Source organism: Dendropsophus ebraccatus, chromosome 5 (genome assembly GCF_027789765.1).
Source record: "Dendropsophus ebraccatus isolate aDenEbr1 chromosome 5, aDenEbr1.pat, whole genome shotgun sequence".
Lineage (NCBI taxonomy): Eukaryota > Metazoa > Chordata > Amphibia > Anura > Hylidae > Dendropsophus > Dendropsophus ebraccatus.
In genome coordinates, this window is record NC_091458.1 from 151,684,273 (window position 1) to 151,756,361 (window position 72,089).

The 72,089-nt window shown below is 45.1% G+C and overlaps 2 protein-coding genes across 7 annotated transcripts; both read left to right on the top strand.

The window, feature by feature from the left end:
* The first annotated feature begins 2,971 nt into the window (after positions 1 to 2,971).
* TEKT2 (tektin 2) lies at positions 2,972 to 18,449 on the top strand. 4 transcript variants are annotated; one of them, XM_069971657.1, is made up of 11 exons: positions 2,972 to 3,118; positions 5,290 to 5,414; positions 6,285 to 6,445; positions 6,845 to 6,970; positions 8,101 to 8,306; positions 9,361 to 9,504; positions 10,756 to 10,870; positions 11,119 to 11,226; positions 15,313 to 15,456; positions 15,581 to 15,660; positions 18,135 to 18,449. In XM_069971657.1, the coding sequence occupies exons 3-11, from the start codon at positions 6,290 to 6,292 to the stop codon at positions 18,346 to 18,348; spliced, it is 1,293 nt and encodes a 430-aa protein (XP_069827758.1). In that variant the 5' UTR covers positions 2,972 to 3,118; positions 5,290 to 5,414; positions 6,285 to 6,289; the 3' UTR covers positions 18,349 to 18,449. The 4 variants fall into 4 exon arrangements, with proteins under 4 accessions (XP_069827758.1, XP_069827756.1, XP_069827754.1 ...); XM_069971655.1 differs by having other exon boundaries at positions 6,288 to 6,445; XM_069971653.1 differs by lacking the exon at positions 5,290 to 5,414.
* Positions 18,450 to 20,420: 1,971 nt separating this feature from the next.
* ADPRS (ADP-ribosylserine hydrolase) lies at positions 20,421 to 32,526 on the top strand. Of its 3 annotated transcripts, none has more exons than XM_069971659.1 (6): positions 20,421 to 20,624; positions 22,715 to 22,808; positions 25,085 to 25,292; positions 27,441 to 27,625; positions 30,096 to 30,196; positions 32,055 to 32,526. In XM_069971659.1, the coding sequence occupies exons 1-6, from the start codon at positions 20,477 to 20,479 to the stop codon at positions 32,351 to 32,353; spliced, it is 1,035 nt and encodes a 344-aa protein (XP_069827760.1). In that variant the 5' UTR covers positions 20,421 to 20,476; the 3' UTR covers positions 32,354 to 32,526. The 3 variants fall into 3 exon arrangements, with proteins under 3 accessions (XP_069827760.1, XP_069827761.1, XP_069827759.1); XM_069971660.1 differs by having other exon boundaries at positions 20,581 to 20,668; XM_069971658.1 differs by lacking the exon at positions 20,421 to 20,624 and adding an exon at positions 20,711 to 20,977.
* Positions 32,527 to 72,089: the final 39,563 nt, after the last annotated feature.

Consider the following 72,089-nt stretch of genomic DNA (forward strand, 5'->3'; position numbering starts at 1 on the left):
GGATCTGCAGCGGATTTCGCTGCAAATCCGCAGTGTGAAATCTGTTGCAGATCCGATGTGTGTGAAGGGACCCTTAGAGGGGGTGTGTAAGTGTAAGTGTTATGCTTTTACACGTGTAAGTGTTAGCGTGTGTTTTATGTACTGTTTTTACATTTTTATTTGTGTGGTGTTTTTGACTTTTTTTTTTTTTTTTTTTTACATCGGGGCAGAAGAGAGGAATTGTTTACAAAAAAATTAGAAAATTTACACTGAAGAAAAAAACAAACAAAACAAAAACGGCAGAGGCAGGGGACACTAGAGGGGATAGGTTGGCAGGAGATGGGAGAGGGTAGCAAGAGAGGGGAGAGGGCGGCAAGAGAGGGGAGAGGGGCGGCAGGACGGAGGTGAGAGGGTGGCAGGGGAAAGGGTGGCAGGACAGAGGTGAGCAGGGTGGCAGGACACAGGGAAGCAGGACGCAGGGGATCAGGGTGGCATTACAGAGGGGAGCAGGGTGGCAGGACAGAGGGGAGGAAGGTGGATGGCAGAGGGGAGCAGGGTGGCAGGAAAGAGGGGAGGAGGTGGATTCCAGAGGGGAGCAGGGTGGCAGGACAGAGGGGAGGAGGAGGGTGGATGGCAGAGGGGGATGCTGGTGAGCAGGGTGGATGGCAGAGGGGGATGCTGGTGAGCAGGGTGGCAGGACTGAGGGGGATGGTGGTGACAGGGGAGCAGGGTGGCAGGACTGAGGGGGATGGTGGTGAGCAGGGTGGTAGGACTGAGGGGGATGGTGGTGACAGGGGAGCAGGACTGAGGGGGGTGGTGGTGACAGGGGAGCAGGGTGGCAGGACTGAGGGGGGTGGTGGTGACAGGGGAGCAGGGTGGCAGGACTGAGGGGGATAGTGGTGACAGGGGAGCAGGGTGGCAGGACTGAGGGGGATGGTGGTGACAGGGGAGCAGGGTGGCAGGACTGAGGGGGATGGTGGTGACAGGGGAGCAGGGTGGCAGGACTGAGGGTGGTGGTGGTGAAAAGGGAGCAGGGTGGCAGGACTGAGGGGGATGGTGGTGAAAAGGGAGCAGGGTGGCAGGACTGAGGGGGATGGTGGTGAAAAGGGAGCAGGGTAGCAGGACTGAGGGGATGGTGGTGAGCAGGGTGGCAGGACTAAGGGGGATGGTGGTGACAGGGGAGGCAGAAGAGATGCAGGGAGATCCTGCTAGCAGCACGCTAGCAGGATCTCCCTGCATCCACTGTGCCAGCGACACCGGCAGCACGGGACCGGCATGGGGGCAACACGGGGACAGCGGGCAGACCCTGAACCGGGCAATGTAATTCATGGATCCCTCCCTGCTTGCCTCAGGATCGGCAAGTAGGAAGGGATTAGTGAATTACATTGCCCGGTTCACCCGCGATTGGCCGGCCAGGCGATTGGGCACCCGCAGAACCTCCACTTACCCACCACAGGCATGATGGTGATTGACGATGTCATGGACACCGCCAATCACCGCTGAATTCCGGGTCACCAGCATCACATGACCCGGAATTCACATGCATAGCCGTGATTGGCTGGCAAGAACTTGCAAGCCAATCACGGCGATCTGCGTCAAAGGGGGGGTGGGGTCGAATTCCCCCTCCGTGTGAAGGGAAGATGGCCTGCTGTAGAAAACAGCAGCCATCCTCCCGTGATCGTTGCATGACGTCACGCGGCGGTCGTTCAAAGGACCCACGTACCACTACACCATGGGTCCTTAAGTGACAGGGATCCATGACATACCGGTATGTCATGGGTCCTTAAGAGGTTAAAAGAACTCCATCTAAGATGACTAACTGGGCTTGTTTCTCCCTTGTGCCAGTGTCCTCAGGAGTCAGTGACTGGGGTGGTCACTGACCGTCTAAACCTGGATTGTGACATTGCAGGCGCATGGTGGAGGTCCGTGAGCAGTAAGGGGACATTCACATGTCCTCAAATTTGCGATCGTAATGGACTGAGAAGGAATGTAGTGGATTCATTACCTGGCCGACACAATGTGTCAATATCATGCCGGCAGCATGGAAACTTTTTGAATCACCGCAGCGATTCCATTCCATTCCTTCCCCATCCATATATTTGTGGACGAGTGATTACCCCCTTAGTCAGTGCAGGGGCATGGGAAGTTTATCTTCATTATGTTCCTGCAGATTTTTCATTTTGGCCTGAGTTCCACTTTAATGTAAGAAGTAAGGATGGTCTGAACCTGCCGAGGTTCATGTTCGTATGAACCCGAACGCTCGGCATCAGATTCCCAATGTCTGGCCGCTATGTGCAGCGGGTGGATACAGCGGGAGGACCGCCTGGAAAACTGGGATACAGCCTATGGCTGTATCCCAGTTTTCCAGGCGGTCCTCCCGCTGTATCCACCCTCTCCACGGAGCGGGCAGACAGCGGGAATCATTGCCGAGAGTTCAGGTTCATACGAACCTGAACTTCGGCAGGTTCGGACCATCCCTAATAAGAAGCTTTCACTGGCACCAGCCTTCTGCTTTAAATACTGACTGCATCCAGCTCCATCTTATCCCATTCCAGATTAAAGATATGGCGGCCCACCTCATGGGATGTTACTGTATACTGTGGCACTGTGTAGCATTATAACAGGGCAGTGTCTAAATCCCATACCGCGAGGTACAGCGCTACCATGTAAGTCCACGTCTTGGTCTGGTACTGCTGCTGGTCACTTTACCTCACGTCCCAGAGCAACCTTATTCCATCTCTGAGGTGAATCAAACCAACGACCTGACTTCCCGCCTATTCTGAGAACATATGTTAAGACGCTCATTTCCTCTCTACCTTTCTGACTTCCCTCATGGTATCCATGTATATATACTGTATATGCTTACTCTGTGACGCTGTTATAACGGGACACCACCAGCTATGGCTCCCTGACGAGGCAGCAACCACATTACAGCCCGGAGCTGACAGGACTCCCGCGCGCGCGCTCGATAAGGTCACGTGCTGTTACTAGGGAACGAGCAGTAAACTAACTTGCTGACCCAGGATTGGTTGGTCTTCGTTCCTCTGGAAACGGCATCTAGAGACTCTGTGGAGACCTGCGGTCGCTTTAGTCGGAGGCTGTCAGCACGGGAGCGGTCCAGGCTGTAAACCCAGCAAAAGTAAGTGTATAGAGGAATGACGGGACAGCAGCAATTTCTCTATTATGTATGGAGGGATTTTTCTGTAGAACATGGGTTATTCTAGCCCTGTCCTATGTCCTTTTCTTATCCTCCTGGGGTGTATACTTACTATGGCTGTGCCATATAGTTGCTCCCAGGTATCAGCCTGTGGTGTCCTTCAGGGGGATGACTGACAAAGTGCAGAAAACTTCTGCCCCCATCATGATTACTATAAGGCTAGATTCACATGGGTAGTGGATTTCACGCTGCACATATCTCAGCAAATCCACTTTAATGGTGCGTTCACACCTACAGGATCCACAGCGGATTTTCTGCTGCGATACGGTAGGTGTGAAGGCACCCTAAGGGTAAATTCACACGGGCGGATCCGCCGGGAGTCTCACGCACGAAATCCGCAGCTAATCCGCAATACTCGTATTATTCTTATTATTAATACGTGTATTGCGGATTAGCTGCGGATTTCGTGCGTGAGACTCCCGGCGGATCCGCCCGTGTGAATTTACCCTGAGGGTAGCTTCACACATGCCGTATCGCTGCGTTTTTATCGCTGCGTTAACGCGCATGTAAAAGACGCAGCGTTAAAAACGCAGCGATACGGTATGTGTGAAGGCACCCTAAGGCTAGATTCACACACACCGGAATTTGCAACGTGAAATCGTCTGCGGATCCCTTGCCTGTCATTTTCAGTCAGGTTACATACTGGTAGCGAGATTGACATCCTGCTGCGAGCATGTAAGTGACAGTCCCCTTAACCCCCCTCTGGCTGGAGCATACTGTACCTGCTCGGTGCTATGACTTGCTTCGGGGGTTCCTCGCTGCATAAAATCCGCTGCGGATCTGGTGTGTGTGGATCTATCAAAATACTCCTTACACTACGGGCTCCAGGCGGATAACCCGGTGTGGATTCCGTCGCTCCCATGTCCGCCTATGCCGAAGACTCGATTCTATCGTCAGGCGGATTCCGCCACCCGCCAAATAATTGACTTGTCAACCCTTTTGGTGGACGGAGGCAGACGCTTGACCATAAAATGGAGTCTATGGCGCAAGCGGCGGATTATCTACCAGGGCAAGGCTATAGGCTCTAATGGTAAAGAGTATCACAGCGGATTTGCTGCAATAAGCGCAGCATGAAATCTGCTGCAAACTCATTACACGTGACTGTACCCTCAGGGTATGTATCTTATTTCCTGGAGCAATAAACCAAGGAAAGAAAAAATCACGGTCGCCTCCTCACAAACGTAACACCTCTCTGATGCACGTGGTATACAGTCTCCACAACTGGTGCTCTAGCTGTAGGAAACGTGGTGCAAAATATCATGTAAAATGATAAAAGCAAGGTGGCACTCACCAAACTAAATGCACACAAGCCCAAAAAAGCTGTGAGAAGCAGAATCACCACAAAGCGGCCGTAGCTCACTTGTGGAGAGTCCCGAGATGTTCTATACTACTGCTGTATCTGTGCAAAAGTGACTAATACAAGTCTGCTCATGTCCAATTTGGTGAGTGCCGCTGTGCTTTCACATGATCTTATTGTCTGGCTTTGGCTTAGGAGCCCAGTCTAGTGACAACCTACAGGCTGTGGGGATTTCAGATTTTTTTTTTGTTGTTGCATGCTTTATCAGGAAGCCAACAGCAACTTGTAGATACAATAGGGGGAATATACTAGGATTGTTGAGAAGTGTAAGCCACTTAAAGGGGTATTCCCATTTCAACTAATATAGACAATCTCGTAGGGCTTGTCAGGTTACATATTTTCTGTCTATCTCTACATAATAGCTCTATATACAACAGCCAGACCTCTCTTTTTAGAGCAGAGTGGTGGTCTGTAACCTAGACAACGATCTGTCAACAATTGGCAGGGTAAGCTTATGTTCTTGCCTTGGCTGTTTCCTTTTTTAGATTTAAAATGGTCAGAAAAACACATTTATATCCCCCAAAAAAACATTTTTATTTTTTTTACCATCAAGTTCTAGTTAGCTAATTGGTAAAATGGCTCTTTGTTCATACACCTAGTAACTTTCCAGCAGTAGATTAAAAAAGCATGTTGTCCGAAAATGACCTTTTGTTTAAATCAAGTTTATATGTTAAACATATTTCTGGTTTTGATGTTTTTTTTTATTTCTAATTTTTCTGTTTACTAACTTTATTAGAAAAGAACTTTTGATATGTCAGAGAGATAAGTTTTGATTTGGCGCCTTCACACCCATCTCTGTGTCACATGTCCTAGACAGACTTCCAATGCTAGTCTAAGGGGCCATCTAGATCTCAGACACAGGTAAGGGGAGCACGCTTGCTCTACTGATTGGCAGGGGGCAGATTAAGGGTACTATGGACCCCGGGCTGTTCAGAAATTGTGGGGCCCCTGTTAACCACAGCCCCTCTAGGCCTGCCCCCACCCCACTAACCACACCTCAACTTACCCTGCCCCCTAGCCAAATAACCTGGATGAGGGGGCTATACACCATGTCCTCAAGCTATGTGAACTATAAATGGTGGGCTTTGCTGTGGCCATGAAATAGCCCCCTCTGTGTAGTATCCTCTGCTCCTCAGCATCAGTGTGTGTCCAGGAAGTGACGTCGCTGGCTAGAGGACGCTCTAGCAGACTCGCCTGCGTGAAGCAACGTCTACTGCCAATCAATGCGAGCAGAATGTCCCTAGATGGATCTGGTGACTACAACCCCTTAGTGCCCTGGAAGGACTGGCCCGGGGGAGCAGTGGTGTGCGGCGTTGGCTTCATTATAATGGGGGCAATCTCACAGGGCCCCCATGGGCGGTAGCCCAGATTGCCCTCATTATAATCCATCCCTGCTGATTGGTCAGGGTCTAAATACTCACACCCTGACTCTCTAACATAGCAAAAGTTTTTTATTTTTTTAATGATAGGTACTCTTTAGGGGCAGGGGAGGTTTATTTTTATTTTTTATTTTTAAAAGGGATGGTTTAAAATTGTTGACTGAAATGTACACAAAAAAGCTAAAAAGTTTGTCTGTAAAACCAGACTTTTTGAGGCTCAAATTGAGTTCTAAAATACTTGTGTACATATAACCTAAGGTTGACACCAACTCAAAGTAGCCATGCACACTGTGTCTGTAAGTGATTTCTAACAATCCAATATTTATTCTAACAAGCCAATATTTATTTGAAGTAGACATGGCCACTTTAAGTGTGAAACCAGGAAGCCGCTTCGCAGTCCCAGACTGGCATACCAACAATTTGCTTATTTCTACAAATGCTCAGAGGCAGCAGTCAGCTTCCCATCAGATTCGCCAGGAGGCGAGAACTCTCCGGAATGAGACCAGCAACCAGGTACCTGTACCTTACTGTCTAGCTTTCATAAAGCACTATATGGGGATGATATGTGTATGACTTCAACCATGGCTATACATAATCTGTCATGGGCCTAATACCATGCCTGCCTTAGTCCAAAATATAACGTAACTGTGTCCTACTTTTGCCCACACACAATGACTGCGACCTATGCCAGCGAGAAGGTTTTATTCATCTTCTGCTCGCCAGATATCCCCTTTAAAGTTTTGCTAAATCTGGCTTATTACTATTATGTTTTATAACTTTATTACAGTAATTTGGTGGTGGTTTAAAGGGGTTATCCAATGTTAAAACAGCATGGCCCCTCTCTTCCACGGATAACATTTGTAAAGCTGTACTATTGTGACAATGAGTAACCAAAATATTATACTTGACTAGACTAAATGGGATGAAGAGGATAACCGTACCAGACTTGTTGATCGTATTGATGAAGTTGAAAACTGGAAACTGATTTTGGACAAATGCCTTTCTGAAGTAGATGCTGAAATAGATGCATTGACGCTGGTGAGTTTTATATGAGGCTCCCTCTGTGTGGGAACTATTCAATGTTTTTTTTTCCTGTCATTTCATCATTTAAAAAAGTATAAATTTTGAAAGTAGTAAAATAAAATAAAATTAAATACATATAGAAAAGTAGAAAAAAGTTCCAGAGGGCACTCACCATAAAATCTTTAAACTTTAAAGATGAAATAAAGTTTAAAGATTGTATGGTGATTGTATGATTGTATCCAAAGGAAGGTGAATATTTCGGATGCAAATACACAGTATTGCCGGTTACTATTTCTTTTTTTTGTGAAAATAAAATTAAAGGAACATGCTGTAAATCAGCTATTGTTATTGTACTGACCTGAGAATAAAAACCAACCAAATTGGAAAAATTGTGTTTTTTTTTTTTACAATTTCTCCTCCCTCCTTTCCTGTTTTGTCACATTTTATGGAAAATTGTAGAGTGTATTTACAAAGTACAGTTGGTCCCGCATAATTTAGGACACAGCAAATGTTTTATTTTTTTTTTCCAGTTTCTTTTTTCCCCCCCAGTTCTCTCGCCTGAGCCCGAGCGTGCGGCATTTGACTACTCGTGGCTTAAGAAGTTGGATGCAACCCTAATGCTTCCTGGAAAACAGGGATACAGCCATAGGCCATAGACTTCAGTCACCAGTAATCAAATGCTGCACGCTCGGGCTCAGGCGAGAAAACTGGAAAAAAAAAAAAAGAAAACCCAAAAATGAAAATTAGCTGTGTCCTTAAGGGATTAATTATGGTAAAGATCTAAAAAAAGGTTCAGGTTGGAAGTCATTTTGAAGGGAACCAGAAAATTGTAGCTCCAGCTTTAAATACAGCGCAATATAGCCTGTCCCCAACCACAATAAGTATTCGCTTTTAGTGTTACTGCTACCCTCAAAAGCTCACGCCCCCCGAAAATGCACTTCTCCCATGCTTTATGTAAGCATTGGGGCAGTCCTCAGTGGGTAAGTAGTCACATCCTGTTCAATCACGCCTCTTTGTACATGATCCTTAGCACGTGATTCTGCCCTACTACACTACACAGCACAACGTCTAGGACTTGCTGACTTTACAAATGTGTTTTTTATAAATTACTTCTGTCAGTCTGAATGTTCTTTTCGATGCTGCAGATAAAAGATGAAGCAGAACGTGCCTTACAGGCAAAGAATGTCCCATCAGATGTAGCTATAGAATGCCTGACTTTGCGTGAGAGCCGCAGAGACATTGACCTGGTGAAAGATCCTGTGGAGGAGGAGCTGCACAAAGAAGTGGAAGTGATAGAAGGTGTTCGAAAAGCACTACAACAGAAGATCAGTGAGGCCTTTGAACAACTCTGGTAAATGTAAAAATGCTACAGATATCTAGCCATGAGCGAGCTAACCGAATGTTCGGGTTTGTCCAAACCTGAATGCTTTTTTGGCACTTGACTCCCGGTAGCTGGAAAAGCTGAATGCAGCCGTAGAACTGCCATGAAAACATAGATGTCCATGTTTTTTAGGACTTGCATCCAACTCCTCCAGCCACCGGCATAGCACTCTTTTTGAAGGGCAGCCCACAAGTCATTGAGGTTCCTAGTTACGAGTCTCTATACAGTGACTAAGCTGATCCCATAGATTTTCTATGAGTGTAAAAGTCAGCATGGACCAGCCGACATTCCCACACCAGGAGACGTCTTCCTTTTGTTTTGTTTTTTACCATTTTATAGTTTTTCTATGGGATTCCGGTCTGGAGAAAGTGCAGCCACTCCAAGTGAGGTTCCCCAGTCTCCAGCAGCCATTCCCTTATGATGCAACCTTGATGAGCTGGTGCATTGTCCTCCATGAAGGTGGCATTAGGCCTGTGTTGTTAATGCAGAGGCACAATGGCTGGATTTATGATGTTATACAAGTAGAATGGGCTTGTCACTGTACCAATTGCAAAATGTAGGGCAGTTCTGTATTGATTAGACACACCTGCCCTGTACACTGTAAAAACCACCACCAAAGGCAACTGTGGCAGATGTATAGCACTTCCTTATACTCTGGATGAAGGATCAGTGGGCCTCAATTCTGATCAGGAATGATGGACAACAATGATGTTGGAGACGTCAAGGAGGGCGATGTGCATCAGTCACTATTTGTGGTGGTAGCTTTACAGTGTAGGCAGGTGTGTCTTATTCTAAAATTTGAAAGCTGAGCTGTGACTAGCTTTAATGCTGAATGCATGTATTTTTGCTGTCAATAGATGAAACCTCGATGGGATTCCATTATAAGTATTGATTATATAAAGGACTCAGCAGATTATTGTGACTTTTGTTATGAACAGAACCCACAACATATATGTGAGCACATAATAAAGCATTTAAAAAAAAAAAAATCATTGCTAGATTATTCATTAGGTTTCTTCTTTAGCCTACTACAGGAATCACGTCAACAGCTAAACTGGGATCATAGAGGTAAAATGGAAACATTGGATATAGACCGTACATGCCTCTCACTTTCCTCAAATTCTCCAAATATATCACTGAAACTGGATCCAACCCGTGTACCTCATGGGTAAGAGCTTTAAAGAGTGTAGTTTATTATCTTGTAATATCATGGATCGATCTGGCTATCTGCATTGATATATACATCTTTAGGTTATGTTCACACAACGTAACTTTTGTATTAATCACGGCCCTTGTTGCCGATTTGCAACAACGGCTGTGATTAATACAAAAGTTACGTTGCACTGCAGTCTGAGGGAATCCTGCCCATAGGGGGAGATTTATGAAAGGGTGTAAATATACACCTGGTGTAAACTGCCCACAGCAACCAATCACAGCTGTGGGCGGTTTGGTTGCTGTGGGCGGTTCACACCAGGTGTATATTTACACCCTTTCATAAATCTCCCCTATAGTATACACTCCGTCTGGGATCCCTAGCGGCCGCACCTAAAACTGACAAGTCAGTTTTGTGCAGCCACTATTCATTGAATAGCGGGCACACAAAACTGACAGCTCACACAATGGAGAGTGGCTCCGTCCGCACTTTCCATTGTCAGCTATGGTGAACTGGGATGCGGGCGCACACGGATGCACCCGCATCCCAGTGCAGCACAAATGAAGATCATCATTGATGATCTTCACTGACACCGGCCGTTCTGTGACCCAGGAATAGTAGCTAGTACCGAATACTTCATGTCAGTTCTTGGCAGGGCTGAGAATTACATACTGTCAATGCTTTTCTTGAGCATTGTTCAATTTTACTAGCATACAAAATGCTGTAATAAAGGTCCCCTTATCTTCAATAACTGACAGCCAAACAAACCACATGTTAAAAAAGTGCATTGAAAAAAAAACTCTGCAAATTCATAATACCTTGTGAGATATTTTGATACATTTTAAGGCTATGTTCACACGGATGTTCACACGGATGCGCTCACATCAGAACTCTGCGGCCCTAAAGCTCATCTGTTCTTTAGGGCCTAAAGATCATCGGATAAACTTTTCTGAGACCGGCCGTTCCGTGACCCGTCCAGGTCACGGAAAGGCCGGTCTCATACTGTGTATGAACATGGCCCTAGCAATTAAAACTGGCATAAAGGACAAAGGTGTGAAAACAATGATAAACTTCCCCCTTTTTTCACAAAATTGTGCGCCTGAATCAAATTCCTGTTGCATTTCATGGATACTCTTTATAGATACTCTTCAACTGCAAAGCTGGCTCATCCTTCAGGTCATTTTAAAAATGACACCAAAACAAGTTGTAGTACCTTGGTAAACTTTGTTTGGTGGAGATGATTACTAAGCAATAGCCTTTTCTCAGGTCAACCACTCCCCAGGAATGGGATCAGTTCAGCCGTTACAATAAGGAGAGAGCTGAAGCCGAGCTTAGAGCCTCTGCACAGTTGAGAGAAGCCATTGCCTTGAGAATTGCACAGGTAAATACTGATCATTTTATTTTAAGAAGCAACTAGAAATTACTGCTTACCACATAATTCCCTAATGTTCAGGCAATAAACTGTCCTCTCATGCCTAAAGGAAATACCACCACTGGGTTTTATCACTATTTCTGCACTTTCCCTGAACGTGATTTTAACAATAAGTGATTTTCTGATTGCATATTCCCTTTACGTCTGGAGAGTAATAAACCATCATACTGGACACCGATTCTTTTCTCCACTAACAGACCAATAATGAACTGGAAGCCCAGAGAGTGGCTGTTGAGTTCGCCTTCAGGAAAAGAATCCATGAATTCGAAAAAGCTCACAATGAACTGAAGTGGCAGGAGAAAAATGTAAGTGTTTTGGTGTTTGGTTTGCACTTTTATTAGGAGATATTCCCATCTCAACTAACATGGTTAAACATGTAGGCACAGCACATAAAGTTAAATAATTTTGCAAATACATTCATTAAAGGGAACCTCAAAGGGAATCAAACCTGCTGACTTTCCCTTTTGTGCACAGAGCACTGAGGATGCAGGTAAGTCTCCTACCTTCATCCTGTTCCCGTTCAGTTAGTAGTTGGATCCTTATGCTGATCGTGCCTTTTGGAGCACCGGGAGCGGAGCTACTGCCTGGAAAGCACCGATCCGCCTCTCATAATAAAAATCAACAGTAGCCCCGCCCCCAGTGCTCCAAATCGCCCAATTAGCTTAAAGGAGAAGTCCGGCGAAAATTATTTTTTTATATGTTATTACTTATGGAAAGTTATATAATTTTCTAATGTACATTAATTATGGGAAATGCTCATATACTGCTATTTCCCTTAATTTAGTGTATCAGGAAGTGTTAGAATTATCTCTGAAGCAGTGACGTCACGACCAACGGTGTAATTCCTATGGAGTGTCCAGCAGGGGGCGCTCTATATATAGAAGTCAATGAGTACCATTGACTTCTATATATAGTGCGCCCCTGCTGGACACTCCATAGGAATTACAGTGTATGTAATGTAATGTAATGCACTGTACTGTTGTGACTTTATGAATACATTTATGGAATACTTTGGGGAGCAAGTGTCCTTGCTCCCCAAAGTATCCCATAAATGTATTCAATGAATACATATGCAGGGCACCGAGCAGGGAGGGAGAGAAGTGCCATCCACCTCCCCCCTCCTTGCTCGGTGCTGGGAACATATACAAAGTACTACTCCCCCATTATCTGCAGATAATGGGGGAGTAGTACCTTTTGCTATCCCTATCACCGCCCGCGCCGCCGCCGCCGCTCACACAGGGGCTGCTATTCATGCCCCCCGCCGCTCTCCCTCCTCCTCCTCCCGGCATCAAACTTACGATCGCGCCGCTGATTCCCCGCCGCCCGCGCCGCTCCTAACTACCCGCCCGCTCGCTCGCCCGCCCCGTTCCTGGCCGCCGCTCTCTGCTCATGCCGGCCGCGTCAGCCCGCCCCCACCCCGGCCGGGGACACCAGGAAGCGCCGTGCTCCCTGCCGGGGTGGGGGCGGGCTGACGCGGCCGGCATGAGCAGAGAGCGGCGGCCAGGCGAGCGAGCGAGGGGCGGGTAGTTAGGAGCGGCGCGGGCGGCGCGGAATCAGCGGCGCGATGAATAGCAGCCCCTGTGTGAGCGGCGGCGCGGGCGGTGATAGGGATAGCAAAAGGTACTACTCCCCCATTATCTGCAGATAATGGGGGAGTAGTACTTTGTATATGTTCCCAGCACCGAGCAAGGAGGGGGGAGGTAGATGGCACTTCTCTCCCTCCCTGCTCGGTGCCGTGCAAATGTATTCATTGAATACATTTATGGGATACTTTGGGGAGCAAGGACACTTGCTCCCCAAAGTATTCCATAAATGTATTCATAAAGTCACAACAGTACAGTGCATTACATTACATTACATTACATACACTGTAATTCCTATGGAGTGTCCAGCAGGGGCGCACTATATATAGAAGTCAATGGTACTCATTGACTTCTATATATAGAGCGCCCCCTGCTGGACACTCCATAGGAATTACACCGTTGGTCGTGACGTCACTGCTTCAGAGATAATTCTAACACTTCCTGATACACTAAATTAAGGGAAATAGCAGTATATGAGCATTTCCCATAATTAATGTACATTAGAAAATTGTATAACTTTCCATAAGTAATAACATATAAAAAAATAATTTTCGCCGGACTTCTCCTTTAACCCTTTAAGGACATGGCCCATTTTCGTTTTTACGTTTTCGGTTTTTCCTCCTTGTGTTTAAAAGGTCATAGCACTTGCATTTTTCCACCTAGAAACCCACATGACCCCTTATTTCTTGCGTCACTAATTGTACTTTGCAATTACAGGCTGAATTTTTGCATAAAGTACACTGCGAAACCAGAAAAAAATTCAAAGTGTGGTGAAATTGAAAAAAAAAAACGCATTTCTTTTATTTGGGGGAAATGTGTTTTTACGCCATTCGCCCTGGGGTAAAACTGACTTGTTATGCATGTTCCTCAAGTCGTTACGATTAAAACGATATGTAACATGTATAACTTATATTGTATCTGATGGCCTGTAAAAAATTCAAACCGTTGTTAACCAATATACATTCCTTAAAATCGCTCCATTCCCAGGCTTATAGCGCTTTTATCCTTTGGTCTATGGGGCTGTGCGAGGTGTCATTTTTTGCGCCATGATGTGATCTTTCTATCGGTACCTTGATTGCGCATATACGACTTTTTGATCGCTTTTTATTACATTTTTTCTGGATTTGATGCGACCAAAAATGCGCAATTTTGCACTTTGGGATTTTTTTGCGCTGACGCCGTTTACCGTACGAGATCAGGAATGTGATTAATTAATAGTTCGGGCGATTACGCACGCGGCGATACCAAACATGTTTATTTATTTATTTATTTGTTTACTTTTATTTAAAACCTGGGGAAAGGGGGGTGATTCAGACTTTTATTAGGGGAGGGGGATTTTTACTATTAACAACACGTTTTTTTTTTTTTTTACACATATACTAGAAGCCCCCCTGGGGGACTTCTAGTATATACACTTTGATCTCTCATAGAGATCTCTGCAGCATAGATATGCTGCAGAGATCCATGAGATCGGCACTCGTTTGCTTTCGGCTGCTGCAGCCGGAAACAAACGAGTGCCGAGCCGAGGACGGCGCCATCTTGGACGCGTCCCCGGCCGGCATCAGTAACGGAGATCGCTCCTCCGGGACAAGGTCCCGGAGGAGCGATCTCCCCCACTAGACACCAGGGAAACGTTGCCTCCGGTAATCGGAGGCAGCTGTCAACTTTGACAGCTGCCTCCGATTAGCTAATTAGCGGGCACGGCGATCGGACCGTGCCCGCTAATAGCGGCGGTCCCGGGCTACACGCGGCACCCGGGATCGCGGCACTTCAAAGCGGGGCCGCCGCGCGGCCCCGCTTTGAAGTGCTAATGAGGACATAGGACGTACCGGTACGTCCTATGTCCTTAAGAGGTTAATGATCAAACTACTAACTGCACAGGGAAGGTGCTGTGGATGAAGGTAAGACTTACGTCCCTTTTGTGCACGGAGGATGAAGGTATCAGCAGGTTAGAATCCTCTTGGATCCAAGATCCATCTTGGATTAAAAGCAGCTATCTGAAGGTACAAGTGGTTTTGGGGGGGGGGGGGGGTCAGATTGTGGGTACAGAGTCGCTTTAATATTAAACTGTACTTGGGGACAGTTTTTTTTGGACAATCCCTTTAACTGTGTTACTTTTGGGGTTAAAATTTCACTTTAAATTCCATCACAGAGCATCAGTTGAGAAAGAACCAAGACAGAGTAAAGAGCTATAATGGAAAAATTTGAACCTGTTTTTTGGTAAATATACTGACCATAACATTAGTTGTGAAACCAGTCTGTAAGTGAGGATATTTGGGAGGTAAAATTCCACACATACATACTGGTATATTATCAGTGGAATACCAATATCATTTACAGAAGCTTATTTTTTTCAGTCAGCTTGCAATAAAGTCCTCAGAGCCCCATTGCCATAAGGGTGGGTTCACATTACGGAATCCGCGCTGATAACTTACGGGGGATTCCGTTGCTCGCACCTGTTCGCCTCTCTGCTCGTGCGATAGACACCATACTATGCACGGGCGGATTCCGCCGACAGAATTGACATGTCAATTCTTTCGGCGGAATGCGGAATCTGCCCAGCCATAGAATGGTGTTTATGGAGCTGGCGAAAAGGCGCGCGTACTAGCGCCGGAATTTATCTGCGCAGATTCCGTAATGTAAACCCACCCTTATTCATGGTACAACACTGCTTCCAATGTCAAACTTGTTCAGATGGCAGGTTTGCTGAAAGTAATAGAGACATATAAACACTGTAATAGTATAGCTTAATGCTGTAAAAAAAAAAATCATGTGTGCAGTTTTATCACATACTTATTTTTCACATAGACCAAAGATGAGATTGAGGAAATGGAGGAAGACATTAGACGTTTAGAAGCAGATCTGAGAGACAAGAGTGGGCCTTTAAAACTTGCTCACACACGACTGGAGACCCGAACATACAGACCAAACATAGATCTATGCAGAGACCCGGTAAGATACACCACTGTGGTAAATGTAACTATGAATACATGGAAATACTACACTCATTTACCAGAGCTTGTCATACAATAGAAGATGTATTGCTATAGCATAATACTTTTATTTTATATTATAGGTGCAGTATGGGTTGACAGATGAAGTCCACCAGCTTGAAGGCACTATTGCTGCTCTGAAGCAAAAACTGGCTCAATCGCAGTAAGTTATATTGTTAATCTAATTACTAGAAGTTGGGCCTTTTCCGTGGTGTATACTAGGGGCACATTTGATAAACTACTTTTATGTTTAATGCAGTTACGTCTGTAAGGGCCCTATTAGACGGCTTAAACCTGTAAACAGGCACTGATCAACTATTAGGGTGCGTTCACACCATTGAATTCTCGTGGATAACATCCTGCAGATTCTGCTGCTCGCCCCCGTGCTCCCGCTTCCCTCTCCGCCTGCTCCATAGACTCAATTTTATGCTCTAGCAGATTTCACCATCCGCCCAAAGAAGTGACATGTCAATTCTTTGGGCAGATGGCGGAATCTGCTAGAGCATAGAATGGAGTCTATGGCACGGGCGAAGATTCAAGTGGGAGTGCGCAGGGGTGTGCGGTGGAATCTGCAGGATGTTATCCACGAGAATTCCATAGTGTGAACGCACCCTTACACGAGGAGAAGTGCAGCCGACAGCTGATTTTTCAGCAGGCCAGAGCAGCCCTATCAGTCGACGAACATTTGCTCATTCGTCAGCTGATTGTTAGCCCTGTTTCACAGGGCAGTATTAGCTTATTCGGCTGAATTTTCATGTGTAATAGGACCCTTAGGGAGACATTTGGTGCATAAGGCTTTTTCTGGCACAGAGGGCCCACTTGCAAATGCTTGATTTGCAAATAATTTATTCCCAAGTGGGCTCTCTGCGCCACTTACACCAGAGGGGAGGGGGTTTGGAACCACACAGAGGGGGCGCGGCCTCTGCGTGCGCCACATTTATCATTTTTCCAGCTAAAAAATGTCAGTGAAGCCTACACTAGCTCTGAGCTGACATAGGTTTCACTTTGTTCGAACAGGCAGTTCTTGAAAACAGAGAATGTTGTCATAAATGGAGAAAAGGTATAAAATAGACTGGGGATCTGTGTGAAACAAAACTAGTATAATTTACCCATAGCAATTAAGGTTTTATTTTATCAGAGCTAGTTAAGACATGACTATGGGCATAGTGGTATAGACGTATAGTGGTGTTAAAGCGACTCTGTACCCACAATCTAACCCCCCCATTACACTTGTATCATATAATAGCTGCTTTTAATCCAAGATCTGTCCTGGGATCTGTTCGGCAGGTGATGCAGTTATTGTTCTAAAAAACATTTTTTTAATTTGTAGCCCTGTGCCAAACGGGAGTATCTGTGCCCTAACTTTGCACCACCCCTCCGTCCCTCCTCCCCACCCTTTTCATCATTAGGGATGCCACTGGAACATTTTCTATATGCTGAACACTGCACAGGTGCTTAACGATCCAGCCCATGTTCAGTATACACACAGCTGAGGAATAGTAGACAATCTGCCTGGAGCATTCCTAATGATGAGGAGGGACAGAGAGGGTGTGCCAGCCTAATGCATACACAATCTAGGCCACGTCCGTTGGGCACGGGGCTGCCAGTTTAAAAGTTGTTTTTTAGGACAATAACTGCATCACCTGCCAGACGGACCCCAGGACAGATCTTGGATTAAAAGCAGCTATCCCAAGGTACAAGCAGGGGGTGGGTCAGATTGTGGGTACAGAGTCGCTTTAACTAACAGCTGCAGTTACTGAAACCATAGTCAATAGAAGGAAATAGTTGCACTCGATAATGTAATCTTCACAAACCTTTATTACTTCATATTACCAGAAGGATAAGACACACAATGCGGACATCTTGGTGAGCAGACGCTAAACGAACTGAGCGGTGACAGTCTGTTTCCACTGACCGTAGAAAGCAAAACAGGCTGTCACCGCTCCGTTCATATAGCTTTTGCTCACCAACACGGCTGCGCTTTGTTAAGTGCAACTATTTCTTTTTATTGCCTATGATTTTTTTTGGAGATGGTTTGGCACAGGAAGTCGCATGGCTGTTGACTACCAATTTTATTTGTACATGCCTCATCCATGTTGGCTGTGGTTTAGCATAGTCATCAGCATGGTTTTGATAGCATGGTTCATGATCACTAACTAAGGGTACGTGCACACTATGATAGGGCAGCGGAAAACCTGTCGCGGATTCCGCAGCTTGCACCTGCTCGCGGCCGAAATGTCAGTTCTTTCGGCTGAATCCGCCCGTGCATAGAATGGAGTCTAGGACGCAGGCGGAGATGCAAGCGGGCGCCAGAGTCCGTGAGCGGGTGCGAGCTGTGGAATCCGCAACGGTTTTCCACCGCCATTCTGTACTGTGCACGTACCCTTAGGGACCGTTCACACTACGGAATCAGTGCTGAAATTCCATTTGGAACCCCCACCCGCGGATTCCACGCCGAATCCCGCCTATCTCTTTCAAGGGGAGGCCTTGTGCGCCTCCGCGCCCTTCCGCTCAAAGAATTGACATGTAGTGTGAACGGGCCCTAATGCCATATTGCAGCTAAATAAAGGACTATTTACACATAACATATCCTTCATTTCTGAAAAACATTGAGCAATTCTTGCTTTATTCCTGCAGGGATGCCCTAGATGCTCTTTATAAACATCTTGCTCGTATAGAAGCTGACATCAAGTGTAAGGAAAATTCTCTTATTCTGGATAAGAAGTGTGTGGACAGTCGTCGAAAGCTCACGCTTCCTGCTGGGCAGTATGTTTCATCGGTGGATACCTTCAACCGTACCACCAACCGCCATCTGTCCCCTCTGAAGAGTCGGCAGCTGGAGCTGGCCTAGTTTGTTTTTCGTGAATTAATAAATCAATGTCTTTTTGTGTTGGCTGACATAAAAACAATCTGCTGTTGAGCTTCAAATGAAAATAAATGGGTCAAACAAGATCATGTTAGACATTTATTTCTTCCTCATCTAAAATGGTATAGGCATCACCTGAAATTTAATTTGACCTGCACCTGGACATTCAATTTTATTTCAAGGCAGCTGTCACACACGTAAATTTTTTGGAAAACTGCTACTGCAGTTTTTGAGCTGCAGCCAGAAGTGGATTATTTTATGGCTGTTAAGAAACTGTCTAACCTGCTGATAGTTTTTCTTTAAAGGGGTACTCCAGACTGGGGGGCTTTTTTGCCTATGGCCGGGGAGGAGGTGGATAAGGGCAATGACATCCCCTTAATTCCCCGGTTCCAGCGCAGTGTACCGGATCACGCCTCTGCAGGGGCTGGAGACGTGACGTTTCAAGTCCGCTCAGCTACCCCTCCCCAATAGAGAAAACGGGAACACTCGGCCATGCTGAAGGTTCCTATGTATGGAGAGGACAGGCAGCGGGCAGGAGACATAACTGAGGCCGATTGTTCAGCCTTCAATTATTGGAGGTCCATGGCCAGTTTTAAAACTGCGCTTCTTAAAATTCTCTTATATCACCACTAGAGTTGAGCGAACTTCAAGCATGCTCGATTTCATTTGAACCCGAGCATGCGCCATTTGACTAGTGGCTAAAGAAGCTGGATAAAGCACTAAGGGTCCTATTAGATTAAGGCTATGTTCACCCTGCGTAAAATAGCGGCCGTTATTTTAAGGCCAAAACAACGGCCGTAGAATTACTATCATACGGGCTAGTCGTGAAACCACGGCCGTTGTTTAATTTTGATTCCTAGCATGATTATAAACTGGATGAAACAGGTCATTTACTTTAAATACTGCGCCCAGCCCGAGAAACCACTCAGAATTTTTTTTTACATCAAAATCAAGTTTAATTCAGCAGATATGTTTTACGTTCGCGGCCGCATTGAAATCCACGGCCGTAGTTGCGGTATTCCCGGCCGGAAATAATTGACATGTTCATTTTTCACGGGGCCGTATAAACAACGGCCGTTATCTGATACGTAGTGTGAATCAACGCCCGTAGTTACCTTGCATTGCAGTCATTATAAGGAACCTCAAAACAACGGCTGTGGTTTTGCGGCGCCGACAACGGCCGTTATTTTACGTAGTGTGAACATAGCCTAAGTGATTTTTTTCTTTGCAAATGACCTGAAATCATTCACCATGGTACACGGTCGTACAATAGTCACTAGTTATGGTCAGCTGAAAAGATGCAATCCACATACGAACGAATTTTCGTTACTTGTTTGATCGTTGCCCGCATACACACGTAAGGATACTGCGTAAAGCGAACGTACCACTAGTACATTGCGTTTTTTACATGAATAGACTGGTGTTGCTGTCCTTATTTAGAACCACCGCACGGGGCCAGTTTATTACCGAAGCACTGAAGGTGGGTTGGCAGCCCCCCCCCCCACGCGGCTCCATTAGAATCAATAGAGCCGCATCACAGAGGAAGGGGAGAGCGTCACAATGGGAGCGGGCAGGCCCGCCTCCAGTGCTTCATGTCCGGCCGATGCTCGGTAATAGACTGGCGATGTGTGTGAGAACCGTTGTGTGGGAAGTCATGGCACTGGCATCCTTCCCCCGGTCTATTCATGTAAAAAAAAAAGGTGATGTGCTAGTGGTACATTTGCTTTAAATTAAAACGATATTACGATTTTTCACACAATAACCTTTCCGTGTAATAGGGCCCTTACGCTGCCAGGAAAACATGGCTACAGTTGATATGCAGGGGCATCAGTCTCCATGGTAACAGACTACAGTGTTGTCTGATCCTTCAGTCACACCACTTCTTCCAGATGGCAGACACTATGACCAGACTAAACAGGCTTTGGCCGGGTTCACACTACGTAAAAAACCGCATGACCATAGCCTTTATCTGCAGTCTGAGACATGGGTCTCGCCTCCCTCTCAGCAGCCGGCAGCCCTGTAATAATGGAGGCCGCGGCTACGATTGGTGTGTGGAGCTCGGTGCATTTCCTGTCACACAGGCTGGGTGTCTCCCGCCCTCTCATACACAGTGATGGCCTCGCTGGAGAGGACTCGGTTCCGGGGCTCGCTGCTCGGTGCTCTGCTCGGGGACTGCCTAGGGGCCATATTTGAGGGTAACGAGAACGTCTCCGTGGAGTTTGTGCTGACGTTCCTGCACGGCCTGGACAGCGGCGCGGACGGTAAGAGCTCGGCGGCTGCGACGGAACTTCAGAGGAAGCGGCAGGTTGTTTTTTTTTTTCTTCGAAGCTTTATTGATAGTGAGCAGCCTCACATAGACTGTGCCATATACCGGAGAGAAGAGACGCTTCCAGTGTGAATGAGCAGTGTAGCGTCACTTGCCCTCTTCGGTGCATTGTGCGGTACCGCAGCCCCCGCTGTGCCATGCTTTTGTCTCGGTTCCGGGGCGCCCTTCTGGGGGCGCTGGTGGGAGACTGTATAGGGGCCGTTTTTGAGACCAGGGAGACGGTGCGTGTGTGCTCTGTGCTCGGGTTTCTGCGGGGTCTGGAGAAGAATATTATTGGGAAGAAGGAAGGTAGGAGGCTGGCGGCTCTGCTCCTCTATGAGTCATGTGATTGGTTGCTGTGGTTACTTAACTGATTGATCGTTGCTCATAGCAACCTATCAGATTACAGCTTTTATTTTCAAAAAGGCTTCTGAAAATGAAAGCTTGAATCTGATTGGTTGCTGTGGGCAATGGCCCCACCCTTTTCTTACAAAAGGTTTTCATAAATCTCCCCCCAGTGTGAACATAGCCCTAAGTGTACAGTAATTGAATAACTTTATCTAGGCCATTTTGCGACTACTAGTTTGATTCTAGACGTGTGTACGTCTGTACATCTGTACGTGTGAACACACCATTACTTGGCGCTCATCTGCCCTGCTCAGATCTCACGCTGGCGTTGTAGTATCCAGTAGCGGTGCAGGCACTGTGATGTAATGGTGTAAGCACAATCCATATAGTGCAGGATGCAAAGAAAACTTGGCACTAACCATTGAAGTTTATTTCCAATACATGTAAACGTGCATCAGGAGCAGGGAAGAGAGGTGGGAAGGCGGGGCACTGTTCATTGAATAGCGGCCACGGAGAACATGCCAGTTCAAACACGCTCGCCGCACGCTCCATTGTGTGCAGCGGGGAATTCGGATACCGGCGCACACGGGTGAGCCCGCATCAGAATTTAGCTGAAATGTAGGTCATTCGGCCACTACTGCAGTACCGGCTGGGATGATCTTCAGTAACAACGGCTGTTCTGTGACCCGGCCAGGGTTATACTATGTGTGAACATGGCCTTGAACTGTATAACATAATCTTAGTGGATAGTGCTGTCTCTTTTTGCTTGTGAGGCCGTGATGTAATGAGGCTGCAGTATCAGGTCTTCTGCCCACAGCACCTGCACCTCTACAATCACTGGAGCCAATATGACTGTGCCCTGATATGCGGGCACTGTGGTGTTAGGTCTGCCTTTGACTGTGCGTTCACCACTACGGTCAGACAAGTTGACATACCTGCAAAATTTCTTAGATTATTTTGTTAGGCTAGGTTCACACTGCGTTTTCAGCATCCGTTTAACGGATCCGTTTTTTTTTAACGTCCAGAAAAATAGGGTCAGCAACGTTTTTTGGTCCGTTTTGGTCCGCCAAAAAAAAGGATCCGTTTTTTTTTATAATGGAAGTCAATGGAAAAACGGATGCACACAAATGAATCCGTTTTTTGCAATCCGTTTTTCATGCGTTTTTTGCAAAAAACTGATGCGTTAAACGGATGCTGAAAACGCAGTGTGAACCTAGCCTTACCAGGGATATAATTAACAGTCATCTGGTCAATGATTTTTTTGTTATCTGTAGCTGTCTAAGGGCCCTATTCCACCGGCCGATTATCGTTAAATCGTTCGAATCTAAACGGTCATCGTTCGGTTGAAATGCAGTTAACGATTAACGACCGAACGAGAAATCGTTGATCACTTTGTAAGACCTGGATGTATTTTTATCGTTGCTCGTTCGCAAATTGTTCGTATTGAATAAGACGTCGTTCGCAGTAGATACGAACGAAATAGCGAAGAAAAAACTATTGCAAATACGATCATAAGTAACGATTATCGTTCCATGGAAATGAATGAACGTTTTCAGGTCCTTCCCAATAGCGGTTGTTTGAGATCGTTAATCGTTAACGATTATGCGAGCGATAATTGTCCGGAATAGGGCCCTAAGAGTTCATGATAGGAAGAATGATCCATAATCTAACTATATTGCTTCTTTTATTTCATGGAAGAGCTAATGTATACAGATGACACCGCCATGGCCAGATCAGTCGTGCTGTCTTTGCTGGAAAAGCCTCCCTTTGATGAAAAGGATCTTGCTCAGAGGTACACCTGCTGTGTCTTTAAAAGTACTTACCTTACGTGCTATATATAACTTTATATTACATGACCAAAAGTACTTGTATTCATTAACACGGTAGGGTTTCTGTAGGTTGAACTCGATGGACTCTTGTCTTTCGTCAACCTTATTAACCGTGTAACTACTATGTAACTAACGTTTGCTTGTTTCAACATTTCACATCAAACCATGGGCCTTAAGGGGTTGTACACCCCAAATTTTTTTCTTTCAAATCAACTGCTGCCATAAAGTGCTAGAGATATGTAATTTACTTCTATTAAAAAATCTCAAGCCTCCCAGTACTTATCAGCTACTGTATGCCCAGCAGGAAGTTGTATTATTTCCAGTCTGGAGAGCAGGAGAGGTTTTCTATGGGGATTTGCTTCTGCTCTGGACAGTTCCTGACATGGACAGAGGAGGCAACAGAGAGCACTGTGTCAGACAGGAAAGAAAACACCACTTCCTGAAGGACACACAGCAGCTGATAAGTACTGGAAGACTTATGATTTTTTTAATAGAAGTGAATTACAAATCTCTGGCACTTTATGGCACCAGTTGATTTGAAAGAAAAAAAATTTGGTGAACAACCCCTTTAAAGAGCTTTTCCAGTATAAAAGAATCCACAGGATAGATAATAAATAATTGATTGGTGGGGTGCAGACACTCACCTTCCCTGGCGATAAGCTGTACGTTAACACCCCATCCCCCCCCCCCGGTGGCCGGAGCATACATCCCCTCCTCTCCACCCTGGCTTGCTTCAGGGATTCTCGGCAGGACGTCTCGCCGAGCCAATCGGTGGCTGCGGTGGGGCAGCGCACTGGTTGGCTGAGCGGGACGAGGAGCCGGGAACCCCCAAAGCAAGCCGGAGCGTGTAGGAGGGGATGTATGCTCCGGCCACCGGGGGTTAACTTACATACACGCAGTGGGATATATTCTCATAGGGTTGCACTGACCAGGGCTGTGGAGTCGGTAAGCCGCAACTCCAACTCCTGAATTTTTTCAGGACCGACTCCTGCTCCTTCCTAAATGGCCGGTCATACACCAGGGGGGTTATTTATCACACTAGATCAGCAGCTTCTCCCTAATGTCCTACATGATCCTGGGGCGACTTCTGACGGAATAAGGAAAGATATAAAGCAGCTTCTCCTGTGTGTGCAGTGGATGCAGCCAGTCTCCAGCCTCCATGTACTGAACTACTCAGAACTAGACTAGATGGAGCAGGTGATCTTTTCCTGCTGACAGTCTTCTATGTTTCTAACTAAATATTTACCATACACACAGATACACTGCTAACAATGCCAGATGCCTGTAATATAGAGATCAGCCATAGTGATATAGAGGGGTCACTGTGGGTGTGGGGGCACACCATAGCACACACACACAGCCTCCTGCAGCCATAGCACACACACACACACAGCCTCCTGCAGCCATAGCACACACATACAGCTGCAGCCATAGAACACTGAAGACATGTGCCAATCTGGCGTGCAGAAATGTGGAAATTTCTGCTTCTGTGGATCTGGATAAGGGCTTATTTCCACGCCCCATATATTACAGAGGTTATGGATGTACGGGTCTGTCCCTACAGTGCTGCAGAGATTGAAACAGTTTCCCTGCTCCCGGAATTATATTGACACATCATGCCGGGTGGGGAAACAATCCATTACAGGCTTCTCCGTCGGTAGCCTCCATGATATATGGGACCTGGGAATAAGCCCTAAGTGACCTTCACAAAAGTGCCCTTATGCACCAGGTCACCCCTCTGTCACTGAAATTGATACACATCTTCATACAAATGACTGTGACTGTGCTCTGATTCCTTGCACAGCCAGAGATTTGTGGGCATTAACAATGATTTTATTGGCTGCACAAAGATCCGGCTCTCCTTTTACTCCTTTTACACAGGCTAGTTATTGAGAATTGAGCTGCTAAAAGTGTCAAAGTGTCTCCCTGTTTAGGAACACTCCTCTTTGACAAAGGGGAATTGGAGGAATAGCACAACACAGAGTTATTAAACAATATTGTCCAGGATTGTTTTATGTGGAATTTACCACTTTACTAAAACAATTTAGTCACCAGAGCTGACGGGAAACAAGGTGGTGGTGGACCCTAGGCAATCGATCCATTAGCCCTTCCTATAATCAGTAAAAGATATTGTGTATTTTTTCCCCCTTTTTTCTGCATTCATATTTATTTTTCTACAGATCTTGGTCTTAAAATGTAATTTTTCTTTACTCTCTATTTTGTGTTTTTTTTTTTTCAGATTCACCACAGAGTACTTCAGAGATCCTGACCGTGGTTATGGAATGGGAGTAGTACATGTGTTTGAAAAGCTTCAGAGTGGAGAGTACCATAGTGTGTTCACTCCAGCTAAGGAGCAGTTCAATGGAAAAGGCTCCTATGGAAATGGAGCAGCCATGAGAGTAGTCGGGATTCCACTGGCATTTCCCAATATTCAGGATATTATAAAGGTTACTTCTGGTTTCAAACAATAGGGTCAACATGTATTTTGTTTTCTCTTATTTTTGTGTTTGTGTGTGTTTGATATATTCATACCCCGCCCTTTAGGGTATGTTCACACTGAGTAAAACAGGCGGAATTCCACAGCGGAGCCCCTGCCACAAAATCCCACCTTTCTTGGTGTGTCAATGGGAAGCCTCACTCACCTCCACTCTCCGCTCAAAGAGTTGACATGTCAATTATTTGAGTGGAGAATGGAGGTGCACGAGGCTTCCCATTGACACACTGAGGCACATGATCGCTAAGTACGGACGGGAGAGATAACTGCCGAAGAATCCAACATCAATTTTTGAAGGTGTAAGGCTGCCTTGAAGGGGGTACTTTGGACAGGAGCCTTCTTTAATGTGCAGTTACCTCCCTGGCTCTGGATCTTACCGTTCTATCCCACTATTCAGCCCCTTCCCGGTGCATAGGCCATTACATTGCAGACCCCCTCAGCCAATCAGTGATCTGTAAGATATTAGCGGAGCTGCGGGAGCCAGTTTATTATTTTTAATCCCAGGGCATATGTTAAAAAAGGCCCCTGCCCAAAGTTACCTCTTGCGTCACCTAGCTTCCTCTTTAGTTCATTTACAGTCAGTATTGATAAAGAATAGTGCAAAATCAAAAGCATTATCTTTTTAAATAGTTCAAGCGATTTTTCAGAAACGCCTGTAATAGGTTTTATTACGCAAAAGAGTTTCCTTCTGTACTCAAAAGCTGTTTTGCGGCCTCCCCCCTCAAGGATCTTTGTGTCCATTTACGGTCCATGGAGAGGGGAGGGGCTGACGGGGGTGAGTGAGCATGAGAGGAGAAAAGGCGCTCCTGGAAATACATCATCCTGCAATCTTCTCTCACCAAGCTCCTAGATAAGCAATGACCTTTCTGACATGTGAATCCAGTGTTTTATGTGCCCAGACAGTCTCCAAACAGTAGAGCTGGTTCTCTCCTTTTCCTACTCACTCATCCACCTCTTACCCTCCCCCCTCCATAGGTTATAATGGAATCCGCTAACCCGTCCTCACTTTGCTTCTCTGTATTAAAGACGGATTTGCCTGATAATGCACAGATGATAAGGGTGGTGGTGGTGGGGGATCCAAGTTCTAACTTGGATTAAGAGCATTTTGCAAGAAGAGCTCACAGTTTTTCAAAATTGTGACTTGGTTTAGGAGCATTGCTTTGGTTTAAGAGCTCCCTCTACTGTGGGGGAGGGGCATGGTCTGCATAGCAGGGTCTACAGCACTGTACTCTGCCCCAGGAAGTCTCCCTCACCTTCCAAATAATGTCAGATCCCCTTCAGGCTGCGGCTTGCATCAGGGGACAGGACTGTGAAGGTAATCTCTTCATAGCTGTAACCCCTCTATCTAAACAGAAAGTGCTGCTATACAGTGCCCACATCTGCCCTACTCATTCCTTCATACTCCCTGCAGTCTCTGTTAGTACTTGTGTTTCTCATCCTCTTCATTCCTGCTAGAATGTGCCTGCACTTACACTCAGCTATACACACTGTTGCTATACTGTGCCTGCACTTACACTCAGCTATATCACACTGCTACTATACTGTGCCTGCACTTACACTCAGCTATTCACACTGCTGTATAAAAAGGTTTCTGTCACTGTCCTCCTGCACAGCTCTGTGATTCCTGCTTCCTGATTGGTCCATGCTGAACACACGCCCCTTCCCCATTGCATCATGTGACCACACAGACCTCTGACAGCAGCCCTGCTTCTCTATTATAGCCTGTTGTACTACACTACTGCAATATGGGAATCTGCAGCTCCATCCTGTATCCACAATCTGTTAGTTTTACATATTATTCAAAATAAAAAATGATTTTTGGGGCGTGGAACCAATCGTGTACATTTCAATGATTTCTTATGGAAAAATTTGATTTGGTTTAAGAGTGGATTTGGATAACAAGCACAATCACAGAACGAATTATGCTTGTAATCCAATCTGTATTACAATCTGCCTCTAAAAAAGTGCATGTTTATTAGTTATAGTTGCTTAGTGGATTATGTTTTTTTTGTGGGGGGTGGTACTGTTAGGCTGGGACTACATGGCGGAAACCAATATGAATGGAGAACCACTATTTATACATTTTGTCTTCTTTTAACAGTATGCTAAAATCAGTGGAGAACTGACGCATTCCTCCTCACTGGGCTACAATGGGGCCATCCTTCTGGCCCTTGCTGTGCACTATGCTCTTCAGGGGAATCTGAGTCGTGAATCTTTCCTGGAGCATCTTCTGAGCAACATGCAGGAAGTAGAAGCAGATGAGAAGTCTCGGAGTGATGCTATAGAGTAAGTTAATGCTCCTGTCGTTGTGAATTTGCAGTCGACACGGTACAGTGGTCGCTCACGTTATTATAATAATTCACTCCAGAACGACCGTTACTTGTTGAAAATATTGTATCTTGAAACCAAAACTGTATGGAAAATTGGTAATTGGTTCTGTGGCCTCCAAAATGTCACAAAAAATTGAAAAAAAAAGCATGTAACTATTCTGGATAACGCAAGTCCTTACATACAGCAGTCAGAAAGAGCTACTGGAGACTGAAAATTACTTTAAATGTAGAGGACTGGAGCATTTTCTCTGTACAGATCACACAAGGTCCTAGAAAAATTAAATGAAGCCGCCCTCACCTGGCGCCCAAAGGAGCAACTTGTCCTAGCAGAGGTAAAGAGCAGTACAGGACATGTTGTATCACACTATACTGTAGAGAGGAGATACTAGACACACACAACAGTACAGGACATGTTGTATCACACTATACTGTAGAGAGGAGATACTAGACACACACAACACTACAGGACATGTAGTATCACAGTATACTGTAGAGAGGAGATACTAGACAAAGCAGTACAGGACATGTAGTATCACACTGTATTGTAGAGAGGAGATACTAGACAAAGCAGTACAGGACATGTAGTATCACACTATACTGTAAAGTGGAGATACTAGACACACACAGCAGTACAGGACATGTAGTATCATATTGTACTATACAGAGGAGATACTAGACACAGCAGTACAGGACATGTAGTATCACACTATACTGTAGAGAAGAGATACTAGACACACAACAGTACAGGACATGTAGTATCACACTGTACTGTAGGGAGGAGATACTAGAGAGCAAATCACTGCATGCACTTCACTAGTACTGGGGATTTTCCAGTAAAATGGCCACTTTTATTGGTCGGTCATCTAGCTGCTCACATGTGCCACAGATCAGGAAGGACCATTTTATGTTAAAAATATTGTAACCTGAGGCCATTGTAAGTTAAGTGACCACTGTATTCATTCATGACAGTCCACTGAAAGCAGCGAGTCCGTCACGCTGCCCTCAGAGATCAAAGCAAACATTGGTTGATATTTTCCTTTAAAGGGAACCCATCACCATGTAAATGCTATCTCTAAGCTATGGACATCATGTTATAGAGCAGAAGGCGCTGAGCAGATTGTTATATATCTCTTTATCAGAAAAGATTCAATATAACTGATGTTTCCATGTTAAAGAGTCCAGTCCATTGAGTGACACCACACACTGGACTCCTTACCACAAAATGATCGGGGATTTCAATCAACATGTTACAAGTTATACTGATTCTTTTCCCACAAAGTCATATATCAATTTGCTCAGTTCTTCCTGCTCTAGAATGGGGATGGCAATACCTTAGATAGCATAGTCTTTGTCATAGGTTCCCTTTAATGCTTGGTTGGAAAAGTCGTAGGAGCTAGGTTGCTGAACCATCTAGGCAGTTGCTGCTAGGTCTGAAGTTGGCCTTAGATATTTGAGTAAACTAATACAAACCTACAAATTGTGTCCGGCATTAGCTGATCATCTAAAGTGTATGTTGGTCTCCAGCTTAAGACAGAAGTAGAGGACTAACTAAACCCCTTTTAATATTAAATATTATTCAAATAAGTTAAAGTATTGTGTTGCCTCCCAAAAGTTATACAAATCCCCAATATACGCTTACTACGAGAAATGCTTATAAAGTACTTTTCCCCCTGCACCTACTACTGCATCAAGGCTTCACTTCCTGGATAACATGGTGATGTCACTTCCTGGATAACATGGTGATGTCACGACCCGACCCCCAGAGCTGTGCGGGCTGCTGGAGAGGATGATGGCAGAGGGATACTGAGGGACACAGGGCACTGGAGGGACACTGAGCGTCCCTCTGCCATCATCCTCTCCAGCAGCCACAGCCCGCACAGCTCTGGGAGTTGGGTCGTGACATCACCATTTTATCCAGGAAGTGACATCACCATGTTATCCAGGAAGTGACATCACCATGTTATCCAGGAAGTGACATCACCATTTTATCTGGGAAGTGACATCACCATTTTATCCGGGAAGTGAAGCCTTGATGCAGTAGTAAGGGCAGGGAAAAAAGCACTTTATAAGCATTTCCCATAATAAGTGTATATTGGGGATTTGTATAACTTTTTTTTTTTGGGGGGAGGGGGGAAAATACAATACTTTAATAAAATTTTTTGCTGGACTTCTCCTTTTAAGGGGTTTTGCAGGATTCAGAACATTCTTCTTTCATCCAGAAAGAGTACCACACCTGCCCTTGGTTTGTGTATTGTATTACAGATTGGCTCTATTTGCTGCAATGGAACTGGGCTGCTATACTGCACATTAACTGAGGACAAGAAATATAGAGAAGCAAGATGGACAAGCAATTTAATGTTTTTTTTCTAATATTGGGGCAGTTACAGATCAATGAAATCCATTCTCTAACATAACTCTCATTTCAGGCTGGAGCTGGGGGAGTTCCCGTACTGTAGTAGGCTGAAGAAGATAAAGGAGTTTTTAGATCAAGGAAATGTTTCGCGCAAAGATGTGGTGGATGAACTTGGTGAGTGTTTTCCTTTTTGGGTGAATTTGGTTGCAGGTAGAACGAAAAGACCTGTATGTAGGACATCAACCATTTATCATACTGATGCAGTTTAAACATTAGCTTTCATAATGTGCTCATAAAGCTATAACATAGTGAATATGTAGTAGAGCTTAGCAATACACCCCGCAACCAGTATTTAGGGAGATCAACAATGTTACGGCTAACTAGTGATGAGCAAGCAGTATTTGATCGAATAGCTATTTGATTGAATACTACACTATTCAATGGGTATATATCTCTGATCGCTTTCGCTTTTTTTTTTTTTTTCATTTCAGAAATGTGTTGGTGGTTCTCTGAGGGGTTCCTTATTGTTCATGTCTGTTTAATATTGTACACTATAAGAAGTGTGTTGCCTCTTTATTGTGGAGAGTTGAGGTGAGGAACCTCCATTCCGCAGGCCGCATCCGGCTCCTGAGACCTCCCAATGCGGCCCGCAGCTCCCCTGTGATGTGCGCCGTTCTGGTGGGGCAGGAGCCGGCATAGACAGCGTCTTCCTGTGTCTGTGACGGCTGCCAGACACGGAAGGGATGCTGTGAGTGCCGTCCCCTTCCCCACCAGAGTGGCGTATGTCTTCCATCTCCTGTGGGCCGCGCAACGACGTCATTTCATCTCGCGCTGCCTGCAGGAGAAGACTGGCACAGGCTAGAGGGGAGAGAAGAGGACCTGGGCAGCGTGGGAGCGGAGGAAAGGTGAGTGGGATGTTTTTTTTTTTTATTTGAGACACTGTGGGTTAACTAGAGCCACCAGGGCCATCACTGGGGGGTTAACTAGAGCTACCGGGTGCATGACTGGGGGGGGTTAACTAGAGCTACAAGGCGCTTGACTGGGGGGTTTAACTAAAGCTACCGGGGGCATCACTGGGGGTTAACATCGGCCACCAGGGGCATCACTGGGGGTTAACATCGGCCACCAGGGGCATCACTGGGGGTTAACATCAGCCACCAGGGGCATCACTGGGGGTTAACATCAGCCACCAGGGGCATCACTGGGGGGTTAACATCAGCCACCAGGGGCATCACTGGGGGGTTAACATCAGCCACCAGGGGCATCACTGGGAGTTTATTAGGACTACCAGGGGCATCACTGGGGGTTTATTAAGACTACCAGGGGCATCACTGGGGATTTATTAGGACTACCAGGGGCATCACTGGGGGTTTATTAGGACTACTGGGGGCATCACTGTTTTTTTTTTTTTTTTTTTTTTAGGACTACCAGGGGCATCACTGAGGATTTATTAGGACTACCAGGGGCATCACTGGGGATTTATTAGAACTACCAGGGGCATCACTGCGGATTTATTAGGACTACCAGGGGTAACACTGGGGATTTATTAGGACTACCAGGGACATCACTGGGGATTTATTAGGACTACCAGGGGCATCACTGGGGGTTTATTAGGACTACCAGGGGCATCACTGGAGGTTAACTCTTGCTACCAGGCATCACTAAGGATTCACATCAGGTACTAGAGGCATCACAGAGGGTTAATTACAATAGCAGGGGCATTAGGGGAACAATACGTTGCCTTGCCCTGGGTGTTGCTAACCCACACTACTAACTGCCGCGCACAGTATGAGGCCCTAGAATGATTTTATTAATGCCCGACTGGCCCTCGACGGAAATGGTTTCCCACCCCTGGTGTAGAGCATGCCACTCTGGTAAAGCTACTGTGAAGTACAGGCTTTAGGCATTGTGTTGTTGCCTCCGCATCCTCACAAGCACCTGTTGTTTGTAAACATTACATAGAGGTAAAACATGGCGACACAACAGTATATGCAATATACAGTATTTAATTCTTGTTTCGTATATTCCTAAGGTCATGGCATTGCTGCTTTGGAATCTGTTCCCACTGCAATCTACTCTTTCCTGCGCTGCATGGACCCAGTAGACGATCTTCCCAAAGAGATGAACAGTTTGCAACGTACCATTATCTTCTGCATTTTACTAGGGGGAGACACTGATACTATTGCGACCATGGCTGGAGCTATTGCTGGTGCTTACCATGGAGAAGACCAGGTTCCTGAAATATGGAAAAAGAAATCTGAAGGGTACAAAGATGCCGAAAATTGGGGCGATAAACTTTGGCAATTATACAACTCTCGGCTACCTTCCTGATTGACTAAAGGGACTACTAGAAATGTCTGGTGCCTTTTGAATACAGGCTGAATATTAAGAGATCGTGAAGAAGGACTGAAGTAGTTCTTATACTGCAATGACCAGTACTGCTAAGGGATCGACAAAGGATTCCTTCTGACCTGTGTAAACCTATTGGGGGAGATTTATCAAAGGGTGTAAAATTTAGACTGGTGCAAACTGCCCACAGCAACCAATCACAGCTCCTCTTTCCTTTCACCAGAGCTGGAAGCTGAGCTGTGATTGGTTGCTGTGGGCAGTTTGCGCCAGTCTAAATTTTACACCCTTTGATAAATCTCCCCCATTGTGTCTTGGCCACTGACAATAGAGAGAGGTTTACCATTTCTGAACCACAAATAACGTGGCCATCCAACATGCGGTACTTTTTTGAATCACTGTTTAATAACCTATTGTGTGCTATCCAATGACAATGGTCTTGTAACACCACAGAATCATGTTTCTCTTTCGGAGGTGAATAAACAATGACTTTTTTGCCCCTCCAAACCTTGCTTTTATTACAGTCTTTATTTTGGAGGGTTGTAAATCATAAAGTTTGATAATTGGGTCAGGGAACCAGTAGAGCCTTGGCTGCCCTTTCATAACCAGCATGCTCACTAAAGAGAAGATGTATGATCAGTGTTTTATTCCGCAGGTCTCTTCCATCATGCACAATGCCCATCACCACTGACATCATCTGTCGGTTGTCATATGGAAGAGCCCTATACACCTTAGATTGACAGCTAAATCACCCTTGATAGGGCAGCTAATTATAATATGGGCAGTTTGCTCGACCACCTGGACCGCCCATATTCTGTGGTACACACTTGGCACAGTCAGCGTGTGATGATGTTACCACGCTGCCTTTGTCAGGATGTGTCAATGCCTGCGGCCAAAAAATGAAGTGAGTAAACTTTGCAGAAGATATAAAGGTGGCACACACCAAAAAATATAGTCCTTTATTCCATCACCAAACAGGTTACATGTAGCAGATGAAATGAATAGGCGACAGCTGTTTCGCATGTCACATGCTTTCTCTCAGCCCTGACAGGGCTGAGAGAAAGCATGTGACATGTGAAACAGCTGTCGCCTATTCATTTCATCTGCTGCATGAAACCTACCTCGGTGACTGCCACCTTTATATCTTCTGCAAAGTTTTTTATGTTGTTAGACTGCATGTTTTGGTAGAGCAAATCCGATAGTACGGCTCCGAGGAGGAGTGTATTCACACTTGGAGACTGTGACCAGCAGAGTGTAGGGGTCTTGTGCCGGGAATCTCTTTTGCATATGAAAAAATGAAGTGAGTTGTAATAAAAGACAGCGATTCAACCCAGCAGAGGCAATGTGGAGACATTATCACGCTGCTTGCGCAGGGGGCATGTATGTACCGCCCATGATGCTGGATACTTCACGCCATAGAGGAGCCACCATAGTAGGCCGCAACACAGCCAGACTCACAGGACACCAACTTTGATGCTTCCCTGACAGTGCTAAAAAGGCCACACACCTCTCTGACAGAGCCCGGAATGTCGCACACCGCTCTGACAGTGTCAAGAACGCCACACGCATGCACAGACACATGCTTCAATAAATATCAGAGTTGGCCCTTGACTTTATCTATTTTTTTATTTTTTATTTTGTCCCACTGTCCATTTCAGTTTGACATTCCTGCTCTCGATTATACCAGCCTAGCAGCTATGCCTAACTTAGATAAACTTAGAAAAGCAATCAAAAGCCAGCACATCACACTAAAACTTGTTGACACTGTGCAGTTTGCACGCAGCTGTGGTTAAAAAAAAAAAAAAAGTCAAAAGCAAAAATTTGCTTCAGCAAACTGTGCCATGTAGAATTTTAGCTTTTTTTTATTTTTATTTTTTTTAAAAACTAGGTTCTTGGCAAACTATTTGATCAAACAGAATGTACCAACTCACCACGTTAAGGTGCCCTCAAAGGGTTGGTCCTACACTAGCAATGACCTCTCTAGGACTATAAGTCTACATATCTGGGCATATACTGTAGGAGCAACTGAACTCTATATAACACACATACAGGAGCTGGGTGACCTGCACGGCTCTAAAAGAGGTAGCCACATCCCTCACATGTGACACACAGAAAAGCAATTTAAAAGCATCACATCACACTTTGAAAAAAAAACTAAAATTCTATATGGCACTTACAGTTTGCTGCAGCAAACTTTTGCAGGCTGAGGTCTATGCACATATTTGTAATCCAAAGAAGCGGGGGCAGTGAGGCGGGACTTAGAGTGTCCATGCCCTAGGCCTGCAACGCCTCTCTGGTCTTACTCCTTGTTTTTAGCAATGCCCCCAGGCGGGATTTCTCCTCTGAAGTGCAGATTACTATGGCGCATGCTCACAATTTAAACCGCTTCAGCTAACAAATCCTGCATGGGGGAGTTGCTGAAGACAAAGAGGGTTAAAAGGGGCATCACAGGCCTAGGGCACAGACGCTCATTGATAAAGCCCCTCCAAATTACTAATGTGTTTTTTCCACATTTATGTCTTCTCTACATACCAATCCCAAATTTTTTTCTAAAATCCAATCCTGGCCTATAGCTGTATCCATGTTTTCCCAGACTTCCTAGGGCCGCATCCAACTTCTTCAGCCACTAGTGCTCAAATGCCGCGCTCATCTCTATAAATGAGCAGTGTAACTCACCCTATTAATGTGACCTGAGAGAAGCAATGGTCACAGCAACTCTTTCTGGACAGTAGTATTAACTATTTTATTCTGTAAAAAAAAAAAAAACTCCACCAGGTACAGCAGTATTGCGCAGTCAGTAGTCATATGACCGCTAAAAGGGAACACAATGACATAATAATCCTATTTCCAAACACGGTAATCCACCCAGCACCCACGTGCCCTCAGCTAACCTCTCTCCATCTGTGACTACTGACTAAAATCTGTTCTGGCGATGGCTATACTATGCCCCCTCCTTTTTTTCCTCCACAGCTTTGGCATGCTAGAAATCACATGCCATAGCAATAAAAAGCTGTTTCTTTTATAATGAGATGTTTTTCCCAACATTTCTTTTTTCCATGATTGTTCATAGGGATAGCTCGGGCCTAAGTTTAGCATCTGTTTGTTTCTATATTTAGCAGACAGTGTAAAGCCAAGGTAAGTTCTTTCCACAATACAGACTATAAATGCTTTAGTGCCAGCCATTCGCAAACTATTTTGCCTCATAAAAACTTAAAAAACAAAACTGATATATGTGCTTGTTTACACAGGTAAAAACCACGTGGAATTATTTCACTGGGAAACACTAAAAAAAAGTAGTAACCGACAGCCTAAAGGACAACTCCGGCACTGATAAAGAAAAACTGAACTATACTCCAGTTGGTGTCTTCATTTTTTTCTTCACTTCCTGGTTTGGGCTTTCCCATAATGCACTTCGTCTCCTGTAATGTCTAACTGACTCTGTAGAACTGTTAGATGGCTTACATCTTGCTCAGCCAGTCAGAGCTGAACAACCTGAGTCATCTGACAAAGGGAGGCTGGCCTAACAGGGCTTAGACCCGCCTCCCTCTTGATGATGTCATTGTCACAAAATGGCTGCCACAGAAAAGCCTGGGGTCAACACTCATTAGGTAAGAATGAGTTTACTTTACTTCCTGGTGGGGGGTTGAGGGGGGAAAAGTTATATAACTTTGTAATGTGTTCCAATTACTGGGAAAAGGCTTTTCACCGAAGTACCCCTTTAAACTATCAGCAGGTTGGAAGTATCCAACCTGCTGATATCTCCCTATGGTCGACCGACTGGTTCACAGATTGCAGGTAAACGGCCAATGTTTTTATCTCACTCCTGCAGAGAATACATGGTAATCCATGATAATGTTTTTTTTTTTTTTTTTTTTTTTCAAAAACGGATAAAAAAATATTGCAAGAACGTAGTGTGAACCCAGCCTTCACTGTTTAGAGTTCCAATGTATTTGGATATTAAAAAGTCCAGTGAAAATTTTTATATAGGTATTGTATTGCCCCCCAAAAGTTATACAAATCACCAATATACACTTATTACAGGAAATGCCTATAAAATGCTTTTTTTCCTGCACTTACCACTGCATCAAGGCTTCACTTCCGTGATAACGAAGTGATGTCACTTCCTGGATAACATGGTGATGTCACTTCCGGGATAAAATGGTGATGTCACGACCGGACTCCCAGGCTGTGGCTGCTGGAGAGGATGATGATGGCAGAGGGATGCTAAGTGTCCTTCCAGTGCCCTGTGTCCCTCTGCCATCATCCTCTCCAGCAGCCACAGCCCGCATAACTCTAGGAGTCGGGTTGTGACATCACCATTTTATCCAGGAAGTGACATCACCATTTTATCCAGGAAGTGACATCACCATTTTATCCAGGAAGTGACATCACCATGTTATCCAGGAAGTGACATCACCATGTTATCTAAGAAGTGACATCACCATGTTATCCAGGAAGTGACATCACCATGTTATCCAGGAAGTGAAGCCTTGCCTTGATGCAGTAGTAAGTGCAGGGAAAAAAGCACTTTATAAGCATTTCCCATAATAAGTGAATATTGGTGATTTGTATAACTTTTGGGGGGCAATACAATACTTCAATAAAAATTTAAGGACTTCTCCTTTAAGTTATATAAAGGCAATAAAATATTCAGGGATGAGATTACTATGAGCACAACATGGACAAAACGCAGTACAATCACAAAATCATTGAAACAGACCTTGAGCTTGGCTTAAAACTGAGGGTTACATAAATAAAGGCAAGTGGTGGAACAGATTCCATCCACATGTAAACTAGTTTTAGGTCCTCCACTGCTTAAGGCATCCGACTTCCATTTGTTTCCTATAAAGAGAGAAGGAGAACCTGGCAAACACTAAAAGCTTTAACTCCGTAAAGTTGGATGGAGGCTGCCGGCATTAGGAGACTCCTGTATGAAGAACAGAGGAATATAGAACAAAGTCACCAACTACAGACTGATATATTTAGCATTTTGCTGCCGTGTCGCAGGCATGAGATAACACAACAGGAACATTGTACAGAGGGCAGCAAGGGAAATCTTCAAACGATCTAAATCACTATCCCAAATAATAGCAGATGGTCACTGGTGCTATGAATGTGAAAATACAATCACTGTCCTTTCAAGAAACTTGACAAATATCAAAAGTGCAATCAAAGAAGAAACATTGCAATATATTTGACTACAGCAGGTTCTATCAGAAGCTCCCGGTAGCCCCTTACTCCCCCCCATGGGGGGGGGGGGGGGGCGGAGGAATGCCCCCAGTGCTCTTAACATACTAATTTACATATTTCTTAGGATTAAAGTTTGCTTACAATCATTGGAGGAGCAGCAATGAGAAGAGGAGGGAAGGGGCTACCGGGAGCTATCGGCAGGTTTGTCTTTTAAGGGGTTAACCACCTAAGAGTGAAAAAATAAATACTAGCTGGTCTTACCAAGTCTCCCTGAGTGTTTTGAGCCATCTCATGTCTTTTGTAGCTGCTGCCAAGTTTTTCTAAAAGCCAATCTATAAGCAAGATAGAAAACTACATTTCCCATCATGCATCTCCCTGATTGGTCCATTTGGGTACTCCCCCTTTAGCTTTCTTTTTTTTGTGCTGTTACTATTATTGCACAGTAAACACAGGACTGTTTTTTTCACAGATTTTGCATGACATCACCCCAATATGTATTCCATACTAGCTGATGATGTAGCAGAGCTGTAGCGCGCATGGTGTTAGCTATGTGCTGCATAACATGCATCTGTTTACCAGGGGGTCGGGGTGTAGTGTAGGTTTAGATCTCTGCTTGCTCACTGTGAATGAAAGCATTCTAGTTCTATCCAGACTCTAAGAATATCCATAACACTTACAATATAAAGAGCTGTGACACAAAGACAGGTACATATGCCTGCATTCACTGACAGCAAGCAGAGATAGAACTATAACTTTTCATATTACAGAAACCTAAGCTCAGGGACCCATGAAAGTCTGTGGAACCTTTAATGTGCTCAACGCATTAAGGCCATGTTCACACGTCGTATGAGGTTGGCCAGTCTCTGCCCGGATCATCCCGGTCGGTACTTAAGTATCGGCTGGATGATCTTTCCGGCCGCAGGGTTCTGATGCGGGCGCATCAGCGTGCATCAGAACCTCCCACAGCACACTATGAAACAAGCGGCCGGAGCTGCTCGCTTCATTGTGTGAACCAACAGGGTTTCTTACGGCCGCAATTTATTAAATTGCGGCCGCAGAAAACTGACATGTCAGTTATTTGCGGCGCCGCACGGGATCTCGGTCGGAGCGTATATGAGGTGTATATGCTCCGGCCCGGATCCCATAGAACAATAGGCTATGTTCCACACTGCCGATGGCAACAACCGCCGTACTTTTACTTAGTGTGAACATAGCCTTAAAGGGAACACTGGTGGTTATAGTAAATCAATCTCTGGTTTCCAAAAAGTTTATTCATCTCTAATTATGAACATTTAGAGCATTATGGGTATATTACCTATACTGCATATGATTTTACTCCCCCTCTATATACTGAGAAAGATATATAGATAGATATATAAAGCAGAATACTATAATTACGAGTTGTGCAGCAAATATATTTATTTTAGATCTTTCTAATTCACCTCTGTGGTCATCACTTTGTGTGCACAATGTCAGATGGCAGTGCGCATTGTACAGCCCGCCAGCAATTTTACTGTATTGTTTCTGCAGATTTGTTGTCACTGACAATACTTACATGGTGACAGAGTCTGGACTGATCTGGATGATAGGGAGACACCTAGTGGTAAGTTATATTAGGGCTTCTTCAACCTAAAAGCAACCGACTATTACTGTATATTACATGTACATTGCAAAGTAGTATATTTAAACAGCTTTTATTACAGTCCGCACAGTTGATTGTAGTAAGGTGTACATTTAAGTGTTTAAAATGAAGTGTTTAAAAATACTATTAGACTACTATTAGGCCAGGTAAAGGAATCTCTATTGCAGACTTTTATTCTCACTGAAAGCCAGCAGTACCCCAATTTAACCAGCAGATGTCCCTGTTGTAACTGTACTTTCCATGTAAAAGCCACAGCAATTTTTTCCAACAATATTCTGGGCCTTATAAATTAAACATATTCAGATTTTAAAAACTCAGTCCCTTTTTACGATTGGAGATTTCCTGTATGAAAATGAAATGTGTGACCCCCAGAGTGTAGCATAAAATGAAGTTAGCAAGTATTTAGTAATGATCTGCATTACAATGAGAAAATCTAGTGATCTGAGCCATATCCAACAATGTATGGTCATCGGTGCTATCCTAACCAGGCCAGTATTCTAAAAACTGCCAGTAATGAGGTTTTCTTGTGTAAGGGCCCATGCACACTGAGTAAAAGAGGCGGAATTTACGAGCGGAGTCATTCTGCCTGCCCTATTGCTTCAGAAAGTGTTGTAGATTTGTAATTTACTTCTATTAAAAAAAATCTCCAATCGTCCAGTACTGTTCAGCTGCTGTATGTCCTGTAGGAAATGATGTATTCTTTCCAGTCTGACACAGTGCTCTCTGCTGCCACCTCTGTCCATGTCAGGAACTGTCCAGAGCAGGAAAGATTTGCTACTGCTCTGAACAGTTCCTGACATGGACAGAGGTGGCAGCAGAGAGCACTGTTTCACACTAGAAAGAATACACCACTTCTTGCAGGACATACAGTAGCTGATAAGTATGGGAAGACTTGAGATTTTTAAATAGAAGTAAATTACAAATCTATATAACTTTCTGAAACTGGTTGTTTCGAAAGAAAAAGATTTTCGCTAGATAACCCCTTTAAGGCTGTATTAAGGTTGTTGGGGAGGTGAGTGGCAAACTGTCAGTTCAGCACTCGATTTTCCCTCGTTCCTTGCTTGATGCCTGTGCTATCACACATACCGACAGCAACTGGGGAACAGTGGGGGTTTGAAGGGCTGCCCGGACAATGCTTAGATTGTTTGGGCTGCCCATTGAAGTCAATCATGGAAAGACAACGATCAGCCAAGATCGCGTGTGTCGGCTGATCGTGGCTTTTTGACATGCGCTATTACACCAAACAATAATGGGTTACCCGTTACATTTTAGCATGTACAGTAAATAGTTAAAGGAGCCTACTTTTAATGAAACTAAATAACTGCTCAATAACATTTACAGTAACTGGAGTAGTAAGAAAGGAAAATAAACGCTTGGCATTGCCGGCAGCAGAAGCATGACAGGAATTTTAAAGTGCATTGTCGCTACCATAATGAAGAATAGGACACTCCCAGGTTGTCACAAAGTAACAAGAGGAAAATGTATACAAAACCGCAAGCTGGAAACAAGCAAAATATACCACGCATCAGTATATACCCATGATACAGGACAGATGCCCTGCTCAAACTTACATTCACATTTCATTTCCCACAACAGAAAGGACCAGGCATATTATTGGGACTGTTAACCTGTCAAAGATATCACTAGTGTTTTCACCCATATCATTAGGACAGGGTGATTCTATTATAAGGGTGTTCCAGTTTTGGGATTCGTATTTTTAAATAGGTCACTCCAGTAGGCAGGTGCCCACAGTAGGTAATTACCCCCATTAGGTAGGTTCCCCCCACAGTAGCTAGTCTTTTTCATTAGGTAGGTGCTCCCTGTCGGTAGATTCTCCAGTGATGTAGGCCAGGTCTCCCCATATGTACTTTTCCCTTTAGTAGCCAGGTCCCCCACCCATAGGTGATTTCCTTCATTAGGCAGATAGTCCCTGTAGATAGTTTCTGCTACCCCCAGTAGTCAGGTGCTCCCTATAGGTAGGATCCCCAGTAGTTAGTTCCCTTCATACGTAGCATCCCCAACAGCAAGGTCCCCCCTGTAGGTAGCATTTCCAGCAGTTAGGTTCCTCCTGTAAGAAGTATCCCCAGTAGTTAACACACAACGACCCCCACCCCGTCGGTAGGGTCCCCAATAGCAAGGTCCTCCCTGTAGGTAGTATTCACAGTAGGTATATTCCCCCTTTAAGAAGTATTCCCAGTAGTTCGGCTCCCCCCATTGGTAGCATCCCCAATAGCAATGTCCTCCCTGTAGGTAGTGTCCACAGTACTTAGCCCCCCCTCCACTATGTAGCATCCCCAATAGCAAGGTCACCCCTGTAGATATTCCGAGTAGCCAGGACTGCCTGTAAGTAGTTTACTCACAAGGCAGTTTTTCCTCCTGTAGGTAGTATGCCCAATAGTTAGGTCCCCCCTGGTAGTTTGGTCCCTCCACAATACTCACCTGTGCAGTACTCTGCTTTCTCCCTTTTTTTCCACGCTGTGGTAGAAGATGTAGGAATAATGTCACTATGTGTGCCGCTGCTGGAGATGGAAAGGAAGAGACGCTCCCGGCAGTATTTTAAGAATTTCATCTGCCCTTCTAGCAGGGGAACCTCTGTCAACTAGCCTAATAGCAGACTTGTTCCTGGAGCCCCCCCTCCCCCAGTGTGCAGGTAGTGTGCTAGTAACCGTCCACAACAAAATCACAAGTATATCGGCAAAAATTTACCATTAACCTAAAACACAATCTGTCGCAAAAAAAAATCTCAGAATCGAAGCTATAACCACATAAATGGAGGCAGGTCAAGTTTGAAAAATAGTCTATGGTCCTTAAAGGGGTATTCCACTCAAACATAACTTTTGCCCATGGTGAGACTCAGGGGCGTAACTAGAAATGGCTGGGCCCCACAGCAAACTTTTGATTGGGGCCCCCCCCTCCTCGACCAACCACTATGCCATCAACACACCCAGCTCTACACAGGTTCTATACACCATATAAATTACACTGCAGTTATATTAAGTGACTCACAGGGGACGCCTTCTCTCATTAGAGTTGTTTCCTTTTCATTTTCTTCTCCATCTGTCCTGGGCCATTATAAGAACTCCGAGCGACGAATCCACAGAATCTGCCAGACAGACAAATTAGGCTCTGTGTAGACAGCTTATAGATTGCCCCTTGTTCAGTCCTCCATATAGATGGCCCCATGTGCATCTACTATAGTAGAGATCCCCCTCTGTGTAATCCATTTATAGTAGATGACACCCTCTGTGCATCACCTATATCAGAGGTAGGGAATCTCTGCTCTCCAGCTTCTGCAAAACTACAACTCCCATCATGTATGGACAGTCAAAAATAAAGCTGTAGTTTTGCAATAGCTGGAGAGCCAAGGTTCCCTATCCCTGCCCTACAGTATATGGTCCCCTCTGTGTAGTCCTCTTAGATGACCCCTCTGTGTCAACCCCCCCAGTGTAGTTCCCCTTATAGATGCCCCCTAGTCCCCTTCATAAATGGCCCCTCTGTGTAGTTCCCCTTTTAGATGGCCCACATTTCCCATAAAAGTAGCCCCCAGTGTTGTCCATCCCCATCCCGCATATAGGTAGCCCCCAGTGTTGTCCATCCCCGTCCCGCATATAGGTAGCCCCCAGTGTTGTCCATCCCCCATATAGGTAGCCCCCAGTGTTGTGCATTCCCATCCCCCATATAGCCCCCAGTATTGTGCATCCCCCCCATATAGCCCCCAGTATTGTGCATCCCCCATATAGCCCCCAGTATTGTGCATCCCCCCATATAGCCCCCAGTATTGTGCATCCCCCATATAGCCCCCAGTATTGTGCATCCCCCATGTAGCCCCCAGTGTTGTCCATCCTTAGCCCCCAGTATTGTGCATCCTCTTCCCCACATAGCCCCCAGTATTGTGCATCCCCTCCCCCACATAGTTCCCAGTATTGTGCATCCCCTCCCCCACATAGCCCCCAGTATTGTGCATCCCCTCCCCCACATAGCCCCCAGTATTGTGCATCCCCTTCCCCACATAGCCCCCAGTATTGTGCATCCCCTTCCCCACATAGCCCCCAGTATTGTGCATCCCCTTCCCCACATAGCCCCCAGTATTGTGCATCCCCTCCCCCACATAGCCCCCAGTATTGTGCATCCCCTTCCCCACATAGCCCCCAGTATTGTGCATCCCCTTCCCCACATAGCCCCCAGTATTGTGCATCCCCTCCCCCACATAGCCCCCAGTATTGTGCATCCCCTCCCCCACATAGCCCCCAGTATTGTGCATCCCCTTCCCCACATAGCCCCCAGTATTGTGCATCCCCTTCCCCACATAGCCCCCAGTATTGTGCATCCCCTTCCCCACATAGCCCGCAGTGTTGTGCATCCCCTTCCCCACATAGCCCGCAGTGTTGCCCCTCTAATTAAAAAAACAAACACATAACTCACCTAACCCCACGCTCCCCCGTCGGTCGCCGGTCTCCTCTTCTCTCTGCCTCCGCCCGATGAGCAGCCCTCTGGTGAAGTCCCGGCAGCGTCATCGCTGAGCGCTCAGTGTGCGCCGCGGCGGCTGGGACTTCCGGTTTGTGTTCTTAGTACCGGAAGTCCCAGCCGCGGCGGCGCACACTGAGTGCTCAGCGATGACGCTGCCAGGACTTCACCAAAGAGCTGCTCATTGGGTGGGACACTCTTGTGATCGCAAGCAGAATGCTTGCTTGCGGTCACAAGAATGATTGACAGGGCGGGAAGCCTATGGCTTCTCGCGCTGTCAGTCAGAACACTGAACACCCGGGAGGCCCGCTCGGCCGCCGGGTGTTGCAAGCGGTCATCTTCGGGGGGCCAAGGCCACGGGCCCCCTGATGTTAGGGGCCCTGTAGCAGCCGCTACGGCTGCTACGGCGGTAGTTCCGCCCCTGGTGAGACTAACCTTTCATTCTATACTTATAATCTATCTAATTCTATAGTTATAATCTATCATATCCCCCAGTTCTGAGCTGCTGCTTTCTGCTAAAGACACAAAAATCTGTGTGTGAGCTTTTCTGTCTCCCCCTCCTCCACCCTCCCTTCTGACACAGCTGATGTAACCAAGTCCCTGACTGGCTTTATTTGCAACTTTGTAGCTTCTTTGTAATTGCTGATGAACTCACTGTGATTAAAGGGGTACTCCGGCGTTGAACAAAAAAAACAATCAATCAAACATAGTTTTTACATTTACCATCCCTCTGGAGTCTGTCTCCGTTTGAATTTCCCGCTGTTTGCAGGTCCCTGAAACTCCAGTTGGTGTCTTAATTTTTGCTTCACTTCCTGGTTTGGGCTTTCCCATGATGCACTTTGTCTCCTGTGATGTCTAACTGACTCTGTAAAACTGTTAGATGGCTTATAGCTTGTTCAGCCAATCAGAGCTGAGCAACCTGAGTTATCTGACAAAGGGAGGTTGGCTTAACAGGGCTTAGACCCGCCTCCCTCTTGATGATGTCATTGTGACAAAATCGCTGCCACAGAGCAGCCTGGGGTCAACAGTCATTAGGTAAGAATGAGTTTACTTCTTTTCCTGGTGGGGGTTGAGGGAGGAAAAGATAGGGAAGGGGGGCAGATAGGTGATTGAAGCATATTATGAAGTTATTACATTTTGTAATGTGGTTCAATTACTGGTAAAAAGCTTTTTGCTGGAGTACCCCTTTAACCTTTTTGGCATTACAAAGAACCTACAATGTTGCAGATAGGGACTTGTTTACATCAGCCGTCTCCGAAGGGAGGAGGGTGGAGGGGGAGACGGAGAGAATAGCTGGGGGGCAGGGGGGCTGATGCCACTATATCTCATACTATATTGGGGTATACAGAGATGCCTGATACTATATGGGGCACAGCGGACCTAACTACTATATATGCTAGATCTAGGAGACTGTAAATGTTTCTCTGGCAGATTCTGGTGCGAAGATTAATGGCCAGGAGAGGACTTTAAGATGACCCGGGCTGGATGGAGAGAAAAACAGCGCTGATCAGAAAAGACGCCCCCTGTGAGTCACTGGATGTAACTGTTCTCTCTTATAGAGTATGTAGTGATAGCAGTCATGGTGTGGTGGTATTATTGGTAAGGTCTTTCTCACTTTCAGGGCATTATACTGTGCGCAGAGGAGACTTAGAGTATGGCCTTCAAGGGTTTATGTACATTTTGTCCTGCTGTTTCTGAGGGGGGTGCCAAAAGCAAATTCCGAGCAGGGCATCATCTACCCTAAGGCCTTGACTAGGCACTCAACAAATGACCATGTGTGAGGATGCTGAACCAGTGGATAGAAGGCCAGTAAGAAACAAGGAGACTTGTTAACAGTTAATAAAAACCTACAAACCCCATTATACAAAGGCCCTAACTCCAAATAGATATGACCCGGATATAGTGTAAATTGTCATTGGATATAAATAACGTACAACCTAAATAGAAGTGTGATGTTCTCTACTGAATTATGAATTCTTACAATAACAGTTGCTGTCACTATTGGATTGCCAAAAAGTACAAAAATGAGGAACATGTCTGCACATTGGAAGAACGTCCAGACCATATATCAAGGTCCGTAACCAGTTCCTCCCAGTTTTGGAATGTGTCTTCAGGGAGATCATTGGGTCCGTTACATTTGGACTTGGAGATGTGCAATATGCACGCTAATGACTCTGGAAGAGGTGATGGGAAACCTTGGCACTTTATCTTGCAAAAAATATGGCGAAAAATGCCGAAACCACAGTCAGTATTGTGGCAGCTGATATGATGAGTCACATCTTTGGCTTGAAAATCTATCTATAAGCAGCTGTTTACCTTCTTGAAGGAATATATTGGGCTACCAATTTTATTTCCACTTTGATCAATCTGTCAGCAACATAAATTTTTCTAATCTTAAGGGGATTTTCCCGTTTTGTAAATAAGCATTTTTCGGCTCGGTGTTTGCAGCCAGTGAATACTTCTGACAGCTAACAGAGGATTAGAGTTTTTTTAAGTTTGGATCTAAACTGGGCAGGAAACAGGAGTAAAGGCCCTATAACACCAAGCGATTATCCACTGTATTTGGCCGATTATCAGCCATAATAATAGCTAATAATCGATTGGTTTATTAGCTCCTGTTAAAAGGCAACGATCAGCCGACATGCACAATGTCAACTCATCCTTGTCCTTTAACAGGTTGAAACAAACTAGGACGATAGTGACGGTCTCGTATGGGCTCCTTGGACGATCTAAAGATCCCTCCCGCCGTTCCTCGCGCCCCTACCGCTCTTATCCACTAGAAAAGACAAGGGACACTGGAGCCAAGAGAGATCTCACCCTTGCCGAGGACATACTAACAGAATAGGACAGTCGACCATCTTACAAAAGGGATCAACAAGCTCAAGACTGATCCTACAGTAGGGAAAACCAAATAGTGCCAAAAAATGACAAAAAAAAGTGACCTAGAGATTGCGCTCACCACCGAACAACGAAGTAGAAACCGATGTTCGCATAAAACATGATTAATTCAGTCCAACAATAACGCGTTTCAGGGCTATGGCGCTCCCTTCGTCAGATTCAGGACAAACATAGTATGCTCATGACACACAGACCATACTTATATACAGCAAGGAATCACAATGATTAGACTAAAGGAGGGGCGGTCCATTTCCTCCTTCTGGGTAGTTAACCCTATACACATCAGTGCAAAATTTACATAGTCAAGGTGACGTATACAGAATTCACATAAAAAATAAACATATAAAAAACCTTCATACAAAGTCCATAAAATCAATCTCCCATACATTCATATAAAATCAAATTCATGTGAGAGTAAGTGAATCAATTCATGACGGGTAACCCAGTGTACATATATCAATTCCTAATAAACAACTCATCACAGAGAAAACCATCACATGATCGGACCCAGAGCGGTCACATGATCGGACCTTATGATCAGACCACATCACATGATCAGACCAAAACCAGGAGTCGTATCGTGTGATTACTAATCTATTAGGCATAAGTGTCATGTGACGAAAATCCTATATGACATAAGTGTCACTAGAAATAGTGAAATAAACATGAAATAAAATGATATACAATAAAATACAAATATAATTCAAATTTATCATATTGCTATAAGAACAAGGCTAAGTGGTATATGCAGACCCAATAAATAAATGTAAAAAAAAAAAAAATTGGAGAAACTTTTTTTTTTCTCTTTCTTCCTTCCCTTTCCTCCTTCTCTTTCCTTTTTCCTTTCCCCTCTTCCCTTTTCCTTTTTTGCCCCCTTTCTTATACCAAATAGCTAAACTATTGAGAGAAATTCAACAGTGATGGTAAAGACAAATATATATGACTCAATTTATATTCATAATAACTGGACCTATAACCTTAAAAATATATATAAAACACTACATATATCTAGATGAAATTATACGACCAACTTAAGGTTTAAAGGTTTTTTTTTTATATGTGAATTCTGTATACGTCACCCTGACTATGTAAATTTTGCACTGATGTGTATAGGGTTAACTACCCGGGAGTAGGAAATGGACCGCCCCTCCTTTAGTCTAATCATTGTGATTCCTTGCTGTATTTAAGTATGGTCTGTGTCATGAGCATACTATGTTTGTCCTGAATCTGACGAAGGGGCGCCATAGCCCTGAAACGCGTTATTGTCGGACTGAATTAATCGAGTTTGATGTGAACATCGGTTTCTACTTCATTGTTCGGTGGTGAGCGCAATCCCCAGGTCACTTTTTTGACATTTTTTGGCACCATTTAGTTTTCCCTGATTCTACGGGTCCTTGCACAGTTTGAACCTGTTGTTAAGACTGCCGCTACCCCAATCCCTGGGAGGTGTGTTGGACACACCATTACATGTGCTGTTGGGTGTTGTGGCTCTGTCTCCACAACCCCAAAAGGTGAGCAGTGATTTTTAATAGGTATTAGACCATTATTTCAATCCAGAGGTACTACTCTATGAGGCACTCTGCCTTTCTTTTTGTTCTTTGTTTCTACTGATCCTACAGTAGAGCACAGTGCAAATTTAGCTGTTCTCTACTGACAAGCGCTAAGCTTTGTAGGAAGGACATTACAAGCCAGCTCTACCCAGGGCAGAGACCTGGGACTCGTACTACCCCAGAGGACGGGTCACCCAACACTGTGGGACAGAATGCGGTTAGGTGAGATAAGTAGACTCATACATATGTGAGTATGAGGATTCTTCAAACACTTCTCAACACTTCACCACATCCCAGCAGAGTACATAGTACATGAGGCAAGGGCCCTCCTATCTGGTCCCTATCTGATGTTATTGTTCTTCTATCAACTCACCTATCTACTTGTTGGAGCATTGTTATTAACTATTTTTGCACTAAGTACCTGAGCACTGTTTGTAACTATTTGCACTAAGATACCTTTTCATGTAAAGTTTACAAGTTTTTTTAAAGTTGGACTTGCACTTGCACCAACACCTTACACCTCACACCTGTCCTAACCAAGGTCCAATTGCCATGTGTCCAGAGGTGGGTGTTATCACTTCTGGCCACTGTGTCAAGTAGCCCCCAAAACACCAAAGCCACCAGCAGGCCCAACATCAGCACCGGTGTGGCCTGGTATCAGTCACATTTTGGCATCTATCTTATGGCAGCAACATTTTTAATAACCGCAGTTCCACAATCTCAATACAAGTATGTGTTCTATAGTTTTCTATGGTGACCTAAGTTCATTCCCAAAGAACTGAGGGGGTTTGAGGTTTGCCAAGAAAGTGTCAGTGAAAGTGGAATTCTCCAAGTTGGACAGATTCTTCAAGTACCTCAAAACTACATAAATAAAAATCAAGTGATGCTTACCAAGACATGTCAGTCTGCAATACATCAGATCAAACCGGAATGTTCTGGTCTTCTATACAGAGAATGGATCCAGTGGTCTCTGCTGAAGCCTGCCTTTAAATTTCCCCCACTGAAATGCATATCGAAACAGACACCGCACCCCAGGCCTGTAGGGTACAGTATGTACAAATACACAGAGAGAAAAAGTAAAGAAAATGGGAAATAATAAAGCAGCTCTAACATGTGTTAAGTGTGGCAGAAATAGTACTGTGGACCTTAGTGTTGAGCAAGCACCTTGCAGTGTACAAAACTACTACTACTGTACAAAAACAGCATGTCAGTACAGTAGTGCAAGCAGTTAAAAAGTTTTGGAGCGCCTGGCTTCTTCATTCTTTACATTTCTGGGTGCTCTACAACTGTATAAAGGTACCTTCACAGTAAAAAAACAATCAAGCAGCCATACTTACCTGTCTGCGCTCCTCTCGATGCCCTCTGGTGCCAACTCCGGCTCCTCGCTCAGTAACAGCCTGGTCAGCCAATCACTGTTTGCAGCTCAGTAATTAGCTGATCGGGCTGTCACTGAGTAGGGGACCAGAGATGACGATGGAGGACATTAAAAGGAGAGCAGACAGGTAAGTATGGCTGCTTTATTGTTTTTTTTCCCTATAGCAGCTGCACAGCATCTTAGCTGTTTAGGTAAGACACATTTTACACAGGTTTATGCAAGACACATTGTAACTCCGGCAGTATGCCGGGAATTGACTGCATACTGCCAGAGTTCTAATGTGTCTACTTGCAGCCCTGTGTCAAATTGGCGTGGCCTAGAGTGTCTGTGCATTAGGCTGGCACCACCTCTCCGTCCCTCCTCCCCGCACTCTTCATCATTAGGAATACTCCAGGCAGGTTTTCTACTATTCATCACCTGTGTGAACACTGCACATAAGTTGGATCGTTAAGGCACCTGTGCAGTATTCAGACAAGTGAGGAATAGGAGAAATTGTTATAGGGGCATTCCTAATGGTGAAGAGGGCGGGGAGGAGGGACGGAGAGGCAGTGCAAGGTTAGGACATGGACACTCTAGGTCACGCCAATTTGGCACAGGGCTGCAAGTTTAAAAGTTGTTTTTTAGGACAATAACTGCATCACCTGCCGAACAGACCCCAGGACAGATCTTGGATTAAAAGCAGCTATCCGAAGGTACAAGTGGTTTGGGGGGGGTCAGATGGTGGGTACAGAGTCACTTTAAGTCTGATTGTTCGGCATATGAATACCGGTGGCTGAAGAAATTGGATGCAGCCCTAGGGAGTCCTGGAAAACATACTGTATATACAGCCTATGGCCTATGTTGTGTCCATGTTTTCCTGGACTCCCTAGGGCTCCATCCAACTTCTTCGGCTACTGGTATTCAAATGTCGAATGATCAGACTCAAACATGCTTGAGTTGCGCTCATCTCTATTACTTCCATATGGATTATGTACATGTGTTATGTTGGTGTTTCTCTCGAGTTCAAATGATTGGTAAAATGTCATGCAGTTATACGGCAGCACTGACTCCTGTAAGACAATAGGGGAACAATCCAATTTCAGTAAACAGAATAAAAATGACTTGCACCTGATGTTAGCACTTACGCAACCTATGTTTTGTTAACCTTTTTGAACCACTGCGAATAGCAGAATGTATTTGCCAGTAGTTAATTCACTCCAGGATACTTCATCTATCAGGCAGTAGAAATGTTTTCTTGGCGGGATGATTTGCGGTTAAAATCTTATTTTTCTTCCTAATGTGGTGTGCAAGAATCTTAAGAGTTCATGTATATACTCAGGACAGATTAGTGATCTATCTCATCGTGATCTGCACTAGTCATTCATGGGTCATTAAAAAAAAACAAACAAAAACAAAACCGATGCAACTGGAATCACAATGACTAATATTATACATACATATATATGGTAGGAAAACTTATTTATTGGAATGGAAGCAGGCAGCAAGAATAAGGCTAAGTTCACACTGCGTTTTTGCAATCTGTTTTTTTTGCAAAAAAACGGATGAAAAAAACAGGTGCATTTGTGTGCATCCGTTTTGATCTGTTTTTTTCATTGACTTCCATTATAAATAAAACGGATCAAAACAGATTCGTTTTTTTTTGACGGTCACATAAGTAGTGTTGACATAAAAAAAACGGATGAAATTGGCGTTGGCCGTATCCCCGTTTTCCAGGCGTTCCTTAGGAGGTATTCACCCGCTGCACGGAGCAAGCAGACAGCGGGAATTTGGTCAGCTCTCCTAGAACACCATTCACACTAGGCAGGAGCACGTTGGTATGGCTGAAATTGCAAACACACAAAAACGCAATGGCAAGATACAGACCCAAAACAGATATTAAAATCACTAAAAGCAGCCCCCCCCCCCCCAACTGCTAAAAAATTCTCCATAAAAATGATGAGGCTCTTGGTTACCATTTGCAAATAGTGTAAACCACCCCACCAACGATACGGTGGCCTCATGCCGAGATGGTATTTTTATGGAGATTTTTTTTATCAGTTGGGGGGCTGCTTTTAGTGATTTTCATATCTGTATTGGGTCTGTATCTTGCCATTGCGGTGAGCTGTTGCCTTTCTCAGTGTTTTGGTGTCATCCCTTACAACCCCCTGATGAATACCTTAAATTAAAAAAAACATCACCCTTAAAGGGATTATCCAGCGAAAATCTTTTTCTTTCAAATCAACTGGTTTCAGAAAGTTATATAGACTTGTAATTTACTTCTATTTAAAAATCAAGTCTTCCCATACTTATCAACTGCTGTATGTCCTGCAGGAAATGTTTTCTTTTCAATCTGACACAGTGCTCTCTGCTACCATGACCTCTCACCATGACAGGAACTGTCCAGATCAGGAGCTAATTCCCATAGAAAACCTCTCCTGTTCTGGACAGTTCCTGACATGGACAGAGGTGGCAGCAGAGAGCACTGTGTCAGACTGGAGAGAATACACCGCGTCCTGTAGGACATACAGCAGCTGATAAGTATGGGAAGACAAGATTTTTAAATAGAAGTAAATTACAGATCTATATTACTTTCTAAAACCAGCTGATTTGAAAGAAAAAGATTTTTGCTGGATAATCCCTTTAAGAAATCTCCTTGTAAGAAGTGCCCTCTCATCACCATTGAAACCTGGCACCTTCTTCTGAAACAGTAAAAAATACAGGAAACACACAGCCACCGGCTTAGATGTCATAAACACTTTGGTTTGTACACAGGGGCCTGTAGCGGTATGGTTTTTAATATTTTTTTTTTTATAAAATTGCACGTTTTTACCATCTGTATCTACACTTTTTTTGGATTGTTTATGCTGCGAGGAATCACAGCTGGCACAGGATCCATTGCAGGGACCAGATTACTACTGATCTGTGGGTGAGCTAGATTTTTGGTGGGTGGACACACATTGGCTTATCCTGTAAAGTTACCTGAATGCACACCTATGCTTTAAATGAGCATATCCTATGAACCGAGATTTCTTAAGAACTTTGCAAAAAAATCAGTTCTGTACTTTTTGCAAAGTTCATAATGAATTTATAAGCAATTTAATACACAAAAAGGTATGCTCTTGTGTCCATATTTCCTCGGTGTCCTCTTATGGGTCTCCGGTGTCTCCAGCTGCCTCCAGCCTGTTCAGCCAATCACCGACTTAGCAGGATGTCAGTCTCATCTTGGTAGTGACAGCCCGTCCAGCCAGTCCTTGGCCACGGTGCTGTCCTGTCTCAGTCAGTGATTGGCTAAGCAGGCTGCGGGTGACACTGGAGAGCGGACAGGTAACTATGTTGAGCGAACTGCACTAAAACACCTAAATGCCTGCAATTGTTAAGCTGTTTTAGTGCAGTTCGTTTAAAGTGTCCCTGTTGTTATAACTTTCAAAATCTAAATCAACAGTAGATGTGAAATGAAGCAAGTTTGCAATTTACATTTATTATTTTTTTCTTGTTATTATGCTGTAAAACAAAGCTGAACTTACCATAAATCCAGTCTCCTGGAGGCTGCTGTATAACAGCTATACTTACTGTATCCAGGTCCAGTCTCCTGGAGGCTGCTGTATAACAGCTATACTTACTTGTATCCTGGTCCAGTCTCCTAAAGGCAGGTATATAACAGCTATACTTATTGAATCCAGGTCCAGTCTCCTGAAAGCTGCTATATAACAGCTATACTTACTGCATCCAGGTCCAGTCTCCTGAAGGCTGCTATATAACAGCTATACTTATTGAATCCAGGTCCAGTCTCCTGAAGGCTGCTATATAACAGCTATACTTACTGCATCCAGGTCCAGTCTCCTGAAGGCAGCTATATACCAGCTATTCTTACTGTATTCTTTTTTTTCTTGTTATCATGCTGTAAAACAAAGCTGAACTTACAAAAAAAAAAACCTGTCTCCTGGAGGCTGCTGTATAACAGCCATACTTACTTGTATCCACGTCCAGTCTCCTGAAGGCTGCTATATAATAGCTATACTTACTGTATCCAGGTCCAGTCTCCTGAAGGCAGCTATATAACAGCTATACTTACTGTATCCTGGTCCAGTCTCCTGAAGGCAGCTATATAACAGCTATACTTACTGTATCCAGGTCCATTCTCCTGAAGGCAGCTATATAACAGCTATACTTACTGTATCCAGGTCCAATCTCCTGAAGGCAGCTATATAACAGCTATACTTACGTATTCAGGTCCAGTCTCCTGAAGGCAGCTATATAACAGCTGTACTTACATATCTAGGTCCAGTCTCCTGAAGGCAGCTATATAACAGCAATACTTACTGTATCAAAAGCCAGTCTCCTGAAGGCTGCTATATAACAGCTATACTTACTGTATTCAGGTCCAGTCTCCTGAAGGCTGCTATATAACAGCTATACTTACTGTATCCAGGTCCAGTCTCTTGAAGGCAGCTATATAACAGCTATACTTACTGTATCCAGGTCCAGTCTCCTGAAGGCAGCTATATAACAGCTATACTTACTGTATCCAGGTCCATTCTCCTGAAGGCAGCTATATAACAGCTATACTTACTGTATCCAGGTCCAGTCTCCTGAAGGCTGTTATATAACAGCCATACTTACTGTATCCAGGTCCAATCTCCTGAAGGCAGCTATATAACAGCTATACTTACTGTATCCAGGTCCAGTCTCCTGAAGGCAGCTATATAACAGCTATACTTACTGTATCCAGGTCCAATCTCCTGAAGGCAGCTATATAACAGCTATACTTACTGTATCCAGGTCCAGTCTCCTGAAGGCAGCTATATAACAGCTATACTTACTGTATCCAGGTCCAGTCTCCTGAAGGCAGCTATATAACAGCTATACTTACTGTATCCAGGTCCAATCTCCTGAAGGCAGCTATATAACAGCTATACTTACTGTATCCAGGTCCAGTCTCCTGAAGGCAGCTATATAACAGCTATTGTCAGGGAAGGATAGGAAGGCACAAGGACAGGTGAGCCCTGAAGCTGGCACCCGCCCCACTGGTTCTACCTACTTGCCCCAGATGCCCTAGATGGCAAACGGACAACTGGACGGCAGTCCCTGTACTTACTAAGGTGCAACACGAAACAAACAAGACAGACACACACAATAAGAGAGAGGTCAGAATTCCGGGTCAATAATAGTCGAGCGGCGAGGTACAAACACAAGTCCAAAGGGTAGTCAGAAATACAAGCCAGAGGGTCAGGTAACGGGAATAGCAAGGGCAGAAAAGATTGTATATGACTGGAGCCTACTGCTGTCAGTCACCATCACTAACGCCGCTCAGCTGGGGAAGAATGAGCCCCAGCCGCGGCTAGCAGTGGGTGTTCCCAGCAGGCTGACTGCCAGGGACGCTGCCGACGCGCCCCTAGCAACCAGCCCTGCACTAAGGACGCCGTCGGCGTCTCCTGAGCCTGGCCGCGCGCACCCACAGAGTGAGAGCCGGGAGCGCGGCCGGCCGTAGTGAAATAACAGTGGGCCGGCCGCTAGGGACGCCGGCGGCGCGCCCCTAGCAACCGGCCCCGCACGTCACCAGGGACGCCAGCGGCTCTGCTAAGAGTCCGGCCGCGCGCTTTGGCAGAGCCAGGAGCCGAGCGCGCGGCCCGGACCCTGACAGCTATACTTACTGTATCCAGGTCCAGTCTCCTGAACGCACATTTTCTGACGTGTGCTGGTTGAAAAAAAGAGACTAAACACAGGAATTCCGGCCAGGACAGTGAGTCACGGCTCAATGTGTCCATCAATCACATGACTGCCTTCTCTCTGTGAGCGCTCAGATGGCCTGGGAAACAATGGACTTCCTGTTTTCTGACTGTTTCTTGTTTTTTTGAGAAAAAGGGAGTCAGAATACAGGAAGTGCTGTGTTTTCCATGATAGCTAATTAATAAATAATGAATGTAAATTGCGAACTTGCTTTATATCACATCCACTGTTCATTTAGATTTTAAGGGTCTTTTCACACGTACAGACTCGCAGCTGAAATCTCGCTGCGAGTTTTGCAGCGAGATCGGCTACGAGTCAAGGTCCTGGCAGCATACTCGCACTGGTCTGAAAGATGCAGCCGCCCTCTTAACCCCTTCGGCTCCCGCCTCGCTCCGCTCCCGCCCAGCTAATCAGTGTGCTGCCCAGCCGCAGCCACTGATTGGCTGGGCGGGAGACCAGGACGCCGGGACCCATGCAGGAGAGAGGTAATGTATACAGAGAGTGGAGCAGGAGCCGGGCGGGAGCAGAAGGTGTTAAGGGGGCGGCTGTATTACATACTCGCTGCGGTCTTTCAGACCGCTGCGAGTATGTAGTACTGGGACCTGCCAGGAACTTGACTCGTAGCGGATCTCTCTGCAAAACTTGCAGCAAGATTTCAGCTGCGAGTCTGTACGTGTGAACAGACCCTAAAAGTTATAACGACAGTGACAGTTTAAGGTTCAGTTCGGTTTGGACGAACCCGAACTTTGCTTCAAAGTTTGTCGAACCTGCACATTTCTCAAAAGTTTGCCGGTTCGACAAACTTTGAAGCATCTCAAATGGCCAGGAAATCCATGGGGCATGTTAGTAGGGGCAGTATTGTGTACTATGTCAGCTTTGATTGCACAGATTAACTAATCTTTTTTTTAAGTCTGTTTAAGAGCTATCTTCAGGCTTTTTATTAGAATGTGGTGGGTTATGGGGTAGAGTGAGAACAGAGATGTCTTTTGGATGAACAACTGATGAGTGAGCAGTCAGGGCTTGGAATACATGTTCTGATCTCTGACATTACAGGAATCTTTGGACTGTCTTTACCTCACGCCCAGTAGCTTTGCTAACGCAGCATTTTCAGGCTCTAGAGCAACATTATTTCAATGGAGTTTGTCAGCTGTTTTGAACACCCCCCCCCTTTCTAAAAAAAAAAAAAAAGGCTAATGCATAGTTAACGATAATTAACGATTAACGATAATCGTTCGTTTGAATACCAGTTAACGATTAACGACCAAAGGAGAAATCTTTGATCGCTTTATAACACCTGGTCCTATTTTTATCATTGCTCGTTCGCAAATCGTTTGCATTGAATAAGATGTCATTCGGCCGTTCGCAGTACATACGAACGCAATAGTTAAGAAATAGTGAAGAAAAAACTATCGCAAATACGATCATAAGTAACGATTATCGTTCCATGGAAATGAATGAACGTTTTCAGGTCTTTCGCAATAGCGGTAGTTTGAGATCGTTAATCGTTAACGATTATGCGAACGATAATCGTTTGGTGGAATAGGGCTCTTAGTCTTCCAAAGTCCTTCCTTTCTGCTCCTCGTTGGTGACTGTAGCAGTCTTCTTCATGAAGACGCGTGGACTTCTAGGGCCCCAATCTCAAACCCCCTTCCCCGTAGGACCCTAGAGCGAGGAGATGATGGCCCCCTGTGTAGTCCTGAATTGTGTTTTATACGCAAACCTGTGTCCATGATTGGTTTACACACAGGTATATAACATTACATAATTAATCTAAAAACACACCTACCAATAACCTATCGGTTCACCATATTGCAACACACCTCCATAACCACATCACCATAGTAACACATACACATTAGATCAAACGGTGTATAATTAACAGTTATCATATACATGGTGTACAAGGTGTCAATGGTGTTCCAGGAGTCCATAGAAATTTGATCCTCCCAGATTGCAGAGTACAGATTGGCGCACATGCAGGTGGGATAAGCTCTCACAATTAAGCTTATACCTGAAACAGACTCATCAATACAGATGAGAAACCAGCGCATGCACATACGAAACATATAGTAATGGCATTTACCCATGACCTAGGCTATAAGAAGATTGCCAACACTATGAAACTGTTTGCCATGGTCAGCCAAGGAAGTTGAGTGCACAAGCTTAGTGTCATAGGCATAAGTTGCAAAAAAAGAGTCTGTGGAGCTTCATTTAAGAGTCTCGAAACACAGGACTAGCCAGATATCCCTCCAGGGAAGGGCCCAGCTGGCTTTACTAGCCAGAATTCTACTCCACACTGATGAGGGGCAACAGCCTGAAACAGCTGTCTGTGGATGGATACCTGGCTTTGAGTTTCCTTTGTCATGTCCTTGAGTTGGACATTAGCTAAAAGGCCCACTTAATGGTGCTTTTGGTGGTTTCCTTACCAGAGCCACCCCTTGGCTGGGCCCTTCCCTGTGGATAGTGGACAAGTTAGTTTAAGGTGTACAACCTCTTTAAAGGGAATCTGTCAGCACCTGGACCGGAGCCAAGGTGATGACATCGTAGTATAGGTGTGCGTCCCCTTGTGTCCATGGTCTACAAAGCCTCCGTACAGTAGATATTTTACACTCTCTACAAGCACACAAGTGTGAAAGAGGAGTAGTGGCTTGGCGTTTGTGCCTCCTCCTCCCCGATTTCATGCATATTTACAAATTAGCCTGCCTCCCGCTCCCCGTTGCTGTCATGTAGTTGCACCCATGCACTGTTGCTGGCAAGGCAAGATTTCTTATGGGAATGTGCTCCTGGTGATGCCATCTGCACACGTGCCGTAGAACGGAGAATCGCCGCATGCTCGTTGAAGGTTCCAACTGAGGGCATTGGTTTCAGGCCTTTGGCATGCGTGTGATGCTCTTCCGCCCTACGGCACATCCGTGAATGCCGCAACCAGGAGCGCGCCCCCCAGTAGAAATCGGTGGTGCAGGCATGAACTGGCAAGTTGGCACACGGCCCTTGCCAGCAAACCAGGATCAGACACTCATTTGAATAATTATTTAATGTACTGTGTTTTCCTCAACTTAAAGTATAACAAAATAACTTATTGTGATGTAATAAAGTTTAGCATCTATCCACCATTTTAGTAATACACAGTTGACCACTTCCTACTTTTGATGTTGGCAGCATGTATGTAGCTTATGAGGGAAGTCACGTTTCATGGATATATAAGGACAGCAATAGACTGTCTGCCTTGTCGCTGTCATGGGTAAAAGTAGCAGTATTTCTGTCTTTCATGTGGCGGATGGAACTTTGCAGTAAGATAGCGTGACATGTCACATAGCTAGAAATTTCTGACATTCGTTGTATTTGCATGACTGTGCTGCACATGGCAGTTACTCTGAATATTAACTGGTGGTTATAATTATAAAGGACGAAATGTTCAAATGCAAAGTTTGGGTTTGTCTGAACCCGAACCTTAAACAAACCGCACTAGAACATCTAAACAATTGCAGGTATTTAGCTGTTTTAGTGCGGTTCAGCTGCTCGCTCATTTACTGTATACTTACCTGTCCACTTTCCTTCAATGTCCCCTGCAGCTCCCTGAAGCCCGCTCAGCCAATCAGTGATTGACTGAGACAGGACAGCAGTCAGTGATTGGCTGAGCAAGCTGTCACTTATGAGACAAGAGTGACAATGCTGTCCCATCTCAGTCAGTGATTGGCTGAGTGGTATGGAGGCGGTTGTAGAGACAGGAGACCGGTAGGAGGACACCGGGGGAATGCGGACAGGTGAGCATACCCCTTTTTTGTGTGCGTTTGTGTGTGTGTGTGTGTGTGTGTGTGGGGGGGGGGGGTTGTTATTATGCAGCCGCCATCTTTACAAGCTTGTTAAGAACTTTGCAAAAAGTTAAGTTTGGCACCAAACTGAATTTTTTTGCAAAGTTTGGAACAAATCTCGGTTCACTCATCTGTAGTTATAATATTATGACTTAACTTGGTCAAATCATGATAGATCTCTCAATAGTGGTATTGATATGTCACTCAGGTTACAAAATAGGTATAGTATGTTGTGACTTGTGTGACAGTATACTCATATACTACAGAATGTGAGAGTACAATCCATAAACTGAACAACAGGGTGTGCAAACCAGACCAAGAAAGTATTTATATTCACAATTATAGAATATTTATAGAACAGGCTTTGATGTGTTTCATAAACCATAAACTGTCTACACTTCTCAGTATTATGTCTGGATTGTCTTTTTTAGTTTGTGGATTGTTTCATGTCTGGTTTACACATAACTTTTTTCACATTACCATTCATGCACAGTGGTCATGGTTTTAAGGACCTGCCTTGTGTTTTCTTAATGCCCAGTCTTGGGCCAAACACAACCACAACCAACTTTCTTTTTAGAATAGTTTAAAAAAAAAAAAAATAATAATGCAAATCATATAACAGTGGAATGATGTGCAAGTTTTGGCAAAAAAAAGAGTCCCTGAGTTAGACTTTGACTTAAAAGGGGCCACCCTGGTATTTCCCTATTTATCATATTTTCCGACGTATAAGGCGACCCCTGACTTTTAAGAAGATTGTACAGCGGAAAATGTTAACCCAGGGCTGCGGTCAGCAGGGGTTAACTGCAGCTAAATTAAAAAAAAAACCAAACATTTAACTCACCTGGGGCCCGTTTCCGGCCTCCGCACGCCTCCCGTACTGTTCCCGACGCAAGCAGTGTGATGTACACTACCTGCGCTGGAGACGAAGATCGCCGAACTTCTCCCGGGCAGCCGAGCATCTCATCGGAGAGGCTCTGTAGCTGGGAGAGCTTCAGGAGAATAAGAGAGGCTTCGGGAACTTCCGGCACCTCTCTCATTCTCCCAAAGCTCTCCCGACAGCTGAGTTTCTCCAAGCCTCTCCGATGAGATGCTCGGCTGCCCGGGAGAGGTTAAGCGATCTTAGTCTCCGGCGCAGGTAGTGTACAACACACTGCCTGCGCCAGGAACGGTTCAGGAGGCGTGCCGATGATGGGAACGGGCCCCAGGTGAGTTAAATGTTTTTTTTTTTTACAGTGGTCGCCCCATACGGTGGGGATGGGGACACTTTTGAGCTACCCCACTATATGGGGCGACCATACTCGGCATATAAGACAACCCATGACTTCTAAGAAGAATTTTGGGGATTAAAAAGTAGTCTTATACATCGAAAAATATGGTATGTCCCAATACTCGCAAAAGAGTGGGAGTTAAGGGGCTACGTATCAGGGTGGTTTGGTGATCTCCCCACTGGGAGGCGCCCCTTGGCAACAAGTTTCCTTCTCTGGATGGATATGTGGCTATACCCGTGTTTTGAGACTCATATCCGAGGCTCCACAAACCCTTTCTTTGCATATTCAAATTTTAAAGGGGGCAATCAGTGGAAACTCTTAAATGAGAACTCCATTGGATTTTTTTCACTGATCTCCCTGAGCTCAGTGATTGTTGTGTTTTGTAGGAATCACTTTAATTAGATACAATGTTAGGCCATAATCACAGAATGGCCGATACTGTGATCTTTATTTCTGATGAATTGGGATGCGGGCGCATCCGTGTGCACCCACATCCCAATTTGCCGCTGCACACAATGGAGTGTGCGGATGGAGCCGCACGCTCCATTGTGTGAACTAGCAGGTTGTCTGCGGCCGCTAATCACTCTGGCCAGGATTCTCTCTAACTGTACTGCACATACTGTAAGTTGTGTATTAATCACTTTGGCAACAACAGCCGTGATTAAGACACGACTTACGTTGTGTGAACATGGCCTTACACAATGTCAGAATCGAGTTAGCGTAGGGATAGGAATTTTATTTCAATCATAGTCTGATCCCGTTAACCTTTGAATTATTGAGCTGTTGAGCATAACTAAACATACAATTACGTCAAGCTCCTCGTTGATACTTTACAAATGAGATAACGCTTACACTTTATCAGCATTTTGGTATTTTTATTTTATAATATCCATGTAGACGTGAGAATTTTCTGTCAGTCCAGATATAACTATGTCTCACTGTCACTGGCTAAACTCCAGAATGCTCAGGATCACGAGCCATTACAAGGTCTAGATGTGAACGCTCACGTTACACTGTGTGTGGCCCATACTTGAGGTCTGCTCTGCACATCATATCCTACCCAAGAGATGGCTTAGCCACAGAAACCACACATCTCTAAAACAATATCAGACTGGGGCAGCAGCCCTCCGACTATAAATATCCTGCCGTCATATCCCTCATAAACTCTACTAGAAGTATCACAGAAGTCCTCAGCAGGATGGTCTTCAAAATGCAACCCATGCTGCATGTGTGTTATACAGTAAATCGAGGCTATTTATATACTGGACAAGGTAGACTATACTAAAATTATAAAGATATTTGAGATTCTAGTGAGTTCTCTATCTATAAAAGGCACAAGGCAGTAATGTGTGTGCAAATAATAATGTACCAGCAGCCACTGGCGTCCAGAAATCTGGGTACCAAGTTATTGAACGCAGCAGATAAAATAGTTACCTTTTCCCCTAAAAGTAGGAGGTCGCTGGGCAGCGACTGGGAACTGGCCAGCGGTTCAAAAAAAGGACATCCCCGCTCTAAGCGAGTCTATTGATGTCAAAACCTGATGGTACATTCACTTTAAGGCCATATTACACGGCCCGATGTTCCAGGGGAAAGTGAGTGCCGACCTGTCAGCTCAGCAATCGTTCCCCCCTCTTTCCCTGCTTGCTGTCTGTGCTATTACACGCACAGACAGTGAGTGGGGGCAGCGGGTGGGGCCGCCCAAACGATCCTTAGATTATTTGGGCGGCCTATTGAAGTCAGTGGCGGTCTGCTTACACGGAGAACACTGCTGCAAAAATCGGCTGATCGTGGCCTTTCAACATACACTAGAGACTGTAAGCTATGATAGAAGAAATGAAGGGAAGGAACAAGAGGGGAGCTGGAGAGGGGGGTACAGAGAAACAGGGGAAGTGTAAGTCCTTTGGAGAATCAGTGATTTAGAGTTCCATGGATCCCGAAAAGGCTGAGTTAACACTGCGTTTTTGCAGTCCGTTTAACATATCCGTTTAATGGAAAAAAGAAGGCATTTTTGTCCATCCGTTTGAATCTGTTTTTTCATTGACTATTTTATAAAAATATGGATCAAAATGGATCCTTTTCTTTTTTTTTTGCATACACAAAAATGTGGTTGACTACGTTTTTGTGTACGTTAAAAGTAACCACTTAAAGATGGATCCGTTAAACGGACAGAAAAAAAACGCAGTGTGAACACAGCCAAAGCATTCATTTTTTAAAATTAATGGTATCCATAAGATATTGTACGTATTATCTAATTTCCTTAATCAATCTATGTCCTGGGGATCAGATATATGGCCGCCATATCTAGGTACAGATATAAATAATTTGAAGTTTGTGTAAATAGTGTTTGAATAAGTACAATAAATAGATCACAGGGTGCCTATAGAGGTAGAGTGGTGGTGGTGGGGGGGGATATTGAAGGATTATAACAGAGCAGGGGTATGGTACCATTGGGCTATGGGTTTGTACTAAGTCTTTTCATAAATCGTAGAGATGGAGGATTTAGAGACATGCTGCCAAAATAGTTTGTACAAAGGAATGGATTGGCCCACATCACTTCCCCATTTTTCAATGTAGTGGTGGCATACAAACACCGCCATCTATAGGGAGGGAGAGGAGCTGATAAATCTTATATATGATTTTTTTTATATTAAAGGAAAAGTCGGTCGCGGGGCAAAACAAGTATTCTGGGCAGGGGTTAGGGGAACATAAAAAACAAGTTATATTCACCTGTCTTGGTGCCCCCGCCCCGCTCCTGGACCCCAGCCGGCTGTCTTCTTAGCTGCCCTCTGGCTAGGTCATGACCCGATTGATGAATGCCCCAGCTCAGGGGCGGGACACTGCTGCATTCACTGATAAATCCCACCTGCTTGTGATGTTCAACTCGGATCATCACGTAACCGGGAAAAGAGGACACCAGGTAATACCCGGTGAGTACAGTGATTTTTCACCCGTTTTTGGTCTAAGTTCTATTTATGAAACAGTATTCGACTGGCAAATATTTTTTAGATGCATTTTTTTTAATCTGCCTGTTTTGAGAATTTACCCAAAAGTTTGCATAATCCAGGATTAACGCCCAAATTTATCATTTTTAGAAAGTCGAACAAACAGGTGCAGGACTACGTCTGGTCAGTACTAGGTGAATATATTTGCGCAGTTTTTTAAATTTTGCAACTTTTTGGGCAACGTTTTACTTACATGCATGGCAGTGCTACATTTTTAATGAATCAGTCACAAGTTATTGGAACAAAATACGCACCAATCCACATTAGAATAGTTGAACACATTAGACTCCTTAGTAAATGTCCCCCATTGTCTTTTTTAATTACCTCCCACCCCCTGCCCATAATGATTCTCCCCCCCCCCCCCCGTTGGACTTCTTTAAGGGTCCTATCACATGGATCGATTTTTAACGATTACCGACTAACGATAAACGCTCACAAATGAGATTGTTTATTGTTAACCTGAAACCGTTCGCCATATTACACAGAACGATAGTCGTTTGCTACCATCGTTACTCCGATTGTTATTGCGATCGTTACCATGATCGTTTACTCCTTCTGATCCCAGCAAAACAATGAGCAATGTGCAATTACACTGAGCGATTAGTGAAAAAATGCGGAACCTGAGCGAACGAATGTGGAATTACAGCGAACGATAATTTTAGGATCAGATCTAAATCAACAACATACAAACGATTTTCCGATCGTTGCCTGCAATTACACGGAACGATTATCGTTTAAATTCGAATATATAACGATTTTTTGCACGATAATCGTCCTGTGTAATAGGGCCCTAATGTATGAAGCCTTTCTACTGTATATCTACTATGACAAAGCACTGGAATTTTTTTCGATTTAACCCCTGACAGTTATCAGTTAAAATTATAGGAATAAAATCTGCCCCCTATCTCTAATATTGCACCTTATAAGGGCATCGAGATTTTGTCTAATTTCATGACTTCATATCAGTTTCCATCTGGTAGCTGTTAAATCACTGGATTCCTCTATTTTGCAGACTTTGGTGTGTGGGAAGATTGATACAGACAACTTTCAGTAGCTTGGCACAGACCTCAGATCTCCACCTTACTGATCCACAGTCTTTGTTTTCATAGCTGGGGAATCTCGATTCCAAACTATACAGACATGCACATCCTGCATGGCCATGAAAGTCCAATGCTGCCCATGTTTGGGCAAAGTATGTTCCTCTACAGTCATTTCTGTCTGCTTTCTCAGATCCGGACCTCTGTGACATTTCCTGGGGTCAGAAAGGAATTTGTTGTTATGCGAAAAAAGTGCAACTGAATGGCTTGTGTTTTACCATTGGCAGTGTCTACGTAGAGGTTTAAGTGTCAATCAAAGAATGAAGTCTGCGAGGCACTGATTCTTATTGTAGATGGGGTCGACCAAGTAGCCTGCGTGCCATAGGCGCTAGTACCTGGAATATTTGTTATTTAAAAAATACAATAAAAATTTATATTATCATCATATTTCAAAGTACAAACGTTTTCCTGAATGTAATTATCACATCCTATATTTGAGGATCGGGTTAGCAGCCACTATAGATGAAAAGTAAGGCCATCTTCCCACAACGTGAGACACTGGCCATTCCGGAACAACCAGGCCCTGGCCTAACTTCCGCAGGAACGGTTGTCTTTTGCGTCCTCACTGAGAATCTAAGTGAGACTGCCCTACACTTTCTCCACCAGTGAAACTCTTCCTGAAGGGGCCCTTTAAGTGACCGCCTGTGAGTGCTGGGGATGGGTGTGTGCAGGAGGAAGAAGAAAGAGAATAGGTTAAAGGGAACCTGTCACCTTAAAACAGAGGGAAGAGACCGCCCGACCCCCCCGGTGGGAAATCCAGTGATTTCCTATCGACGTCGGACTCATGTGTGATTTCTCCACCGAGGGACCGGCTTCTTGAGCGAGACTTGCAGGATGAGGTAAGTATCCGGGGCTCCACCGGGGGTCAGGCAGGCTCTTCCCTCTGTTCTCAGGTGACATGGTACACACATTAACATTAACCCATGACCTTCTTCAGCTGTGCATAGAAATAAGTACATAAGGAATACTGTCACCTAGTGGGGAAACTCAATACTTTATCCACCACCTGAGAGAAAAGGTTTTTGACAGGTGCACAGAAGAGAAATAAAAACACCAGTGGTGGGACACCACAATGGTACTGCACTTGTCACAGGACGGAGGTTACTATAGCTTCCAAAGATCCTAACACGCACTTTAAGAAAGTGTTTTGAGGTAACTTTACTTAGAAAGTCTTAAAGGTGTCGTACACAAGAATACAGTCATTAGAATCCTTGTTTGCGGGGGAAGGTTGGCTTGGGAGTGGGTTTGTCGGGTAATTCTTCTTTAGGAAAGTAACTTACCTAAGTGATTCTGAGATTTTTTGTGACACAGTGTACTGTGTCGTCGTTACCGATGTCGGTACAGCTCATTTTTGAGTAATCGCTTATTTGCTTGAATATTTGCAACATTTTCTGCAATTTACACAAACGTTGAGTGAAGATCAAAAATGTGCAACTGTTTACACTAGTTCTCTGATGAAAGCATTGATAAATTCTTCCCGTAGTGTCATGTCCACACCTGTTCACACCTCAATGCAGTCCTCTGCCCGTAAAAATACAGACGAGACTGCGCTTTTGACCATGATTTAGTGTGCATGTCTACTACCAGTCTTATTCCAGCACTTGCTGTGTGGTGATTGACAGGTTCCACCACACCCATCTGGGTTCTTCTTCTAGCCCTAGCCGGGCTACAGATGGTTTAGACTGAGTGATGATGGACAGGTGCCTTCATCACTTCTATTCCCTGTCAGTCTTTGCTCTGTGTGGTCTGCATGCCAGAGGGCTGGTCCAATCATTCCCTGGACCGGTACTCGGACATCTCATAAGAAGTTGACTTGTGCTCTGGGACCTTGCTTGTGATAGTCTCTTGTAGCCAGGGTGGGTAAATGGCGCCCTGTGCGAAACCTTTTTTCGGCATCCCCCCCCCCAAGCTCATTCAGCCTCCCACCCCCATAAATACAACTATCCCCCCTGCTATACAAACAAATACCCACCCAGCCATACAAACAAATAACCCCAGCCATACAAAGAAGTACCCCCCAATCCCCCACACAAATCCAGCCCTAAGCCCCTTCAGCCCCCACACAACTCCAGCCCCACACCCATATAACTCCAGCCCCAAGCCCCCCAGCCCCCCCACAACTCCAGCCTCAAGCCCCCCACACAACTCCAGCCCCAAGCCCCCCCCACAACTCCAGCCCCAAGCCCCCCACACAACTCCAGCCCCAAGCCCCCCACACAACTCCAGCCCCAAGCCCCCCACACAACTACAGTCCCAAGACCCCCCAGCCCCCCCACAACTCCAGCCTCAAGCCCCCCACACAACTCCAGCCCCAAGCCCCCCCCACAACTCCAGCCCCAAGCCCCCCACACAACTCCAGCCCCAAGCCCCCCCACAACTCCAGCCCCAAGCCCCCCACACAACTCCAGCCCCAAGCCCCCCACACAACTCCAGCCCCAAGCCCCCCACACAACTACAGTCCCAAGACCCCCCAGCCTCCCACACAACTTCAGCCCCAAGCCCCCAACCCCCCCCCCCCACAACTCCAGCCTCAAGCCCCCCACACAACTCCAGCCCCAAGCCCCCCACATAACTACAGCGCCCCAGCCCCCCCACACAACTACAGGTCCAAGCCCCCCACACAAATACAGCCCCCAGTTCTTACCAGAGGGCGGCGCCATAGCATGATGTCACCCGGACCGCTGATTGGCTGGACTTGCGTTCCGGGTGACGTCATGCTATGCTGCCACGCAGGAGAGTGGAGAGAAGGGACTAACCAATGTGGGAGATGGGAGGAGGGCGGCCAGGGGCGCTTCAGCACACAAATGCACAACTAACTTAGAAATAGACAGATGTGCTGTCTGTCTGTCTGCCACAGCACCCTGAACAAACTACTACGGGAGGCAGTGGCATAGCTACCATAGAGGCAGGGTAGGCAGTTGCTATGAAGCCCTTGCAGGAGGGGGCCCGGGGGATAAGGTAAAAGAATCTATCCTTCTGCTTAACCCCTTTTGTACTGCAGTGTGTAAGTGACCCAATGTTTACTTACATGCTGGAACACAAAGAAAAGGGTTAACAAGCAGAACACAGAGATCTCTGCTTCACTGACTGAAAACCCCTGACCTCTGTGGCTGCCACAATCAAGTAGGAAAATGTGCAGAACTCCGTGCAGAGGTCAGGGGTTATCAGTGTACCAGCAGTAAATATATATATATATATATATATATATATATATATGCAGTGCTTTGTGTTGTGCGTAAGGGAGGGGTGCCCCTTAAAATTTTTTGCTATGGAGCCCCGTGAATCCTAGTTATGCCCTTGATGGGAGAAGGAGGCCAGGGGCTCTGACAGACAGACAGCACTTCTAACTTCTATTTCTAAGTTAGATGTTCAACTGTCTGCTAAAGCGCCCCCCAGCTGGCCGGGAGTGAGGCGCCCTGTGCAAGCGCACAGGTCGCACACCCCAAAGGCCGGCCCTGCTTGTAGCTAGAGCTAGCGTTTTGTATTGTATTGCCTGGTATTCTGACCTCTTTGCAGCACAGTTATTTAGTTCATATACTGTTGTACTGTATTAGACAAGGGCTTGTCACATGTCCAAAGCTAATTGACCAGGTCACATTGATATTTACACCTCACTGCCAAAAGTATTTAAATAACGTATTTAAATAAGTTTTAATAACAGGTTTGGCCAATTTAGCCGGGCTAATTGCTAATAGATGCAGAAAACCAGCCATGCAGTTCACATAGATCATTTTCGATCGTTATAGCGAATTTTTAAACGATAATCGCCCTTTAGGCAGTATCAAAAGACACGATCAGCCGATAATCGCTTTTTTTTTGGCCGATCGTCTTTATTACACAGAGAGATAATCTGTCGAATCGGCAGATTATCGCTTCGTGTCATAGGGCCCTTACACCAATTGAAGCTCAAAAAAACAGCTGAAGGCGGAGCAGAATTGGCTTAGTCCACTATAAATGCTACTTTTGTTAAGTAGAAACCCCTCAGTGATACTACGTCTTATAAGAAGACTTCTGAGTATTGGAGCGTGTTGCACATAAAAAATAATCACTCCTTACTTTGTTCCAAAAAACTTGTAGAACGGAGTGGCGACCGTGCACTACGCCCAGCACTGACTGAAGTTCTGTAAAGCACACCACTGTTGATGCAGTGTTTCCATCTGACCCAGTTTCTATGGTCTTCTTGTCCGACGACGGCCATGATTTATAGCATTCTAGGCTACAATAATCTCATTGATAATAGGCTGAAAACTCCTTTATATCACAGCAGTGAATGTTATTATTATTAATGTTATAATAATTATCGTCTGGGAAGCCGGGATGGGGGCCCTTTGTATTAAGTGGTCGGATCTAAAGCACTTCTGTCGAATTCATAGGACGCCTTTATTTCCTCTGAAAGCAGCTGTCTTTCATTACTGCCATTTCTCCGAGCGAGACATAACAGGCAAATATTCTCATTTCCCTGATGGATGCCTGCTAACCATCTCCATAGTGTAAACAGGCAGCTCGCTCTTATAATTACTTCTAGTCTGTTCAGAGAGGAGGCGCTAAGTTCTCATGTTAGAATCAAACGTTCTGGTAGAGATGGGAACGTTAGGCGTGCGCTAGATTACTTTATCAAAAATCGAGATGTGATACCGGTACATGTTAAAGTTTTTCACTGATATTTTGAAAACAAAAATGTCTCATAGAACAAGTAACAATTATAAAAAACAACGAGAAAAAAAGAACCTCACATAGTAATTTTACCTAGGATAATAAGGCTCAGGGTCCGTGTTTATCAGTCATTGTACTGCAGATGATATTACTAACAATATTTTTTATTTATCGCCAACATATTCCACCGCACTGTACAATACAGACTGTAGATGTGGAAATAAAATCTGAAATGAAGATGACAAGCAGCGCTGATGGTAAGTATGCACTGCTTGTGATCTGGAAACTGATAGCACTCATATATGCATATCCATGCTGTTTGTTTGGAAACTTTATGTACAGGGCCGTATTTACCACTTCACACCCGTGGTCCGGTGCCAAGGGCAGCATTTTGCAAGGAAACAATTTATTTATTTTCTTTATTTTTTTTTAGTCCTCCACCTCCTGTTCAGACTTGCCTGAAAATCTGGTGTCTTTTCGAAGGTGGTGGTGGTGGTATGGTGGTATTGGTCAGGTCTGGTATAGTGGTGTTATCCAGTCATAGTATGGCGGTGTTATCAAGTCACAGTATGGCGGTATTGGTCAGATCTGGTGTAGCGGTTTTATCCAGTCACAGTATGGTAGTATTGGTCAGGTCTGTTGTGGTGGTGTTATCCAGTCACAGTATGTTTGTATTGGTCAGGTCCGGTGTGGTGGTGTTATCCAGTCACAGTATGGTAGTATTGGTCAGGTCTGTTGTGGTGGTGTTATCCAGTCACAGTATGTTTGTATTGGTCAGGTCTGGTGTGGCGGTGTTATCCAGTCACAGTATGGTGGTATTGGTCAGGTCTGGTATGGCGGTGTTATCCAGTCACAGTATGGTAGTATTGGTCAGGTCTGGTATGGCGGTGTTATCCAGTCACAGTATGTTTGTATTGGTAAGGTCTGGTGTGGCGGTGTTATCCAGTCACAGTATGTTTGTATTGGTCAGGTCTGGTTTGGCGGTGTTATCCAGTCACAGTATGGCGGTATTGGTCAGGTCTGGTATGGCGGTGATATCCAGTCACAGTATGGTGGTATTTGTCAGCTCTGGTATGGGTGTTATCCACAGTATGGTGGCAGGGCTGGATTAAAGTTGGTGGAGGCCCTGGGCAATAATTTTGTTGGGGGCCCCCCCATTTTCTTCCCCCACAAATAAACCATACAGCAATCTATACAGGTGGCTGATTACTGTAGGGGACTGAGCACCTACCCCTCCTCACTCCTGGCTGTATGGCTCAGCATCCTCCTCTGTTCTGCATGTGATGTCCCTAGAGGCTGCAGTCCAGAGGAAGATGCCAGGCCCTAGAGACAGGATGGGGGAGGGGTGAGCATCACGGTGTATAGGCTATATATCATACACTGCACACAGGTTACATGTCATATACTGCACACAGGCTATATACCATACACTGAACACAGGCTATATACCATACACTGCACACAGGTTACATGTCATATACTGCACACAGGCTATATACCATACACTGCACACAGGCTATATACCATACACTGCGCACAGGCTATATGTCATATGCTGCACACAGGCTATATATCATAGGCTGCACACAGGCTATATACCATACACTGCACACAGGCAATATATCATAGGCTGCACACAGGCTATATACCATACACTGCACACAGGCTATATGTCATATGCTGCACACAGGCTATATATCATAGGCTGCACACAGGCTATATACTGTACCATACACTGCATACAGGCAATATATCATAAGCTGCACACAGTCTATGTATCATACACTGCACACAGACTATATACCATTCACTGCACACAGGCTACATGTCATATGCTGCACACAGGCTATATATATATATATATATATATATATATATATATATATATATATACCTCTGCTCTGATATATGCCCCTATAGTATATACTCCTGCTCTGATATATGCCCTCGTCTCTGATATATGCCCCCATAGTATATGCCCCCTGCTCTGATATATGCCCCTACAGTAAATAGCCCTGCTCTGATATATGCCCCTATAGTATATACCCCTGCTCTGATATATGCCTCTATAGTATATACCCCTGCTCTGATGTGCCAATACAAAACAAAACCTTATACTCACCTGATCTGGGCAGATGACAGGTCTTCTCTCTTCTGGCTCTTCTCTGTTCCTTCAGCCTGTCAGTCACTGTGACAGATGCTCCAGCATGCTCCATGATGTCACATCCCTGCTGGAGAGTTCAGGTTTCCTTGCTAAGGTCCCACGCAGTCCTCTCCTCAGTGAGGGGGAGGGGCAAGGGGGAGTGAGGACCTCGGAAGAAGACAGGCACCCGGAAGCTTGACAGGAAGAATCCATTTAAAGACCCACCAGGGTGGAGTCTGAGCCTGCCGGGAGGGAGATGCTTACACAGGATTAACCCTACACCTCCCTCCCTCCCTGGACAGCATGCAGTGTGGCCAGTGCTGTGTCCAGGTAGGGTTTCCACATGCTTTTTGCTTGTGGGACTGGCTCCCAGACACCACTTCCGAATTTGGGCTGGTGGAGGCCCCCTAGTGGTGGAGGCCCCTAGGCACATGCCCCTTGTGCCCTCCCTTTAATCCGGCCCTGTATGGTGGTATTGTGCAGATCTGGTGTGAGAATTCCCTCAGACAATATGCAGACGGCTCTAATAATTGATTCAATGTGGAGATTTGTTTATGTTTTAAGCCGTTAAAAAACGAAAAACACGATTCAGACAATGTTTCTACATGTAGAGAAATGTATGTGGCCGAAACCACGCTAACATCTTTTCCCCAGTAGTCATGGGCTGTTACCAGGATTATTGGCCATACGCCTATTGGTTCTGGAGGGTCTGGCATCTGCTGCATGTGGTGACATCAGTGGCGGTCTTTGGCACCAAGCACCCCAACATCCAAGGGGGCCCCCACGCCCCGCTTTTGTGCTCAAGATGGCTGGACAGGGCCGCTGCCCCGCTTGCTGCTGCCATCTGAACTGTAACTATGAGCACTCGTAATGAGTGCTCATAGTTACATGCAGCAGCACTGACAGGGCGGGAGACATTGG

Coding starts and splice junctions, on each gene's coding strand:
- TEKT2 (XM_069971657.1), top strand. CDS start 6,290: ATGGCCACTTTAAGTGTGAAACCAGGAAGCCGCTTCGCAGTCCCAGAC. Junction 6,971..8,100: donor AAATAGATGCATTGACGCTG/GTGAGTTTTATA, acceptor TCGATGCTGCAG/ATAAAAGATGAAGCAGAACG. Junction 8,307..9,360: donor GAGGCCTTTGAACAACTCTG/GTAAATGTAAAA, acceptor TTTCTTCTTTAG/CCTACTACAGGAATCACGTC.
- ADPRS (XM_069971658.1), top strand. CDS start 20,827: ATGCTTTTGTCTCGGTTCCGGGGCGCCCTTCTGGGGGCGCTGGTGGGA. Junction 20,978..22,714: donor TATTATTGGGAAGAAGGAAG/GTAGGAGGCTGG, acceptor ATTTCATGGAAG/AGCTAATGTATACAGATGAC. Junction 22,809..25,084: donor GAAAAGGATCTTGCTCAGAG/GTACACCTGCTG, acceptor TTTTTTTTTCAG/ATTCACCACAGAGTACTTCA.